The 72,089-nt window shown below is 40.4% G+C and overlaps 1 protein-coding gene across 2 annotated transcripts; it reads left to right on the forward strand.

The window, feature by feature from the left end:
* Positions 1 to 689: 689 nt before the first annotated feature.
* On the forward strand, positions 690 to 17,976 carry TASL (TLR adaptor interacting with endolysosomal SLC15A4). Of its 2 annotated transcripts, none has more exons than XM_044235057.1 (2): positions 690 to 880; positions 16,565 to 17,976. In XM_044235057.1, exon 2 carries the CDS (start codon positions 16,566 to 16,568, stop codon positions 17,457 to 17,459), a length of 894 nt encoding a protein of 297 aa, XP_044090992.1. In that variant the 5' UTR covers positions 690 to 880; position 16,565; the 3' UTR covers positions 17,460 to 17,976. The 2 variants fall into 2 exon arrangements, with proteins under 2 accessions (XP_044090992.1, XP_044090993.1); XM_044235058.1 differs by lacking the exon at positions 690 to 880 and adding an exon at positions 10,441 to 10,544.
* The last annotated feature ends 54,113 nt before the right edge of the window (positions 17,977 to 72,089 follow it).

Consider the following 72,089-nt stretch of genomic DNA (forward strand, 5'->3'; position numbering starts at 1 on the left):
TGTGTAGTACTCTACACAGCTCTACATTTATTTAGCTCATGTCCTCTTTATGCATATTTTTCCAGTTGTTTACTTACTTAATGCTGCAACAAATACATTTTCACATGTTTTTGTGCACTGATATAAATATGTGACATATGTGAATTTATACATATAAAGTTGTTGGGTCAGAGAATATGATTATTTAAAGTTTTGGAGAAAAAAAGTCAACAGATATTGGGAAATGGCCCTCTGGAAATGTCTACAATCTTACCACTAACATAGAAGAGTGCCTGTTTCTACACAACTTTGCCCACTCAGGGTGTTATCACATTTTTTTTTTTACCTTGGTTAATTTGAGAGAGAAAACGGTTTTCATTTGCATTTTTTTAAAGTTTGTGAGTACAAGTCTGAGACTATTTCTCCAAAATTATAGATCATCGATGAGACAGAGTTTTCTAAATGCTATCTGACGCCGGCTCTCTTTTGGTGAAGGGATCCCAGAGAATTTACTGTTAGAAGAGTAAACTTAGGTTGATAGAGTTCTTATATAAAGTGTGGATCAACTATTTTAACAAGAGACAGTTTCATAGATAGGTTTCATTTTTCAAAAAAGGGGAAGAAACACCATTCTGTGGCTCAGTGTGGGTTTGTCAGTTACTGCCTCCCCCCTTCCTGGGACTTCCCACTGTTCTTGAGCACAAATCAGACTCAAGCAAACACAACTCTTTCCATGGGATCAGTTATAAGAAGAATGGCCAGGCAATGAACAGCTGAGTTTCTTGGTCTTACCAGTGTAAGGCTTGCTGACATTTCTGAAGAGAGCCTTGGCTGGCTCATTCGTCTCTATATGGTTGATCACTGTTTCTTCAGGACCAACGGAGCAGAGTGTTCAGCGAAGGTAAGAGAAAGGAGGCAACGGGCCCTCTCAGTGCCCCTTGGGTCATCTCTCTTGTCACCCTTTTAGGCAAAGCTCATGAGAAGCCAGATGCAATGGTAACATCTCAGATGTCTTTCTGGTTGACCAAATCAGTGGTGAGTGGGAGTTGAAGCCAGCATTCCAGGGAGCCAGATGAGAAACGGCAATTAAGTCGGACACTTGCTTCTCTGAGCTCCCCAGTGTCACCCTTTGGGCATTTCTGAAAGACTTTTTTGACCTAAGCATTTGGACGGATGGGATCCAGGACTGGTTGTGAGATCGATGCTGTCCCCGTGCAGTAATTGCAGCACAGATTTAGCTTCTATGTTTTGAAAAGAAAGGCCTAAAACCTGACTACAGGTTTTTCAGGGACAGTACAATTCTAGAATTGAGTTACAGTGATCGGGGTTTTGAGATGAGTCCCATTACAGTAAGTTCCAATCGGCCTTGACTCTCAATTATTCATTCCGAGAGCTTGAGATAAGGGTTTTCCCGAGTGGCGGGGCAGACTCAAAGCGAATGTGATCTCCGGTGCCATTGCTTTTTGAATTGCCATCTGGCTGATTGGGGGCAAGTCTACCTGTGGGTATTAGACACTGCATGCCCAGGCCGGCTCTTGTCTGAATTCTCTGGAGATCTGCTCAAACATCCGTTTTCTGGCAGACATCCGTCTGTACTTCAATATAGACCTGACTTGGCCAGAATATTCAGACTGATATTTTTGGAACATTTCTTTTGTAGGTCAGTGTAGTAACAGTGTGTTTCGGAGCTTGAGACGCTTCCTGTTGGAGTGCAGAGTATTTTCTTTTTCTTCTTTTAAAGATTTTACTTATTTATTTGAGAGAGACAGAGTGACAGACAGCATGAGAGAGGAGAAGGTCAGAGGGAGAAGCAGACTCCCCGCTGAGCAGGGAGCCCAGTGTGGGACTGGATCCCAGGATTCCAGGATCATGACCTGAACAGAAGGCAGTTGCTTAACCAACTGAGCCACCCGAGGGCTCAGGAGAGTATTTTCAGTTCACATTAGAGTGGTCATGTAGGGGATATACAAAGCTAGGACACTAATCCTGTTAGCTCACAGCACAGTGGAGTTTCAATAGCAGTTTCAAGGTCAGAAACATTTCTGATCACATACCTAATGATGATCTCAGATATATAAGATACTGTCTCTCTAAGCTCTTCACAAATATGACAGAATGTAAGTTTGCCTTCATTCACTAAACAGAGTTATTTTCCTCCCAGTTCTTGATTTGCCAAGTTTCAAACCTATATTAAAATGGAAAAAATAGTACAATGGACACCCAAATTTCCATCATGGAGATGAATCAGTTACAGCATGATGTCATACTGACTTTCTATCTTGTTTTCTCTTCACACACATACACACAAATATAGACACAGTTTCTTTGGTGACTTTAGGACACATGTCACCCCCAGATTCTTGAGTATTTATCTCCTAAGGAAAAGGGCAGTATTCTACATAATTACAGTGTTAAGGAAATTTAACATCAATATGTTACTATTACCTATTATATGATCCATATTTAAATTTCTCCAATTATCCATATGTTCTTCACAATTTGATTTTCTCAGTTTAGAACCCAAACAAGTATATTGTAACTGCATTTTGTTGATAGGACCACGATTAAATAAATGTTAATGGAGATAATTAACAATAAAATGAACAACGAATGATTAACAATTAGAACACCAAAGAAATGTAACATCAGTCCATACCAATACTATTATGATCGATTTTCTTATTTTTCTATTCCTCTCATTTTGTGTCAAATTCAAAAAAGTGATCATAAGCTTTAATTTTTTCATTTGCGAGAGGTCAAGACCAAATATGAAGAAAATCCAAACTATGACCAAAATATATTTACACACTTTCTGCATCAAAATTTACAGTTTTGGTAATAAGGAAATTCACAGATCCAGATAACACCCTTGGGAGTCGCTGTTAGCTTTTGTCTGAACTGAACAGAAAGTTTACTTGCTGATGTTAATATGGTAAACAGAGGCCTTTTGCCTTTTATTTTCTTAGCCATCAAATTTACACTTTCAGAAATCAAGAATCACTTCATGTTTGATAGAAGAGATAATCCCAAACCATATCTTTTGTAGTAAGAATTGATATACGGATGAATGATACTTTAGAGCATTCGCTGACAGATCCTACCCAAGAGGAAGTAAGAGGAATATAAGGCAGGGTAGACAGTGAAGGGAATGTTCATTTCTAGCTCTAGAAAACATGTACTTTCAAAGGCAACAGTAAGGAAACCGCAGAAGCTTTGTTTAGATGGAGAGATCCTTCCTAAAGAAATCTTGCTTTGGGTAAATTTCTTATATCACTTGCTGAAAAATATGTAACATAGATTTACTTCTTATGATGAAAAAAAAAAGTAATACACATTATGAACAAAATAAAATTCAAGGTTTTCAGCAATAACCTTTTGGTAGTTTAGTCACAAGACCCAGAAATCAAGATCTTAGACAAACAAACAAACAAAGTGAAGACTGGAATTATGGGATGTAGGGTTTAGATTAGAGGAAAAAAAGATGAAGAGATGGAGTATTTTGAGGATTGGGAGGGCATTAAGAATATATCTCTGATAGGTCACCTACACATAATCTTCACAAGACAGTGCTTCATCCTTGAACCAGGATAAATCTGCTCATCTGATTGGCAAATTACAAAATAAGAATGTGTTGAAGAATGTCAGTGGAAAACAGTTAATTTCCTGTGTTGCTGGTGAGGAAACTGACCCAAGCTCCTGGAAAGGTAATTTGCAAGGGTTGTGAGGTTGTAATTCACTTTCTTCAAATCTGGCTTAAGGAAAGGCTCATGGAGGTATACGCAGGGATGCCACACAGTAAAAAGGCAAGAAAAACCTCAATGTCCACTTTGAGAAGCCTAAGATGTGCCTGTAGACATATCATTTTGTGACTGTTAAAAGGCAGATCCCAGCGCACCTGGGTGGCTTGTTCTGTTAAGTGTCCACCTTGGGCTCAGGTCACCATCCCAGGGTCCTGGGATCGAGCCCCACTTTGGGTTCCCTGCTCAGTGGGGAGTCTGCTTCTCCCTCTCACACAGCCCTTCCTTGTGTTCCCTCTCTGTGTCTCTGTCTGTCAAATAAATAAATAAAATCTTAAAAAAAAAAAGGCAGATCTTTTTAAGCAGACAAGCTGACAACAGGTGGGAACCAAACTGTACCCCACTTAGGCAGGCCCAGGATCTTCTCCAAAACGTTGAACAGACTTTGCTTGCCTTTATTTCCTAGGAGCCAGCCCCTGCTGCTTCTTTCATGTAGCTCTGGATTGTTCTTTGTACCCCTGGCTCAACCCAGCTCTCAGACCTACCACTCCCAGTTTCCACCAGTCCCAATCTTCTCGCTTTCCTTTTGCTATTGCTGGTTACTCCTTCATTCAAAGGAGCTTTACCCAGTGATTTATCTCACTGACTTCTTTAAGGTCGCTGCTGATTTTGCTCAAAGTTCTTGCAATCCTGAAAAATATCTTGTTGATAGGGACAGAATAAGCCAGACCTCTCATTCTGGGATAAGGATGCTTAGTGGACGTCCAGGAGCTCAGAACTGTGGCTAGAGGAACCGTGAAGGGTCAAACAGGGGTTGGATAGCAAAGCAGGGATCTTGGGACAAATAAAAATGCACGAAGGCCTGGGATGGGCATGAGGTGTGGAGAATAGGCAGCAATCGGGCAAGGCTGGGTCCCCAGTCTTGTGGTAACAGGCAGAAAGGAGGTTGGGAAGACAGATAAAGACCATGTATCAACAGGGCCTCACGTGGACTTGATCTTGGAGGTCACAGGGTGCTATGGGTAGTTAAACAGTACATCTCTAACATCACTCTGTGGTTGTAACATTAAGGGTGCAAGATGATGTCAGGCCATAGCCAATGGGAGAGGTTAGGGAAAATGTTCCCATGGTAAGTTTAAAAGACCAGAGAGGATGAATTATTGGAATACCTCAAAGACATACTGGCATCGATACACAACTGGGACATGGGTGAAGTCCTCTGGGTCATTCCTCTGTGGGGGAGAACACGGGCTGTCTTTTTGGAGCTTTTCTTTCTGCACTTCCCTATATTTTCCTTCCTTTATTCTCGAGTGCTGTTGTTAGTAAACGGACTCCGGGTGGACATCCTTCTCAAAGGACTCATTGCTGGTCATGACTGCTTGATGTTAACTGCTCTCCACATGGCAGGGGTGGGATATATTTTAACAACAGACCACATGCTTTGGGGTTCATCCATTTGAACTTGAATCTTGCCTCTAGCACTTAGTTGCTTTGTGTCCTTGGGAAGGTCATAGGTTCAATCTCAACCTCGGCTTTCTGGCTTGGAAAATCCAAATTGTGGTAATAGCTAACACGCAGTGTTATTGAAAAATGAGGCATAATGCATGGAAAGAAACCGACACAACTATGATTATTATTATGCTCTATCCTGCTACTGCACCTGCCTTTTGATGTAGGTCAAGGGTAGGCAAACCATGGCCCATGAATCAAATTGGCTCTTCGCCTGTTTTTCTAAATAAAGCTTAATGGAGCAGGGCCACATCCATTTGTTTACATATGGTCTATGGCTTTTTTCCTGTGATGAGGCACACTAGCAGTAGAAGAGACTTAAAATATGAAGTATTTGGTCTCTTATAAAAAAAAGTTCGCTGATCCCTAACTTAGGTTTTTCCAAATGTTCCCTGTTAGAGAGGTCTTAATCTATGCCTGTTTTGTTTGGGTATAAATGGAAAGTATTTTCATGTACAGAGTAGAACAAGAGTTTTCTGAGAAATGATATCAATGCTACTGAAGAAGGAAGAATTCACATTGCCATTTCTTCTGAAATCCAAGTCAATGGCTTAACAAGCTTCTGCACTTTAGCACATATTTCTAAGATGTGAATTTGCATATAAGGTTACTTTTGGTATTCCCCTGTCTGGTAATGATTAACATAGCCTAAATTCACCTGGAACACCTCATCTGCAAATGTCCTTGGATGTCTTTTTCTTCACACTTAGTTATGGGCAATTCTAAATATACCTATACATCTTCTCTAGGATGAGAAACAAAAATTCAAGTGATAAGATATCTTGGAACAATTAAAATAATCCATTGGGTTACATTTCTGGGTCTCAGATGAAATTTACTCTAATACATGTCTTAATATTTGTTTGAAGTATACCTTTGACAATATCTGTTAGGAGATTAATGTCAAGAATTTCACAAATAATCACTGAAATTTTTTTAAATGCTAATAGTTAAACTCAAATAATATTTCTCTATTTTTAAATTTTAGGATGTCAGGATATACAGTATTGTTTTCACTCTGCTGGTATATTAAAGGGTTTTATAAATATTAAGTGGGTTAATATATAATTTTTGTTTATACATTTCAACCAATATTCCTCTCCATAGCTTTAGAGTAGGCTTTCAAAAGCTGCTTTAGCATGCTCTCTGCTGCCCTCTGCAGCTAATTTTCGGAAACTGCTTTTGATTCTGAGTAACCCACTCAACACTCTGTGCTTATAACTCACACAATATTAAAGTTTGAGGGGACTCGACCGATGATTTAATCCTACATTTTTCATTTACAGATCAGAAGTTGAGTCACTGAGGAGTTAAGTGACATGTGAGTGTGGGCTCTGTTTTCTTTTTTTTTTCCAATTTATTTTTTTTCAGAAAAACAGTATTCATTATTTTTTCACCATACCCAGTGCTCCATGCAAGCCGTGCCCTCTATAATACCCACCACCTGGTACCCCGACCTCCCACCCCCCCCCGCCACTTCAAACCCCTCAGATTGTTTTTCAGAGTCCATAGTCTCTCATGGTTCACCTCCCCTTCCAATTTACCCAAAAGCACATACCCTCCCCAATGTCCATAACCCTACCCCCCTTCTCCCAACCCCCCTCCCCCCAGCAACCCACAGTTTGTTTCGTGAGATTAAGAGTCACTCATGGTTTGTCTCCCTCCCAATCCCATCTTGTTTCATGGATGGGCTCTGTTTTCTAACTGCCAGTGTTTGAATATCTGGTGGCTTTGGACACAGTAATTTTGACTTCTATGTAATAAGCATAGTAATAGTACCTCCATCTTGGAGTCTTTGCGGGGATCCAGGGATTTAGTACGTAAAAAGCACTGAAAATAGGATGTGGGTTGTAGCTAGCACTGGTGTGAGGTATTTCGTTGGCTTGTTGTTAACAAGACTAAAACCACAGCTCGTGACAGGGTCAGAACCAGAAGTCTGTTCAAGAATTTTTTTTTTTTGCCATAGTCCGAATATACAGTGCAACTTTACCTTTGAATGTAGATTTTAAGAGTATGAGTTGTCCAAGTTATTTGAAGTTCTTGTAGTCTTTATAAAGCTATCGATACTACTGCTCTGGCTGTGACTCATTCCTCCTTCGGCTGTGCAAGGCAGGCTCCCCACCAGAATGACTACCAACACTCAGAAGCTCCTTGAGCTTCCATTATAAATTCCCACTGCACACACCTGGAAGATGATTTCACTGTGGACTGTAAGTGGCCTCTCTAAAGGGCTCCCTGCCTGCATTTCCAATGTACAATTAGAGACTTGCACTTAGATCATCTCATCTGAGACTCAGGTGGAACTCCACTAAACCTGTTAGCTCCTTTTCCAGCTCTTTCTCTTGATCTCCCATTTTCATCAGTGCTGGTGCCATTTCCCCAGCAGGCCCAGACTTGGTTATTTTTGGCTCCTCTCCTTCATTTCCATGTGCACGAGTCTCGGTCCCTCAAGTTCATTTCTTCTCTTCCTCTTCTGATACCTCCCTCCCTGATTCTTGTCCTAATCCCCTCAGCTGGGGATGAACCCAGCACTCTCTGCATGGGCTTAGTTACCTTCCAGAGCTTTGTATGGCCAGCAAAGTACACTGCACGTCCTGAGCCTCACATGACTCGACTTGCTTCCCCAAATGCTCTTCCCGCCAAGCAATCTTTTCCTTTAGCCATAAGCATACCTCTCCCTAGAAATTAGGACCTATTTTCTGCTGTTCCATCATTGGACTTACTGCTTTCTGTCTTAGTGGCCTGCACTGGGCCCCACGCGTCAAAAGAATAGGGTTCTTGTTCCACCAGAATCAAGTTACCAACAAAGCTCTCGGCTGATAATGGTGCAAAAGACCCATTATTCCAAACCAAATCCTAGACCTTCCTCCATCATTGTTTTGGAGGAAGTGGAGATGATCTATAGTGCTCATAAACATCATTCACATAAAATGAAAGAAGACTCATTAGGGCTGATTATTTGGTATAAAAAGAAACAGGACACATAGTGGAAGATTTGGGATAGGGCTGAATGGGAACAAGGGCTAATAAAGAAGGACTGTGAAATTTTAGTAAAATCCTTAGGTGATCATGACTATGAAAAATAGACACTTGTACCCCACCCAGAAGGGTGTCTGTTACTGACAACAGGAGAATGACAACTCAAGTCTCTTCACTTCTGTTGACTTCTCTCTCTGTAAGAATTCTTCCTCTTTCTCATGCCTTGAGAAATCCTTCTTGTTTTTTAGAGCCAAATAAAAGTTTACCTTTTACAGTGATTTTTCTGTCTCTTCTTCACCCTTAGAATATATTCTATCTTTGGGGCACCTCAGTGACTCAGTTGGTCAAGCTTCTGACTCTTGATTTCATTTCAGGTCATGATATCAGGGTTGTGAGGTCAAGCCCCAGGTTCAGCTCTGTGCTGGGCATGAAGCCTGTTAAGACTCTCTCTCTCCCTCTGTCCCTCCCCTCAAACACCACCCCCAACCCCAACACATCTGCTTCCCCACCCTGCCTGCACACTCTTTCTCTCAAAAATTTTAAAAAAAAAAGTGTTTTATCTTTTTTTTTAAAGATTTTATTTATTTATTTGACAGAGAGAAATCACAAGTAGGCAGAGAGGCAGGCAGAGAGAGAGAGAGAGAGAGAGAAGCAGGCTCCCCGCCGAGCAGAGAGCCCGACACGGGACTCGATCCCAGGACTCTGAGATCACGACCCGAGCCGAAGGCAGCGGCTTAACCCACCGAGCCACCCAGGCACCCCAAGTGTTTTATCTTTAACCACAAACTCAGCTGTATAGGAAGGGCCAGCCTCTTCCCCCCAACCCCTTAGTTACTTTAAAAATAGTAAGTTTCTACTTTCATTAAGAAATGAATCCAAGTTGTACATGAACATAATTTGGGTCAAATTATCCTAAGAGGTTTGTTAAGGCAAAACAGCCGTCCTTGCCCCTCTTTTCCAAAAGGAACTACTTTTATCTCCTTTTTATTAAATAATTACTTAGTATTTACTGCCAACTTTTGTATTTTTCTCTTTGGGGCCTCATTTATTGCTTTGTCATCAATCAGATAATGATTTCATTTCTTTTTTCCCCTCCCCTGGCTTCTATCGAATACATACACCAAGTACTAAGTCCATGTTCCTTTTTCTTCATCTGTTGACCACCCAGTCTCGACATGGAGGCAAATGCCTAAGACAATTTTTATTGCCATTACATGACTCTACGTGATCAAGTACTATTCTTGTCTCCTCACTTTGTCATCCTGTGACTACACCTCAAATTTGGTTAGATCAGTTTTCACCACTTTATACATTATTGTGACTATCCAAAACTATGTCCAACTCAGCAATGTAGTAAACCGTATCTTTTTTTTTTTGCTGCACAACTTTTTAACTTATAAGCTAGAGATTATAATTCCCTAGATCTGTGAAGTGTGATATGACAGTCAAACGTGGCAATTTAAATGAAAGGAAACTGTCACACTAGCTATGTTTCCTGCCCTCACTAGTCCTATGTGGCTCTTGGCTATCGTGTTGGACAACACAGATATTTCACATATCCATCACCCGAGAAATCTGTATTAGATGGCACTTTCATCACCTCAGACCCACCTAAGAGACCACACTATTAAAACATAGCTTTTAAAAATTTCCTTGAACCACTCACATAGGGATTCTAGACTTCCCCACACAGTAATGGAAAAAAAAATGAACAGGAAGTGTCATATAATCTTGGTTTCAAAATAGCTAAAGTGTCTCAGATTAGGGTCCCACAGACCATCAACAAATAGCTCAGAGTTTATGTCCTTGGTTCACTAGCTTTTGAGAACCCCTCTCCAACACTCCTTGAAAGGAGTACAGAGATGAATTAATCAGATGTGGCTCTGAATGACAGATCACCTGGTACACATTAAATTACAATTACATTGCCTGTCTTGAGTATTTTAAAGTTTTATGTTATCACCATCAGTATCTTCTAATCCCATGCTGTCCCATGGAGTGCCATGTGGGGTTTTAAATGAATTTAAATAAAATTTAAATAAGTTTCATTAGCTGCATTTCAAGGGCTTGCTAACCACATGTAGCTATTGCTTAACATTTTGGACAGAAAGAGATCATTGCATCATTTCAGAAAGTTCTGTTGCACTGGTTGAAATTTTTCACTTGCTTTGCTCTTCCTAATTCACCGCCAAGTCCATAATCAATTACATAAATCTTACTTCAGAGGGCTCAGACTTATGAAGTCTCCAGAAGACTTCTGATCTATTTCAAGCAGCCAAGTTGCCTTTCGAGCCTCTAACTCCTTTCAGTAGAGCACAACTTCCACTGACTTCCTGGGAGGTGAGCTATTTGAGACTTGTGACTTAAGAAAATATCTATTTTATCCTTATACTCGATTGATGATTAGGTTATTAAATCCTAGGTTGATTATAAATTTCAACCAAAAATTTTTAGACATTGTTACATAACGTTCTTTCTTCTTGTGTTGCTTTGGAGAAGTCTAAATGTTCTGGTTCTTGTATTCTTTTTTTCTCTCTGAAAAATGTATAAAGTTTTCTCTTTTTCCCAAGCAGTTGGTTTACAGTAACAAGAGGGGACCTATAGGAAAAGTGGGCATCTACCCAGTATTCTGGAAACCTGTCCTCCAGTTCTGGGAAACACTCTTTGTTTAAATTTCTCCCCTATATTCTCTGTCTTCTTTCTGAGACTTCTGTTGCTCAGATAATGAATCTCCTGGACTGTTTTTTTTATTTTATCTTTACCATTTTTCATCCTGTATTTTTGTTCTACTTTCAAACTGGGAGTTTGCCTCAACTTTACTTCGCAATCTATCTACTGAGCTTTAAAATTCACTAACATTTTTAATTTCTAAGGACTTGAGAATTTTTTTATTGCATCCTACTTTTAATTAAAGATTGTTTCATCCACTCTGTCCCCTTGAGACTATAGACAGTAGCTCACATCCCTTCTGCCCAGAACTGGCTCTTGTATTTTTCCGCAGTTCTTATTAAGAGTCAGTTTTCTCATCTCCAAAGACATTAACCCTTGGTCTCTTGCTTTCTGGCTTCTGAAATGTTATTGCACTTGTCTCGTGTTCTCGATTTTCTTATAAATATTAAGATTTAAAATTGATCAGGAGTTCTTCAGTCACTGCAGGGCTCCTTCCTCACTGGGTTCTCCCCTCAATGCCAGCTTGCTGACACACTTGTGCATATGAGGTGGTCAATGTGTCATCGTACGGGGATCCATGGAAACTTATTCATCCAGTACCTGGAGAACAGTCTATAAATATGTCTGCAATCATCCCACCACTAACCTAGGTCTCCTCCAGGCCTGGAGGCTCTGGGTGTATGAGCCGACTTGATGAGGCAGCCTCATTCCTGTCCATTGAAGCAATCCATGTGGCTGGTTCTCATCCTCCCACACCACGCTGAGCAGGAGAGAATTTCCCTTGACTTGCTGCTTCCTCGTATTTTCTGTGGGAGGTAGGGTGCAGACCTCTCTATCTGGCTTCCCAAAGCTAGCTGGAATCACAGCACTTCTACTGGTGGGGAATTATATCCAGTAGTCTCATGTGGATGCGTAAATACCATGCCGTACATCTGTTAGGGCTCTGGAGTCTCAAGTTTAAATGTTCAAGTTACGTTTTCTCAAAAGCCCTTTTTCTTTTCTTTTTTTTTTTTTTTAAAGATTATTTATTTATTCAACAGACAGAGATTACAATTAGACAGAGAGGCAGGCAGAGAGAGGAGAAAGCAGGCTCCCCGCTAAGCAGAGAGCCCCATGCGGGGCATAATCCCAGGACCCTGGAATCATGGCCTGAGCCGAAGGCAGGGGCTTTAACCCACTGAGCCACCCAGGCGCCCGAAAAGCCCTTTTTCTGAAACTGGATTCTGCCAAGAATTCTAGAAGACCATTTATGAACTCGGAAGTAAAAAGCCTCATTTTTGTTCTGGTTTCTCAGACGGTATTCTGAGACCTTGATGGCTGAAGTCCCTAGGGGCAGCTGGGGTGGGGCGGAGGGGGCGAGTCAGGAACGAGTTCTATCACTATTACAGCTGTGGGATAAGGTGCATTGCTTTGTCAATTACCTGCTTCTCATGGATCTAAGAGCTGCCTTTCCATCTTGATGTTCAGTTTGAGGGAAGAACTACACTTAGAAAGTTTTCTCAGGAAACAGTTTCATTATCCTCCTACGTGTGTCTGGCACACAAGAATCACCTCACAGATTTGTTGAAGACCTTTAATTTTGTGTCTTTATGGTATGGAACAATGAGTAGAATATAGTATTACTTAAATAATTGATAAATTTACTGACTCTATCTCCCAGTAGTTCTAAAAAAGAAAAATCAACACTGAAAAAGTAACTTATATAATTAAAACAAGTATACTGTTTTTTTTTCTGTTTATAATAGTATCCTTATACAATTAAAAAATCACTTGGGGAGTAACAATATAGATGCTAAAATGTAAAAATAGGACCCATCTGTTTAGATAACATTATTTCCTAATTTGACTTTTTCAAAAACACTTCTCGTTTGTTTGTTTTGTTTTTTAATATTTGTGAGAGAGAGACAGAGCACAAGTAGTGGGAAAGGCAGGCAGAGGGAGAGGGAGAAGCAGACTCTCCACTGAGCAAGGAGTTCTATCCCAGGACTCTGGGATACTAACCTGAGCCGAAGGTTGGCATGTGACCAACTGAGCTATGCAGGCGTCCCCTCATTTGACTTTTCAATTTCAGGCTCAAGTTAATAGATGTGTCTGAAAAGCCTGGCCCTCAAAGCCAATGAGGAACAGTTACCTTTGCTGTTGTCTGGAGTTCCACTGCCAGGAATACCACACGGTTCTGTTTTTAGAAAGCGCAGCTGCTCTTTTTCCAGCCTGTTCCAGCCACTCTAGACTCCAGGGACACCTGCTGAGGGGGCAGAGGAGAGGCAGGTGGAAACAAAGTCCCAGATCCAGAAAGCTCCTTGCTAACTAGGGGAGAGGTAAACATATCAGCTGGGCGCAGAGACATTTCCAGGATGTCATACAGTGAGAAGCAGGCAGGACAGAGCAGGGAACCCCTCCTGCTGCAGATATAGGGAGGCTCCGTGGGCCTTTGTGATGGGTTTGTAGTGAATTCTTTTCCTACCTTCCATTGTTGATTACTTAATTCCAGCTATTAACAGCTATACTTTGAGTCCCTTCAAAATGCAAACAGTTGTGCCAGTTCCCAGGGAGCAATACAAAGATGAGTAAGACTCAGTTCTTACTTTCAGTAAAATTTATTGTAAGTTTCTGCATTCCACCCCCTCTCCCCATAACTCACTAGTTATTTCCCCAATTTCCAACTTCTCAGTCAGTCCCCATTTTCTCTCGAACAGAAAGCAAACACTGCTGCCTGACACCCAAGACCCTCCAAGACCCAATTGCAGTCTTTTCTAGCCCCTTCCACTTATGCTCAGCATCCTGGCACACGGCCAAAAGGCCATGCCGACATATTCTCTTTTAACTCTGTATGGCTGAAACTTCCAGTGTTCACAATTTAGCTAAAATGTCACCTTCCCTAGGACCTATTCTGTGACTTCTCTGCCTTTGCCCCAGGCTATATTAGCGGCTCATCTTCCGTAATTTCTCGGTACTCATCACTGTTCCAATCCTCCGTAATGTAATATTGTAATTGTCTGCACCCAGCTTTCCTCCCATAGTAGAACCTTCTTGAAAGACTTAACTATTTCTCTTTGTCTTTTTATTTCTACCATAGGCCATAGTCCTGGTATACAACAGACACATAATTATTAAAGGCTTGGTGGATAAATGTTATCACCTTTTTTGTCCTCTATTTTAAATTTTTTTAAAAGTTTAATTTGGGGAGGCCTGGGTGACTCAGTCGGTTAAGCACCTACCTTCAGCTCAGGTTATGATGCCCATTCCTGGGGTTGAGTCCCATATTGGGCTCCTTGCTCAGCAGGAAGTCTGCTTCTACCTCTGCCTGCTGCTCTCCCTGCTTGTGCTCTCTCTTTGACAAATAAATAAAATCTTTAAAAAAATTTAATTTGCAGGGGTGGGGGAGGGAGTGAGGGAGCACAGAGGGAGAAGCAGACTCCCTGCTGAATAGAGAGTCCAATGTGGGGCTTGATTCCAGGACCGTGAAATCATGACCTGAGCCAAAGACACAGACACTTAACCCATTGAGCCACCCAGGTGCCCCCCTTTATTTTTGCTACGATCAACTGCTCATTTTTTATTGTTGTATGGATTTTTTTATTAACATGTAATGTATTATTAGCCCCAGGAGTATAGGTCTGTGAATCACCAGGTTTACCCACTTCACAGCACTCACCATAGCACACACCCTCCCCAATGTCCATAACCCACCCACCCTCTCCTATCCCCCTCCCCGTGGCAACTGTTTGTTTTGTGAGATTAAGAGTCTCTTATGGTTTCTCTCCCTCCCGATCCCATCTTGTTTCATTTATCCCTATCCTACCCCCCAACCCCCCCACGTTGCTTCTCAACTTCCTCATATGGGAGGGAAATCAGGGAGAGCATATGAAAATTGTCTTTCTCTGATTGACTTATTTCGCTCAGCCTAATACCCTATAGTTCCATCCACACCGTCTCAAATGGCAAGATTTCATTTCTTTTGATGGCTGCATAGTATTCCATTGTATATATATACTACTTCTTCTTTATCCATTCATCTGTTGATGGACATCTAGGTTCTTTCCATAGTTTGTCTATTACGGACATTGTTGCTATAAACATTCAGGTGCATGTGCTCCTTCGGATCACTACATTTGAATCTTTAGGGTAGATTACCAGTAGTGCAATTGCTGGGTGGTACGGTAGCTCCATTTTCCACTTTTTGAGGAACCTCCATGCTGTCTTCCAGAGTGGCTGCACCAGCTTGCATTCCCACCAACAGTATAGGAGAATTCCCTTTTCTCTGCATCCTCGCCAGCATCTGTCATTTCCTGACTTGTTAATTTTAGCCATTCTGACTCGTGTGTGGTGGTATCTCAGTGTGGTTTTGATTTGTATTTCCCTGATGCCGAGGGATGTGGAGCATTTTGGCGATGTTTCTAGGAAGAAGTTGCTGCAGCTGAGGTCAAAGCGGTTGCTGCCTGTGTTCTCCTCAAGGATTTTGATGGATTCCTTTCTCACACTGAGGTCTTTTTTTTAAAAAATAGATTTTATTTATTTATTTGAGAGAGAATGAGTGAGAGAGAGCATGAGAGAGGAGAAGGTCAGAGGGAGAAGCAGACTCCCCAAGGAGCTGGGAGCCCGATGCGGGACTCAATCCTGGAAGTCCAGGATCATGACCTGTGCCAAAGGCAGCTGCTCAACCAACTGAGCCACCCAGGTGCCCTCTCATTGAGGTCTTTCATCCACTTTGAGTCTATTTTCGTGTGTGATGTAAGGAAATGGTCCAGTTTCATTTTTCTGCATGTGGCTGTCCAATTTTCCCAACACAATTTGTTGAAGAGACGGTCTTTTTTCCATTGGACATTCTTTCCTGCTTTGTCAAAGATTAGTTGACCATAGAGTTGAGGGTCTATTTCTGGGCTTTCTATTCTGTTCCATTGATCTATGTGTCTGTTTTTGTGCCAGTACCATACTGCCTCGATGATAACAGCTTTCTAATAGAGCTTGAAGTCTGGAATTGTGATGCCACCAACTTTGGCTTTCTTTTTCAACATTCCTCTGGCTCTTCAGGGTCTTTTCTGGTTCCCTATAAATTTTAGGATTATTTGTTCCATTTCCTTGAAAAAAAATTGATGATATTTTGATAGGGATTGCATTAAACATATAGATTTCTTTAGATAACATAGACATTTTCACAATATTTGTTTTCCAATCCATGAGCATGGAATATTTTTCCATTTCTTTGTGTCTTCCTCCATTTCTTTCATGAGTGCCTTATAGTCTTCTGAGTACAGATTCTTTGCCTCTTTGGTTGGGTTTATTCCTAGGTATCTTATGGTTCTGGGTGCAATTGTAAATGCGATCGACTCCTTAATTTCTCTTTCTTCAGTCTTATTGTTGGTGTATAGAAATGCAACTGATTTCTGTGCATTGATTTTATATCCTGACATTTTACTGAATTCCTGTATGAGTTCTAGCAGATTTGGAGTGGAGTCCTTTGGGATTTCCACATAAAGTATCACATTGTCTGCAAAGAGTGAGAGTTTGACTTCTTCTTTGCCGATTTGGATGCCTTTAATTTCTTTTTGTTGTCTGATTGCTGAGGCTAGGACTTCTATTACTATGTTGAATTGCAGTGGTGATAATGGACATCCCTGCCATGTTCAACTGCTCATTTTTACAATTCCAGTCTTCATTTCCTCCATTTTACTTATCAACTCTCTTTCTAGAATGCTGTCCGAAGGGTATCTCAGTGGACTTGCCTACCAGAAGGACATCCACTGGAGCTGTTCATCTTATAATGAGCAGGCGGCTGAGGAGAGGGAAGAAGAGACGAAATCTGCTACTCATTCCTACTGCTCTGTGGATGAAACCCAAGTGCGAAGTCGGTATGTGAGCTGCAAATCCTCGGACAAGTTTATTTCTTCAGTGCATTCAAGAGAGAGCCAACACAGTAGAAATCAGAGAGCCACAATGCTGCAGACAAACCCCAATCCTGTGTTTGAAAGTCCCAACGTGGCTGCAGTTGAAATATGTAGAGACTCCAGCCGAGAGACCTACTTGGTTCCACCCTCCTGCCAGAGTATTTGCAAGAATTACAATGACTTACATATTGCAGGGGACCAGGTGATGGCTATTAATTCAGTGACAACAGATTTTCCCCCTCAGAGCAGTTTTGAATACGGCCCCTTGCTGAAGTCATCAGAGATTCCTTTGCCCATGGAGGATTCCATTTCCCCCCAGCCCAGCTACTTTCCCCAGAAACCTATCCAGCGGTACTCATCCTACTGGAGAATAACCAGCATCAAAGAGAAAAGCAGCCTGCAAATGCAGAAGCCCATGTCAAATGCAGTGTTGAATGAGTACCTGGAGCAGAAGGTGGTTGAGTTATATAAGCAGTACATCATGGACACCGAGTTTCATGACAGTTCTCCCACTCAGATCCTGGCGTCTGAACTCATCATGACAAGTGTGGATCAAATCAGTCTCCAAGTGTCTAGAGAGAAGAATCTGGAGACCTCCAAAGCCAAGGACATAGTCATTAACTGTCTATTACAGTTGGTATCAAGTGAAATCAGCACGCCTAGTCTCCATATTTCTCAGTATAGCAATGTCAATCCATAGAGAGGAAGCCGCTCTCTCAAATATTTTGAGCTAAAACAACACTTTCTTCATTGATTCTGAGAATGTGCAGGAGGTGGCTGTGAAGGGGAGTCCAGAGTTAGAGAAGTAAAAGTTGGATGGAAGTCAAGTGTGAATTCAGAGGAAACCTTACCATTACACACGATGAAGGCATGTGGAAAGAGGAGCCATAAGGACTAATTTCAAAGCTAAGGTTGTTCAGCAACAAAGAAAAAATAAAAATGACCCAAAAAGAAAAGGTATGATTTAAAGGAGTACAGAAGTTTAAAAAGAAGCCAAGCCAAATAAGAACATATACATGGGAAAACAAAAAGCCAAATGTTTCAGGGTCAAGAATTAATGTTTGTTGAGTAAATAAATTCCTTGAGAAGAATGGACTGTAGAAGGGTGCTGTGTTTGGGTAGAAAGACCAGTTCCCATAGATGTGAAATTCTATTTCTTTTCTCTATTCTTTATCAGATCATTAAATATTCTTTATAAACATTCATACACTAGCAAATTGCAGTTGTGTTTTTTTGAATGATTACTTAGCTACATCTACTCTAACCTCCTAGTTCTGTTTACTAGTGAAGACGAAGTTTTCTAAATGAAAAATATCATATGGTGAATTTTTCTTTTTTTTTTTAAGACCATATTTTTAAGTCATCTCTCTACCCAGTTAGGGGCTTGAACTTACAACTCTGAGATCAAGAGTCTCATGCTCCGCTGACTGAGCTGGCCAGGCACCCCTCACATCATGATTAAAATCATTCCTTTTATTTTGCTATATATTATTTTCTTGGTGGTGCTAAGTTCCTAAAGAAGTTACGAATGTTAATTTCCCTCCTTTTCATTTTTTTTCTCCACTTTCTCTTGACCCTTGTGGAACCAGGAAGGGGTCTCCTGCATCCTCTAAACAAGGTTACAAGCTCTAGGGTCCCATCATAGCCAATTCTGTCAACTCATATGCACTAGAATGGTAGCTTCATGAACACCTCACTGCTCTACCCCATTCTTCTAGCTTAAAAGATGGCAAAACATGGAACACTGGCCTTATCTAGCCTGCTGCTTATTTTTAAGATTATGATATAACTGACATGTAACATTACATTAGTTTCAGGTGTATACCATGAGTCACTGTATCTATGGCAAAATGATCACAATAAATCTAGTTACATCCTTTTTGAACCCCACTGAGCTCAGAATTTCTTCTACCATTTAAAAATGGGAAAAACCAAGTATTTGACTGGTGAAATTAAGATACTCAAATTCAGTGTCCATAAAATCAGGCTTTACTCTACTTCAGCCACACCCATTCATTTATGTGATGTCAATGGCTGCTTTCACACACAAATGGCAGGTTGAATGAATGCGGCAGAGAACTAATGGGCCACCAGGGCCTGAAGCACTATCCTCTTACAGAGAGAGGATGCCAACCATGCTCCCCATGGGGAAGTCTGGGGAGGTAGCTTCCTGGGGAGTGAGGAAACAGAACAGGTTTCCAGAGGCCTCTGGCCATCTCAGGGAGCTCTGGAGCCGGCATGGCCCTTCAAAATGGATCCACATTGCAATTAGAGGGTTGGCTGTGGTTCTCCAGCTCGACCAGAAGGGGGCATAACTTGAGCTGAGACAGTTGAGTTCAGGGCACTACTCTCCAAGTGGAAGCAGTGGCTGGGGGACAGAGCGCCTCATACAGAAGCAGTGATCCAGGTGGAGCAAAGCACCATCTTCTACCTTTCTCAGTATTTATTTTTATAAGTTAATGTTTTACAACTTGTAATATTGAGTAAGGAAACCGGGTTTTGAAATGATTAGTCAGATATTTTATTGTTTTAAATTTATAGAAATAATAGCTACTCTTTATTAATGGCTTGGTATGTGTCTGGCACCATGTTGAGTATTTTGCACAAGTTATTTTGTAGGATTCTCATCACCTATGAGAGCAAATGCCTATTATCCCTTTTTTTGTCCACAGACATGAGGTCGCTTGGCTGGGGGGGTGGGGGCGAGTAGTTAAATAACCTGTGGGAGGGGAAGGAGTGGGTGGTGAACCTGGATTCCAATTCAGTTCTGTTGAAATTCAAAGTCCTGGTCCTTAAGTACGACCACCTGCTCTCTTGTTGACCACCATGCTTTTTCCTCATTAAAGACTGGACTTCCTCTCTGGAGGAAAAGAACTCAGTCACTTCACCACTACGTTTTCTTCATTGTTTTGCTGGATAATATTTGCAGATCTTCACCCCCACCCAAGAACATAAGCTTTGATTTGTTCATTTGTTTCTCCAGGTCTTAAACACTATTTATACATAGTAGGAACCCAGCTAATGTATGTCAAATGGATATATTTGGCTGTGTTTGATACTGCATCTGGTGGCCAAAGTGAAAAACCATCAGTATGAAAACCAGTAATTCTGATTAGAATCAAATGCTATTGCGAGTTCCTCCTCAAGGAGAAAAATAACTGAATAAATGAACTTAATTTAACATGTTAGCATAATAAAGTACATTATAATAAAATATCATGAATACTTTTCTTTAAACTTATTCACTAAGAAATAACTCATTACAAAAGAGAGTGGTTTCTCTTTTCCAGTGAGCCTTACTTTAATGTTATTTTGGGTGTTTGGAGCACTGTGCATGAAGCATAGGGAAGACATGTGTGTGCATGCACACACACACAGGGGAGTAGGCCCTGTTCTCTGCCAGCTTACTAGATTGTTGGGGAGGCCTAGCAAATAGCTAGGTGACAAGTGACAAAGCCCCTTATTAGGCAGCAACTTGGCAAAGTGGCACAAACAGAAACACAGTCATCAATGACTTCAACTCAAGTATGACATGGGCTAAAAGTAGGTGGGTTAGGAGATGGTGGACAGTTGGGGAGCCCAGGGCAGATGCCAAAGAAAGTTATGGTTTAATTGACTTTTGAAGAGCAATATAGGATTTGGGTAGACAGATAGGGGAGGGGTTTCATGCAAAGATGTCAGTGCGATACCACAGGGAGTTCTGAGTCCATGAACTGTGCTGCATGAATGCACGCACAGCAGTATGTTAGTTTGCTATGGCTAATGTACCAAATGGACACAAAATTAGGGACTTAAAATAGAACACACTTATTATCTTAGGGTCATGGAGGTCAAAAGTCCAGAATTATTCCCAATAGGCTAAAATCGAGGTGTTGGTAAGGCTGCATTCCTTCTGGACATTAGAGGGGAGAAATGGCTTGCTTACCCTTTACAGCTTCTAGAAGCTACGCACACACCACAGATTTTATTTATTTATTTGACAGACAGATCACAAGTAGGCAGAGAGGCAGGCAGAGAGAGAGGAGAAAGCAGGCTCCCCACTGAGCAGAGAGCCCGATGCGGGGCTCCATCCCAGGACGCTGGGATCATGACCTGAGCCGAAGGCAGAGGCTTTAACACACTGAGCCACCCAGGCACCCCTCTTTCCAAATTTTTAATTTAAATTCTAGTTAGTTAACATACAGTGTGTTATCGGTTTCAGGTGTAGCATTCAGTGATTCATCCCTTACATAAAACACCCAGTACAGCACTCATCACCACAAGTACTGTCCTTAATACCTATCCCCCATCTATCCCATCCCCCACCCATCAACAGTCAGTTTGTTCTTTAAGAGTCTCTTATGGTTTGTTTCCTTCTCCCTTCCCCCCCCCCAGTATGATCATCTGTTTTGTTTCTTAAATTCCACATATGAGTGCGACCATATGGTATTTGTCTTTGACTGACTTATTTCGCTTAGCATAATAATCTCTAGCAAAACTAAATTAAAATGTCTACGGGTGATACAACTATTAAGAAGGATAAGGATATGATTAGCTTAGAGGTCAAAATCATGGTTACTTTTGAAAGGAAGAGGAGGTTGTGATTAGGGTGGGACATGTGGAGTGGCTTCCACGGTGTCTGGCAAATTTCTATTTCTTTGTTTGAATCAGGATTTAAATAAAGTCAATATATTGCAATTGGCTGATATGTCTCAAGTGTCCTGTAATCTTCATCCTTGTTCATTTTCCTTACAGTTTGGAAACTAACTTGGAACTTTATTCTTAGATTTTGCTGAATGCATTCCCAGAGTATTTTTCTGTCATTTCTTTTAAATTAGTAGTTAGACCTAGAGGCTTAATCAGTTGTAGGACTGTTTTTTTCTTTTCCAAGAAGAATTCATGGATCGTGTTTTGTCTTTCTATGAGAAGGTACATAATGGCTGGTTACCAATATTTTTATTTGAGGTAATATCCTTCCAACTGCTAAAAAGCAGGTATAATCTTTAAGAAATATAGAAAAAGTATATTTTCTAGATGCTATCTTTGACTCAATTTTTCAGTAAGTGTTTTTACAAGACAAACTGGGTCTAGTACGTTGTCTTTATGATACTTCGAAATGTTGTGCTAAATTTCAATGCTACAAAATTAAAGTCTTCTTGGTGTGATGCTGACAAAGATAATAAATTTATCCAGTTAAAAACTAGAGCTCCACCAAAGGAGTCTTTCCACAAGTTGAGATATTCTGAAGTCCAAAAACAGAATATCAAAATTAAATCTTGCATACTCTTTGTGCTACTGTCATTCCGTTTGTGTAGTTCCTTTTTTGTTTGTTTGTTTCAAAGGTAAGTTTCCAGCTTTCCTTTTTGCAATTTTTATCTAGGAGCTCCAGTGGTTTCCAAAACTGTGTTTTGAGCGAAATGCAACCAAATTTGAGAAGGCTAATTCACCTAAAAGTTCAATATTAATGAAGATACTTAGGTTGATTTACAAAAGAGTTTTTCAAAAGTGCCAGCCTTTCTGCAACCTGATTGATGACAGGAAGTAGAGAAAACTCATATTACCTTGTTATTTTTAGTCAATGTCAGTTTTATTAAGAACATTTTATAGTTCATTTATTCTGTGTCTTTATTAAAATACTTTAAAGTATTTACAACTTTCATTTCAATTGGTAGAATATTACTTCTTATTTGGATGCAGTTAGGAATTTTGTATCTACTATGACCTATTCTGAATATCCTTTTGTTCTATAGGTTTCTTAATTTAGTGAAAAACATTGTCCTTGTTATGATGCTTTGCTCTTCCAAAATTAGCAATCATTTTATCCTATCAAAAGTAAAACTTGATCTTCAAAGTTTAACTTTTTTATTGATTTGTAATACCATTGATATTAATGCCAGATGCTTCATCTTCAACAGAATGAGCACTCAAAGCTTTACTTCAATTTCATAAATTGAATGGAAAGAAATGAATGATTCTTGGAATTAACCGATTTTCTACTTGAAGCATCCAGGGTCATTTCACTTTATAAGAAATTCTTCTTCTGTTCATGGCATAAGCATATTTATAATGATTACATTAGCTTTTTTATACATGCACAAGAAAACGGGACTAAAAATTAGTAAAATTAATTAAGAATGGGTATTTAACCTCTCTGAAAAGTGATATGTCACATTCCTTCCATCTTATGCAGGTATGGTCTTAAATAACTATAAAATTTTGCCATAGATACTGATGTCTTTTCAGCAGATTTCTATTTACATGTAGTCAATAATACTACTGTGATCTCCGTGGTTGATGACAAATATTTCTTCTAAAGTTATGCATTTACCATTTTTGCCTGAGTAATAAAAAGTCAGTTCTTTCTATTTTTTAACTTTTTAAAAGATTTTTATTTATTATTTACTTGAGAGAGAGAGAGAGAGAGAGAGAGCGAACAGGAGAGCACAAGCAGGAGGAGCAGTAGAGGGAGAGGGAGAAGCAGACTCCATGCTCTCGATTCCAGGACCCTGGGATCATGACCTGAGCTAAAGGCAGACACTTAACCACTGAGCCACCCAGGTGCTCTGAAAACCCACTTCTTAATTACACTTAGTATTCTCTCTTTTTTAAATACACAAAATGGTTTAGTACAAAATAAAAACATTACCATACAATAAAATAAATAAAGGGTAGTAGATTCACAGTATTCAGCAAATAACGAAACTATGTAGCAAGACCATTAAAACTTGGGAGACTGCTCTGCCTCTGTTTCCTGTACATGTTTTGTATAAGCCTCACTGCTAATTATGTTTCCCACCGACCTCACTCTCAGCCTGGTGGCACTGTGTGTGCATGTATGTATGAGTATCTCTCGGGTGCACACCTAAAGGTTGAATTGCTGGGTCATAAACTACATGAATTTTCAAATTAAGGAGATAAATCCATTCTCAGCAGTAATATGTAAGACATCTTGTCAATCCCTAGCCTTGACAAATCTTGACCTCATTTCAGTTTGCATGAGATTGAGATGATCTCTTCTGGGCTTGGTGTTTGCTTCAAAGGAAGATTTTTAAATTATTGCTTTAATTCCAATTATATTAGCAAGACAATCAAGCTTATAATACTGTTCTCAAGTCAATTCTGGTTAAGTTCTATTTTTCTAGGAATTTGCCCTTTTTTGCCTAATTTGTTATAATGGGAATGCCTCATGCTCATTATCTTTCTCAACTCTGTTTTATCTGGGTTAGGTTCCTCCTTTTCATTTATCATTTTTATTTTGGGGCCTTCTCTCTCTTTTTTGAATATGGCTGAAAATATGTCTACTTTGTATTTTTTCCCCCCGAAGGACCAATTTTTGTCTTTGTTGTTCTTCTCTCTGTTTTCTCTCATTGATTTACACTCTTTTTATTCTGCTTCCTTTAGATTTAATCTTTCTTTTTTTAAATGTCCAATTAATTTGCAGCTTTTCTTTTTCTAAGAGAAGTAATTTTTTTGAGAGAGAGAGAGAGCAGGCACACACATGCACATGCGTGCTTGAATGAGGGGCAGGGTTGAGTGGGGAAGGAGGGGCAGAGGAAGAAGGAGAAAGAGAATCTCAAGCAGAGTCCACCTTGAGCATGGAGCCAGAACTTGGGGCTCCACCTCACAACCCTGAGATCATGACCTGAGCCGAAATCAAGAGTTGGGCATTTAAAATGCCTGAGCCATCCAGGTGCCCCTCAGAGAAGTATTTAAGGCTATAACATTTCATTTATGGTACAAATTTTGCTATATTCCTTAAGTTTTGACATGCAGTATTTTTATAATTTATTTTTAGACATACTATACCTTTCATTTTGACTTATTTAGTAGTTTTTTTAAAAACTTCTAAAAATATGGATGTCATTCATCATGAATAATCAGCTGTTTTATGCTACTTGCAAACCAACAAGTTAACCTACCCTCATTTTGTGGATGATGATAGAAGACTTGACGCCTGGGTCAGACACAAAGGATGCTGGTGAGTAATATTTCATCATATATATGGATCACATCTTCTTTTTTTTTTAATAAAGACTTTATTTATTTATTTGACAGGGGGAGATCACAAGTAGGCAGAGCAGCAGGCAGAGAGAGACGGGGAAGCAGGCTCCCTGTTGAGCAGAGAGCCCAATGCAGGACTCCATCCCAGGACCCTGAGATCATGACCTGAGCCGAAGGCAGAGGCTTAACCCACTGAGCCACCCAGTCGCCCCAGATCACATCTTCTTTATCCATTTGTCTGCTGAAGGGCATCTTGGCTCTTTCCATAGTTTGGTGACTGTGAATATTGTTGCTATGAACTTTGGGGTGTATGTGCCCCTTATTTCTACTACATCTGTATCTTTAGGATAAATATCCAGTAGTTCAATTCTTGGGTCATATGGTAACTCTGTTTTTAATTTTTTGAGGAACCTTCATACAGTTTTCCAAAGTGGCTGCACCAACTTGCATTCCCACCAGCAGTGTAAGAGGGTTCCCCTTTCTCTGCATCCTTTCCAACATTTGTAGTTTCCTGCCTTGTCAATTTTTGCCATTCTAACTGATGTGAGGTGGTTCTCACTGTGGTTTTGGAACATAAGGAATAGCATGGAGGACATTAGGAGAAGGAAGGGAAAAATGAAGGGGGGAAATCAGAGGGGGAGATGAACCATGAGAGACTATGGACTCCGGAATATAAACTGAGGGTTTTGGGGGGCGGGGGTAAAGGGATGGGTGAGCCTAGTGATGGGTATTAAGGAGGGCACAGATTGTATGGAACACTGGGTGTTAGACGCAAAAAATGAATCATGGGATACTACATCAAAAACTAATGACGTACTGTATGGTGACTAATAAAACACAATAAAAAATTTTTTAGGGGCGCCTGGGTGGCTCAGTGGGTTAAGCCGCTGCCTTCGGCTCAGGTCATGATCTCAGAGTCCTGGGATCGAGTCCCGCATCGGGCTCTCTGCTCAGCAGGGAGCCTGCTTCCCTCTCTCTCTGCCTGCCTCTCTGTCTACTTGTGATTTCTCTCTGTCAAATAAATAAATAAATAATCTTTAAAAAAAAATTTTTTTTTAAAGAGTAAAACCATACCAAAAAAAAAAAAAAAAACCAACAGAGAGATACTGAGAGGGATAGAGAGACAAAGGCTGTTGTTACACACAGTATGAGCCATAGCCAGTATATCAGCTTTCATAGGCGGGGTCCCCAAACCCCAGCTGCTCCAGGGTAATGCAAAAGGGGCCAGGTAGTACCTGAATTTGCAGTCAGTTCTGTTGCAGGAGAGGAACTCCAAGTTTAAGGAACACAAATCTTTTATACTGTAGAGGGGAGGAAGACCCTGTATCTGTCTACCAAGCCTTTGTTCTATACTCACATCCTTGAAAAGATAGCCCAGCAAAAAGCGAGGCAGTGCCTCTCCTTGAAGACTTGCAGAAATATGAGACCCATGGGACACTGACTCCCAATAGTGAATAGATTTGTTAATTACTTGTTTTGTAGTCTTTCTAATTTAATTGACTTATGGTCAGAGAAAATAGTCTGCAAGGTACTTGGGCTTTGGAAACTGGTAAGGTTCATTTGGTGACCCAGTACATGATCCAATTTTTTAACTGCCTTATTTACAAAATATGTTATTAAGAAGAACACATATTTCCAAGCTTTTGGATATACAAATCTCTACAGGGCAACTAGATCAAAATTCTTCATTGTGTTGCTAAGATCTTTGATCCCCTTGCTGAATATTTTCTCCCTAATCTATGGATAATTGAAAGAGCTGTATTTAAATTTCCCACCATTACGGTATCAATTTCTCCTTTTTGTTCTTGTAATCCTATCAATTTTAACCCTACATATTTTGAGGTTATTTTGTTAGATTCATCCATCATTGGAATTTTATTATCTTTTTTAAAACTGTTTTTATTAATTTTTAAAATTTATTTTCAGCACAACAGTATTCATTGTTTCTGCACCACATCCAGTGCTCCATGCAGTATGTGCCCTCTCCAATACCCACCACCTGGTTCCCCCAACCCCCCACTCCCCACCCCTTCAAAACCCTCAGATTGTTTTTCAGAGTCCATAGTCTCTCATGGTTCACCTCCCCTTCCAATTTCCCTCAACTCCCTTCTCCTCTCTAACTCCCCTAGTCCTCCATGGTATTTATGCTCCACAAATAAGTGAAATCATATGATAATTGACTCTCTCTGCTTGACTGATTTCACTCAGCATAATCTCTTCTAGTCCCGTCCATGTTGCTACAAAAGTTGGGTATTCATCTTTTCTGATGGAGGCATAATACTCCATAGTGTATATGGACCACATCTTCCTTATCCATTCGTCCGTTGAAGGGCATCTTGGTTCTTTCCACAGTTTGGCGACCATGGCCATTGCTGCTATAAACATTGGGGTACAAATCGCCCTTCTTTTCACGACATCTGTATCTTTGGGGTAAATACCCAGGAGTGCAATTGCAGGGTCATAGGGAAGCTCTATTTTTAATTTCTTGAGGAATCTCCACACTGTTCTCCAAAGTGGCTGGACCAACTTGCATTCCCACCAACAGTGTAAGAGGGTTCCCCTTTCTCCATATCTCCTCCAACACGTGTTGTTTCCTGTCTTACTAATTTTGGCCATTCTAAGTGGTATAAGTTGGTATCTCAATGTGGTTTTAATTTGAATCTCCCTGATGGCTAGTGATGATGAACATTTTTTCATGTGTCTGATAGCCATTTGTATGTCTTCATTGGAGAAGTGTCTGTTCATATCTTCTGCCCATTTTTTGATATGATTGTCTGTTTTGTGTGTGTTTTCTTTTTAGCAAAATTAATCTTTATCATTGTATACTAGCCTTCCTGACCCTAAGAGTGCTTTGTTTTTAAAAATCTATTTGTCTGATACTAAGATAGACACTATGTTTCTCCCCCTACCCCTGACGTCTTATAAGGTTTCTTTTGGTTAGCATATGCCTAAGATGACTGCTTCCATCTACTTTCAACCTCTGTATGTCTTTTTTTAAATTTATTTTTTTAACCTCTGTAAGTCTTTGATGCCTTATAAGTGGCTCTTATAAAGAAGATATTTTGCATTATGTTTATTATTCTGAATTTTATTTTCTTTAAAGATTTTATTTACTTATTTGACATACAGAGATCACAAGTAGGCAGAGAGGCAGGCAGAGAGAGAGGAGGAAGCAGGCTCCCTGCCGAGCAGAGAGCCCGATGCGGGGCTCGATCCCAGGACCCTGGGATCATGACCTGAGCTGAAGGCAGAGGCTTTAAGCTACTGAGCCACCCAGGTGCCCCTTATTCTGAATTTTAAAACAATTGTTCTTGTGTTGTAATATTTATTTCTGCTTAAGATGGAGTCTTTGGAAATCACCTGTTTCCGTGAAATCATCCTGATCTTCAGAGGAAGATATCCTTGCCTGTGACTCATGTTTCTTGCAATACGGGCTACTTTTTTCAGCGGTGGCTACAGGGAAAGGATCAGAGGCTAGACCTCAGTCTGTGTTCAGTCAAATGAGTTCAGAAAGTCACTGGGGTGGGGGGGGGATAAACTCCCCACATTGAATCACTCCCCACCCCACCATACTGTTTCTTCACAATGAAGCTTTCCCCTCCATAACTCTGTCCCCTGCAACTGTACAACATCTGGAGAAGGCACCAGCCCCACAGGCTGGGGATGAAGCAGAAAGGGGAGGGCTGGGGATTGGTCAGCCACACCTATCTTCCTCCCATTCTCAGCACACTGCCCTAACTGCTGAGAAACCCCATACTGGGGATCTGAACCTCTGAACAGTTACTCAGACTCTTCTCTAGACCTTGATATTCTCTCTTGGAGAGCGATCTTGGCTGAGGGAGCCAGGTGTTCTAGTTCAGCAGCTTGGTTGATACTGAAGCTAGAAGTTGAAGTTATTTTTTCTGAATGAGTTTTATAATCACTGTATTTGTTCATGGTCTCCCTGCTGTTGAGAGTGTTGGAAATATTCAAACTGCTGCAAGGTATTTAAAGTGCTCGAAAGAATTAGCTATACCAAATTTCTTATGAAGACTTTAACCATTTGGGAAAACTTAATTAGGTCAGCATTTAATCTCTATGTGTTTTAGAAAAAATGACTTGCCTACTTTTTTTTCTCCACTAGACATGTATGCTTGATGAACTGAACATTAAGGCCAAGTCCAAGTGTGGGTGATTTTCTACATACAAAAGTTTCTCAGGCTTTAAAGACTCCATTAACAAATGGAAATACATTTAGTTGAATAAATATTGTAAAAGGTTAGAGGAGCTCAGTGACCAAAAATGCAAACTGAGGCAATAATAACAGACCATCATTTATCAGTTAGATTAGGAAAAAAAAAAAGGCTTTGTCAGGTTTCTTATTTCGGGGAAGTGTGCAACAGACGAATGCTTGAAAGGAATCTTACGTCGTGGAAGGAAAATACATTGGTGCAAAACTTTAAGAAATGATATGAAATAATGTTCAGAGTTAAAAATGTTGATGATGCAATTTTGTTTCTGGAAATGTAGCCTGAAGAAAGAATTCTAGATATAAATACAAATCTATATCTCTATCTATATCTATATATAACAGAGATACTACTTAAAAATGTATCATTGTAGTTTAAATTTTTGTATAGGTGTATCTGACTTTTTAAGCTGGTTTGATGTGTTTTTCTATGCATAAGGAAGGGGATGGAGAGCCAAAGCTGTTACAGCAGAAATGCAGAGACTAAAAAAAAATCCAGTCCTTAAGTTTTGACTCCTAAAATAGAATTTTTGAGTCAAGAAAAATTTTCAGTTGGTTTGATCATCACTAGGCCAACTGAAGTAAAAATCACACCATTCAAATACAAGAAAGAAAAACACATCAATATATTTTTAAGAGAAAAAAATTCAAAATTCTTGCAGTTCCTATTAGCATATTATTTAGGTCAGGGTTCAGTCACATAGCATAGGCTGCACTTGAACTAGTTCAAGCAGGAAGGAGTTACAGAATTGTTGAAAGGGTTGGGGAAAAGGCTTCTTACGTGAGCCTTCACGAACAATCTTTCATAGATTCACCACAGAACCTGGCCATCTAGACAGATACTACCTCTTACATGGTCATGAGGCCTCTGGCTCCAGAACTGTAATTATTGCCACAGTCAGGATCTAGAAAGTGCTCCCGTGAGCTCCAGAGTTGCATCATTCCTGCTGTGATCCATCCACTCAGGCAAAATGAATGCCCTGTATCCTGTCTCTCTGCATCGTGACTGGATCCTGAGGCTGCTAAGCTGTCACAGTAAACCACATGCCTACACAACCATGCTTGCCACCAGACATGGTACAATAGCACAATCTCAGCCTCTGTCTTGCTTCCACTTTCTTTTGATTTTTTACAATTTATTTATTTATTTTAGAAATTGAGTGGGGAGGGGCAGAAGGAGAGGGAGAGAGAGAATCTCAAGCAGATGCTGAGCTGAGTGGGGAGCCCAGTTCAGGGCTCGATCTCTGAGATCATGAAGTAAGCTGAAACCAAGAGTCTGAGGCCTAACTGACTGTGCCACCCAGGCACCCCTTGCTTCCACTTCCCAAGCTTTGGATGGATGTATCTCATGGCCCAATTTGAACTCACACTCAGAATTCTAATCTCAAAGAAGCCTGGGAAATATGTTTTTGCATTCCAGCCATTACAGAACAGAAGGAGGGTCAAATGGATCTTGAATGCCAAGCCAGTATACCATCACATATAATGAAATCCAGACACAGCGGACTGCGTGATAGTGATTATAAAAAGATACGCCATAGTGGACGCTGTCCCCTGCTTCCTTGAGATCTCCAGTGATCCTTTTAGCTTTGATGTGTTTAGCTTTCAATCTCCTTCCTGCCTGTCAGTTGGAGGTCTGACACTGGACTCTTGAAGTCAGCTCTCCTCGCAGATGCAGAGGCCGAGAACCTCTTAGGAGTTTATGTACCTCTGGGGTGACCTGAATGGACTGAATGTGTGTGTCATTCCCCATATGCCAAATTCATTTGTTGACATCCTAATCCCTGAGGTGATATTATTAGGAGGTGGGATGTCTGGGAGGTGACAGGGTCATGAGGGTAGGGGCCCTCATGATGGGATTACTGCCCTTATGAAAAAGATCCTGTGGGCGCCTGGGTGGCTCAGTGGGTTAAAGCTTCTGCCTTCGGCACAGGTCATGGTCCCAGAGTCCTGGGATCAAGCCCCACAGCGGGCTCTCTGCTCAGCGGGGAGCCTGCTTCCCCCTCCTCCATCTGCCTCTCTGCCTACTTGTGATCCCTGTCCGTCAAATAAATAAATAAAATCTTAAAAAAAAAAAAAGACCCCAGAGAGTGTTCTTGTCCTTTCTGCCATGTGAGGACACAGAGAGAAGATGGCCTCCTGTGAACCAGGAAGTGGGCCCTCACCAGACAACACATCTGTTGGCACCTTCATCTGGGACTTCACAGCCTCCCGAACTGTGAGAAATACATGTTCATTGTGTAAACTACCCGGTCTGTGGTATTTTTGTTATAGCAGCCGAATAGAATAAGACACAATCCTCAGCCAACAGCAGCTGAAGGATGCACTAATGTGAAGTCCTAGCCCACTTGTCTCTAACTGGGACCCACTCCCAGGCACTACACTGCAGAGTTGTCCCTTGGGATCGGACTGCGGCTGTCTTCCTATGGATTTTGACTACAAATGCAACCTTGCTTGCCTTTTCCAACCTCTTTATCCTGATGTTCCCCCACCCCCTTTGTCCACCTGTTTATTGCAAGAGCACTTCCTTCGTAAATCAAATGCACAGGAATCCTTGCCATGGGGTACAGTTCTCAGGAATCCAACCCCCAATTGGCCCAATCATCACTAAGGATCATAGGAAGGGTAGCAGAGATGGATAGAGAGAGAGAGAGCAGGTGGTCAGTTATGCATCCTAATCTCCCTTCTCTAACCTTGGAGTTTAGGATAGGATGCTAGGATAGATACTGCCGAGTAGAGCTCTCCGCATCCATTGTGACCACCTTCCAGCTTACTTCCATGTACAGTCAAAGCTGGAAGTTTAAAAACGACATGTCTCAGATTTCCCTACCTCTGGAGTTCTGCATGTGACCCAGTTTCTTGAGCATCTTAGCAATGAACCTGGAGGCAGCAACATGAGTTAATGGCTGCATGTGGGAAGAGTTGATTATCTGTAAAGTACCAGACTGAGGCATTTGATGTTCAGCTGGGTGGATTTTCTGGCACCCTGTGTCAAAGATCTCAGTCATGGGTCTGTGGATAGGGTTGTATGTTTTATTTTCCCAGACTGTATTAACTCTTCATACTTTGATTTTGAGAGTATAACATCTATTTCCATCCTTCCGTCCTTTTAGAATGTCTACCTAATGTATTTTGAAGCATCTGGGTGTCTCAGTCAGTTAAGCATCTGCCTTTGGCTCAGGTAATGATCTGGGGATCCTGGGATTGAGGCCTGCATCAGACTCTACACTTGGCAGGGAATCTGTTTCTCCCTTGTCCTCTGCAGCTCTCCCTGTTTGTGTTCTCTTTCTCAAATAAATAAATCTCTTTTTTTTGCCTTTTTAAAAAAATTTTTTATAAACATATAATATATTATTAGCCCCAGGGGTACAGGTCTGTGAATCGCCAGGTTTACATACTTCACAGCACTCACCATAGCACATACCCTCCCCAATGTCCATAACCCTACCCCCCTCTTTTACATCCCCCCCAGCAACCCTCAGTTTGTTTTGTGAGATTAAGAGTCACTTATGGTTTGTCTCCCTCCCAATCCCATCTTGTTTCATTCATTCTTCTCCTACCCCCTTATCCCCCTGTTGCATCTCCACTTCCTCATATCAGGGAGATCATATGATAGTTGTCTTTCTCCGATTGACCTATTTCCCTAAGCATGATACCCTCTAGTTCCATCCACGAATCTTTTTTTTTTATAAAAACAGAATGTCTACCTAACATAGTTTAATACACATTTTGTGCAAAATTCATCCATGAATCCTGTTTTCCCATTTGCCGCAGAAACAAGGGACAATGGAGTGATAAGAAAGAGAGAACTAGAGCTAGTAGTCCAAAGCTATCCTTGGTTCTTAAATGGTGCTGGGAAATTTCTGCATGTTCCCAGTGGGTTGCCTGGAGTCTAACTGGGTAGCATGGGAGAGTGGGCTGCTATGGCTCTTGAGTCTGTAATTTAATAACAATCACTGTGTGTCGTAGGTTTTAAAAATGGCCACAAAATATTTCTTCCCCACTGTCATGACCTTCGATAGTATGTTCTTATACTTGCTTTACCAGCGGGATGTGTGCAAACATTATGTAAACATTAGCTTGGAAAGCAATTGTGCAATGGAGTTTGCCCTCTTCTGCTTTTGGAACTTGGTTGTCACATGAAATGGTCTGGGCTAGCCTGCTGCATAACAAGGGACCTGGGACTAGTCATCCCTCATAGCCTCTGCCTCCCATGACAGTGGGGACTTCTGAGGCCACCCAGCCCCTGGCTGATCTGGCAGCTGACCACAGATGCAAAAGTAAGCTCAGCTGAAATCTCTTAAGCCCAATCCAGACAGAGGACTGCCCAGCAGAACAGGGAGCTAAATGGTTGTTTTAAAACACTCTATTTTAGGGGGGTTTATTATGCAGTGAAAGCTGACACATATCAAGACTTCCGAGGTGTCTCAGGCACCATTGGGAAGTCAGATCAGTCAAAGTTGTTAGGAAGACAGGCCACAGATGGCATCGGCCCCCAATTCCAGCAGCAACAGCTAGCAGGACATCTGGGGATAGGCTCTGATCAGTGCCATCTTATGGACTCCATTTCTTTCCCCAGGGCCAGCAAGTAGAGGAGGCCTAAAGCTTCCTTAGCTACAATAGTAGATGTAAAGGATATCTGAAATCTGGGCTCGTCCGAATAAAACTCAAGCCTAAATCATTAGACTTAATGGAATTTACCAGGTTGGACTAAAACTTAATTTTTACTTTATCTTGTGAGGTGAGGATGAAAATACCAGTTAAACAAAATGAAGGAGTCACTGTAAGGTGACCCTCCATAGGCAAGACAATTTTTAAATAAATTATTAATTTCAGTGTAATTTATGATCATGAAAATTAATGTGTCAATTAAACATTAATTAAAGAATGAAGAATGCTTATAATCAGTCTATGGTACAGCATTTGATGAATTATTTTGCAAAACCATCCAGAATGTCATTTGTGAAGATTATGTAATAGCAAAGAAAAATATTGCTCTGAAATATTAAATGCAATATCTGACATAATATTGTATTTCTGGTATGACATAGTTATGCTTGAATAAAATGAGTCACCTTTGCAAGGAAAGTAGGCTGGGAGAAAGGATACATAATATTCAAGGTCACTGTATATAACGGATAATGGGACTATATTTTCCAAATGATCTTTGATAACAGGGAGTTGTGTTTGTGGTGTTGATTTTGAAAAATTTACACTGTACTACATGATTTTAAAAGTCTCTTCTAGGATCTAAGATTCAATAATTCTAAGAACTCAAAGCCATTCATTGACAAATGGCTTAAGAACATGATACCTTGTGCAATAATTTAATTATTCTTATTTATTATAGCCAGTATCTAATAAATATGAGTGGTTTCTTTGCAGTCAAATAATTTACTGTTGGGGTACCTGGGTGGCTCAGTAGGTTGGGCTTCTGCCTTCGGCTCAGGTCATGATCTCATGGTCCTGGGATCGAGCCCCACATTGGGCTCTCTGCTCAGCAGGGAGCCTGCTTCCTCCTCTCTGCCTACTTGTGATCTCTGTCTGTCAAATAAATAAATAAAATCTTTAAAAAAATAATTTACTGTTGGCTAGAAGAATCTGCATTTTTACTATTACTTAGTATTACTCTTCCATTTCTTAGTCATAATTAATTAGCTATTAATTAATTAATAATTCCTGTCTGGTATAGTGGGATAGAAGTGAACACTAAACAACGTTAAGACAAAATGAGAATATAGCACTTTCAGTGTCTCACACTTGCAGAACATATGTAGACCCACAACGGGGATAAGCATGTCTGGAGGGGAAAGTATCTTCTAGAAACCCAAGACAGAGAAAAGAAGCTTCAGGTTCCCAAGAAGGAAAGATTTGGTTTTAGCTGGTTGTTTTGTGGGCTTTGTGGAAGCTTCTTTGCTGCAAGAGAATTCTAAAAAACAATGCAGTACTGTAGGGCTGGACTTATTTCTTTCAATGTTTAAGAACATAACATTTTTCTTGTTATTTATGAAACTTTAGGAAGACTGACATGAGAAATAGGGTCATAGAAGAATCCAGGTCTTCTCCCTTATCTCACTAAGAATGGAAGTTCTCTTAGATATAAGGAGCTAGAAACGTAGGCGTAGCAGTATAGAGAAGTTCATAGAAGAGGGACATCCGTGTGTGTGTGTGTGTGTGTGTGTGTGTGAAACAACAGGATCATTTCTTCTCAAGTTCACAGCTGCTCAGACTGTGGCCCACAGAACTCTACTGTACTGCAAATGATTTTTAGTCCCCAGTGACTCGTTGTGCATGCACAGGCACTTGGTGCTGGCTGGCCTTAACTGGTTTATGTGTTCTCAATGGTTCTTGGAAATTAATGTGATCTCCTAAGCTTGTTAATTCAGGGGCACTCTCTCACCCATCTTTGTATGCTGCCTCAGTTATTCCCCCAAACTCCTGGAGTAATGTGCCAATACTTCGTGGCATTCTGTGACCTCTACTTGGTGTGCTGTTTTCTGTTCAAGGGCCGCATAAAGCATGGTGCAGGTGGCTCAGGGCTTTTTTTTCTTTAACATCTAGATTTTCATGACAGCCACTTTTTCTCCTAATGACCCAAGAATCCTTCTGGTGGAGGGGTGAGTTCAAATGACCGCCCTCCTACTGTACTCAGGATCACCACTGCCCTTCTGGGACTAAGGCGTACATATCCGTTTCAGATTTTTATGATTGATATTAGGTTTCTGTGGTCCCCAGCTGCTACAACATTCAAGAATCATCTTCCGTAGCTGTGTTACTGTGGCACATTCACTGCCTTCTTTCTATTTCTGAAGATGAGGTATTTTCCAGGAGCATTACAGGTGCCTATGCAAATGAACTTCTGACCACGTGTTCTAACAATTAGCCAACATGGCCAGCCAGATTTGTATCTCTGCTTGTCTTTTTTTTTTTTAAAAAAAAAAAAAGATATTTCTCTCTTTATTTATTTGAGAGGGAGAGCAGATCGAGCGCACGCGAGAGAGAGAACATGGAGGGGAGGGGCAGAGGAGAGGGAGAAGCAGACTCCCCACTGAGCAGGGAGCCTGATGCAGGGATCAATCCCAGGACCCTGGGATCATGACCTGAGCCAAAGGCAGATGCTTAACCGACTGAGCCGCTCAGGCACCCACCCCCATCATTTTTTATCCAGTGCTAGGAATGTCACTCCAGCTGCTGCTCCTATGGTTCCTCTCCAATGACACTGCTAGGTGTGTAGCACTTTACACCTTACAAAGGGATGTCCAATCAGTGAGCTCACCTCGTCTCTAAAACCTGGGAGGTAGGAATTAGCATCACTTCTATAAGAATTTGTGGTTCCCTCCCTCAAGGCTGTAGTGCCAGTCATAGACAGAAAGTTAGGATGAGTTGGATGAGAGGGAGAGATTTGGGAGTGCGTGATAGTGGGTGAGGGACGGACTTTCAGAGGAGCAGAATCTGATAGAGGTTGAAGAGATAAGGATGAGAGTAGATGCAGGGCGTGCTGGTAAGAAATCCTGTGCTCTGGCATTGCTATACATGGGAGACACTGAGGAAAGCAAGGGAGGGAATATCTCTATCATCCAGGTGGGGCTTGCCTTCCGTTCCTATGTCCCTTCTGTTGTCAGTTTCCCCCAGAGCGCTGCCCTGGGAAGCACAGGTGCCAGGGGTATGAGGATGATCACTTCACTTTTAAAACCTGTGAAGGGAAGGACTGCTCCTTAAACATGGCATGTTATTCCAACGCAGGGAAAGTGAAATTTTTGTGGCCCAGGAGAAAAAAGAAGAGGTTGTGAAAGAAGAGTGGACATAATCAAAGAACAATTAAAACTGGTAGCTTTTATTAAATGGCTCAGAGAGGTCACCAGATTAGTTGCCTATCATATAGCTACTAGGAGCCGAAGCCAAAATGTGAACCAAGGTGAGTTTGGTACCAAACCTGAAATTCATTCCACCATATGAACACTCTGCCTCACCTGACACTTAGGGAAGATAATATTTAGAGACAGGACCAAGAGAGCTAAGGCATTTTACCTTCACTTCCTCATAGAAGGGGAGACTTCTAGAACATATGTCTGTGTGTTCGCATTCCAAAACACAAAGACAACAGAAGCAGGGTTTTGGCTTTTGAGTGGAAAAACAAAGCCAGGTTTGTGACTTAAGAAAAAAGATTAAGATAATATTATCAGTAATAGCGTTTTGTGGACTCAGGACAAGGGAGATAAGATTGAAAGACAGGAAAGAGCTTGAATGTCAGGGCAGTTCCTGAAAAGAAGCCCTTTCCGTAACCATCCCTGCTCAAGTTAGGCCAAGCCCTTGTGGGAAGGGGAGACTTGAACGCTACAAAACCACTAACGGATGTGTTAGTTTCAGACTGACAATCACATTCAAAAGACACCACTGGCATCACACAGCCCCAAGTGTACTTAGCTTTAACCAAGGATGCCGGGTAGGAAAAGCAGCACACACAAGGACAATGCAACAAAGGCCTTACAACTCCAGGCACAGCTTAAAATGTCTTTACCTACTCCACAAAGGGACTTGCAAGGTCACAAGGGACGAGGCTGAATGTACATGGACTACGTCAGATCAGGGAATGATCTGGGGTCTCGTTAGCATTTATATTCTCAGTATTCTAAACCTTTCAGGAGTCCAGGACTAGATTCCATTCTCCAGTGCTCCTTAATCTCATCAATCACAGATTATACAAGTAAACAATGAACAATCTCAATAACCAAATAACCAGGTGTAGCCTGCCCACATAACAGGGCTCAGAACATAGCAATCTCAATAGGACCCTTGTTCACCTTGGATCTAGTATACTTCTACACATTCTGTGAGTTAATGTTGCAAGAGAATAGGCCACGGGTCAAGTATTCAGGGGTCCCTGAGATGGGGAAACTTTTATAATTCACCTATTAATGGTATATAGGCAGACATGACTGAGATATCTCTATAGGATTCAAGTATCACCCCATAGGACTTACTAGCGGCCAAGAAGACTTGACAGAGAGTCAACCCACTTGAAAAGGCCTTGCCATTGGCGAAAGGAGATGTAGTAGTGACCTGTGTTGACTGATGACCAAAGAGCATGATGGAATGAAAAGGGGAATTAGAAGATGTCAGAATGGATAAATGATGATCATGTATAAAGGTTGGTCCCCACCCTTTATGCTAAGAATTATGAAAGCCTGTTGCCTAATCTATAGATGCAGCTCCAAGGGAAATCTTATGGTATCTAAGAATTAGTTTTAGCTCTCTGGCAGGTTGGTGGGTTGTGATAGAATGAAACCCGTTGGCCTTAATTATATACTCTCCATCTGTCCATGACCTTTTGCCATATAACTTGCAGGATCTCACACAGAAGGCTAAGAGTGTACCTCCTCACACTCTGACCTGGGGCCTGGAAACATGACTTGCTTGGCCAATGGTGTATGGGTAAAAATGAGAGTATGTGAATTTCAAGCTTAGGTCTCGAAAGGTCTGAACATTTTCATGTGCCCCCTTGAGCCTTACCAACACCATTAAAAGAGCTCAGGGGAGCTGCTGTTCCTTCTCTCTGGACTCCAGAATGCACACACGTGAGGTAGAGCCACTCCAGCCATGCGCAGTTAGACCTATAGTTTCAAGGAAAGCCATCCACCCAAACCCTGTATAGATTAGCCTATAAAAAATTCTCATCTTTGTATTCTGCTGAGATTTTGAGTTTAATTCTTATGCTGAATTATTTGGGCAATAACTGACTGACATAAGTGCTTGGAAAACTGCATTCAGTTTCAGGAAACTAAGGTTAAAGTTTTAGTACATACGATTTTTTTGTGGACTGAGATTTACACCTGACATTTCAAAGTTTTAGGAAGTAAACAGAAGTGGCACATGAAAAAATGTCTAACGTTATCAGCTATTAGGAAAATGCAAATTAAACCACAAAGGGGTATCATGACATATCTATTGGAATGGCTAAAATAAAAAAAAAAATAGGGCGCCTGGGTGGCTCAGTGGGTTAAGCCGCTGCCTTCGGCTCAGGTCATGATCTCAGGGTCCTGGGATCGAGGCCCGCGTCGGGCTCTCTGCTCAGCAGGGAGCCTGCTTCCTCCCCTCTCTCTGCCTGCTTGTGATCTCTCTCTGTCAAATAAATAAATAAAATCTTAAAAAAAAATAAAAAAATAAAAAAAATTAAAAAAAATAATGGCAATACCAAATGCTGGTGAAGATGCAGAGAAACTGGATCATTCATAATTAATGATAGAAATATAAAATGATACAGCCACTCTGGGAAACAGCTTGACAATTTCTTTGATAACTGAAACTATACCTACCCTATGTATTAGTTGGCTTGGGCTGCCATAACAAAATATCTGAGGCTGAGTGACTTAAACAAAAGAAACTTATTTTTCCACAGTTCTGGAGCCCAGGAGTACAAGATCAGGTTCTGGCCCACATGGTTTCTGGTGGTAGCTCTCTTCCTGGCCTACTGATGGCCACCTTCTCAATATTTCCTCATATGGCTTTTTCTCAGTACATGCACATGAAAAGAGACAGAGTTAACTAGCTCTCTGGTATATTCTTATAAGGATATTCGTCTTACAGTTATTGGGGCCCCACCCTTATGACCTCGTTTAACTTTAACCACTTCCTTACTCCAAATACAGCTACACTGGGAGTTAGGGCTTCAACATAGGAATATTTGGGGGAGACATGCAGATACTCAGTCCCTAACATCATATAACCTAGAAATTCATTCCACAGATAAGAAAACATACACAAAAATCTGTAACCAAACTAGGCATAATCCAGATGTCATTCAGTGGGCAAATGTAAATAAACCCTTACACGAACAATGGAATACTGCTGACCCATAAACAGGAATGAACTACTGATGCACACAATGACTTGTATGAACCTCAAAGGAACTATGCAGAGTGAGAAAAAAACCAAGTGCAAAGTTTATTGTATGATTATGTCATATTAGGTTGTCAAAGTAACAAAATTGCAGAAACTGAGAACAGATGGGTGGTTTCCAGTGATCAGGAATGGGGAGAGTAAGGGAGGGGAGGCGTGTCTATAAAGGTGGTAGCAGGAAGAAGCCTTTCGATGATGGAAAATCTCTGTATTCTGATTGTAGTGATGGATACACAATGCTAAACATATAAAAATGCACAGAACCGTACACACAGATGCAAGCATACACACACTACACACAAAAAGAATGCATGTAAAACCGATGAAAATCAATAAATTCTGTGCATTGTATCAGTGTCAACTTTCTGGTTTTGATATTGTTCTATAGTTATACCACCTGTTGTTACTGGGATGAAGGGTACACAGAAGCCCCCTGTACATTTTTGGCAATTTCCTAGGAATCTATAAATATTTCATAATAACAACTTAAAGGAGTTGCACATTATGATTAGAGAGAAAACACCAAATGAAACAAGTTGTATAAAATGGTAAGGTAGGGGCACCTGGGTGACACAGTCAGATTAGTGTCCCACTCTTGGTTTTGGCTCATGATCTCAGGGTCATGGGATCAAGCCCTGTGTTGGGCTCCATTTCTTTGGTCCCCTGGGCTTTTTTTCAAATTGGATATTATTATTATTATAAAATTATTACTTTAATTGAATCAAAATATACCTTTCTGTTATCTCTAGGTTTTGTAGATGTTCAAACATAAATCACTTTTGAGTTTGTTAAATACGTTCCTTTTCTTGATTATGGTCATGATTTCTTGGTAGTGTGTTAAAACTGATTACATTGTATATTTTAAATATGCACAATTTATAAAATGACTATTGTACCTAAAAAGCACAATTTTAAAAAAGGAAATATGGGGGAACCTATAAAGTATAAAAAGAACTCCTCTTTTATTATGTTTTCTATGTTTTTGTTAAATTTTATCTTTTAAGTAACTTCTGTGGCCAATGATCAAACTTACAACTCCAAGATCAAGAGTTGCATGCTCTACCAATTGAGCCAGCCAGGTGCCCCTAACGTTTTAATATACTTAATTCCAGCATATTAATGCACAGTGCTATATTAGTTTCAGGTGTACAATATAGTGATTCAACAATCCCATACATCACCCGGTGTTCATCACGACAAGCACACTCCTTATTAATCCACATCACCTCTTTAACCCATCCTCCACACACTTTCCCATTGGTAACCATCAGTGTGTTCCCTATCATTAAGAATCTCTTTTTTGGGGCACCTGGGTGGCTCAGTCATTAAGCGTCTGCCTTTGGCTCAGGACATGTTGCCAGGGTCCTGGATTCAAGCTCTGCACCAAGCCCTGCATCCAGCTCCCCACTCGGTAAAATTCCTGCTTCTTCCTCTCCCACTCCCCCTGCTTGTGTTCCCTCTCTCTCTCTGTGTGTGAAATAAACAAAATCTTTTAAAAAATCTGTTTCTTGGTTTGCCTCTTTACCCTTTTTTTTCTTAAATTCCAAATATGAATGAAATCATATGACATTTATCTTTCTCTGACTTATTATGCCTAGTATTATACTCTCTAGCTCCATCCATGTCATTTCAAATGGCAAGATTTCATTCTTTTTCATGGCTGAATTAGGCACACACACACACACACATCACATTTTCTTTATCCACTCATCAGCGGATGGACACCTGGGTTGCTTCCATATCTCAACTTCTGTAAATAATGCTGCTATAAACATAGTGGAGAATGTATCCCTGTGAATTAGTGTTTTTGTATTCTTTGGGTAAATACCCAGCAGTGTGATTACTTACTTGATCATTGGCTAGGTTTTTTTTTTCCTTTTTCTTTTCTGAGGAAACTCCCTACTGTATTTCAGAGCAGCTGCACCAACTCAGAGCACGAGGGTTCCCTTTTCTCCACATCCTTGCCAACACTTGTCGTTCCTTAAGTTTCTCATTTTAGCCATTCTGACAGGAGTGAGGTAATATCTTATTGCAGTTTTGATTTGCACTTTCCTGATGGTCAGTGATGATGGATTGCATGACTTCTTTTTTTTTAAAGATTTTATTTATTTGACAGAGAGAAAGACAGCAAGAGAGGGAACACAAGCAGTGGGAGTGGGAGAGGGAGAAGCAGCTTCCTGCTGAGCAGGGCGCCTGAGGCAGGGCTTCATTCAGGACCCCGGGGTCATGACCTGAGCCAAAGGCAGATGCTTTGCAACTGAGCCATGCAGGCACCCCAAATTGCACGACTTCTTTATATGTTTTAGATATTAACCCCTCATTGGATATAATATTTACAAATAAGTATACAAAGATAAGTATCACGAAAGATAGTATCATTTAAGAAATAACTGATGAAGGACAAGGAGGAAAGTGAGGAGTAAAGGGAAATGAATTTGAGTTATTTGTAAATGTCATGAATTACTGCTTTGAAAGATAGACTGCTTTGGGTTAAGATGTATCAGAGTCTTCTTTAAGACAAAGGTGTTTAGGGGCACCTGGGTGGCTCAGTCAGTTAAGCATCTGCCTTTGACTCAGGTCATGATTCTGGAGTCCCAGGATTGAGCCCCACATCGGGCTCCCTGCTCAACAGAAAGCCTGCTTCTCCCCTTGCCCCTCACCCAGCGTATGCTCTTTCTTGCTCTCTCGAATAAATAAATAAAATCTTTTTTTTTTAAAAAAAAGACAAAGCTGTTTAGTTGCAACGTGTTAGGGAAGAGGAGGATCTGGGGGTCTAAACGTTGCCATGTAATTGAAACATTGTATGATTTCACCAATAGGTTAGACTTTGTCATTTATATAACATTATTTGAGTTTAACCACAGGGCTCCATAGTGCTGAAAGAATGTATGATTAAAATAGGCATTATAAAAAAATAAAATATGTATCATCAAGCAAGTATTTACTTTTATAAGTATTTTTAAGGGGCTCCTGGGTGGCTCAGTTGGTGAAGCATCTGACTCTTGATTTTGGCTCAGGGCATGAACTCAGGGTCATGAGATTGATCCCCATGTCCATCTCTGGGCTGAGAGGGGAGTCTGCTGGAGACTCTCCCTCTCCCTCATCCTCTCCCCCAGCTGGTACTCTGTCTTTCTCTCAAATCAATCAATCTTAAAAAACTTCTACATAAAGTAATGGCAGAGTAGTCTGTTATGGTGCTATCAATTTTCCTTCCAACTAAGGATGAACATCCAGGTAACTGGGCTGCTGGAAGGGTACACAAGTAGAAGGAGCGCACTTGCCACTCATGAGTCCGTAATTATGACAACTGTCCTCATTTAGGGCATGCCATCATGATCAACCTCATAAAATTCCTTTGAGCTAAGCTATTTCATGGATAAAAGTACTCTAAGATTACAGGCCTTTATACGTAGAATGTACAACTAATTTCAAATTAGCACTATGAAAGTTCATAAGCTCATTCTGTAAGGAGCTAACCTGGATATCTCGAAAGATTCAAGAATAAACAGCTCAACAGAAGAAGAATTCTTGCTGGAAAATGTGCTTTGTAATATTTTTTTCTGCATTGCCTCCTGCTCCCTGGAGAAGGCAATGCTTTCAGAAGTTACTTAATGGATCAAGAAAACTCACTGTGCTAGTGGCTTACAGGCATGAGAATTTCCGAAGCAGCTGTCCATCATATCATACTCTCTACAGTAATCATCTAAGTTGAGAGACACAAACTTCAGTTGCTCACCCCTGTATCCCTATATATTAGTCCATATACTCCTTTATTAAAAGACTGATTTATTTGAGAGTGAGAGGGAGAGAATGAGTGGGGGAGGGACAGAGGGGGAAGGAGAGAAAATCTTAAGCAGACTCCCCACCTAGCAGGGAGCTCGATTCACGGCTCAATCTCATGACCCTGAGATCATGACATGAGCCAAAATCAAGACTTGGTTGCTTAACTGACTACACCACCCAGATGCCCTTAGTCCATATTCTCCATCAGAAAGAAGAATCGATAAGAGATTCTCAAGCTTTTCAAATAGAAGAACCCCTTTTTGAACAACAAAACATTTTAAGATCCACACAAGTTGAGAAAGTACAGCATTGCAAATTACCTCTATGGATTCCAGAATGCCGTAATGGCCATCTGTTATTTTTGCTGGTCAGCATTCTCTCCCTTTATTGACATCCCAGTACCCCAAATTTCCTGTGGTGAGTCATCTCTCCTTTTCTATTTCCAATCCATTCATGTTGGATGATTTTCACTCAATTCTTGGCTCCAAGATTGGGTATGTGACTCAGGCCTGGCTAATCCTAGTATTTCTTCTCCATGGCCACAGTAATTATTAAGTAATTATGCTCAGGATGAGCATGAACCACCAGTTTCAGATGGTCTTTGCACCTATGCTGGGACTGTTGAGAGTGAGGTTGTCCCTTTTGTCCTGAACTGTTGGGATTGGCCTACATAAGCTTGTAGCTGTTGGCAACATCTCCACACTGATAAACTATGTAGGAGAATAAAGCTCAAGGACAGGAGATAAAGCTGAGATATTTGAAGAGAGGGGTACCATTTTCATGGCTTAGGCCCCTAAAACTATTCATGCCTGCATTTACTCATATACTTTTCAGATATATGAGTCCATAAACACCATCTGTAGCTCAAATTGGGTTTCCCTTACTTACAAGCAAGAGTCTTTTCTGCTATAAATGCTTTGAGATGATATTTTATTAATCCCCAAGAACAAGTAATGTTTAAAATACTAGCACAAATATTCATGAAGAATTATTTAGTTAATGGGAAATCAACATTCTGTGTGTATATGATGAATGCATAGACCATTTGCAGCCAAGCACCACAGTGGGTCAGAGATCTAAGGGTTTGGGACCACTATCATCTAAATTTTGAATGTCACACAGGTATAGATTATAGCCGTGTTTACACAACTAAAATGTAGAGAAGATGATTATCTTGAAAATCTAGTAGGGCTTAGAAAGCTAATCAACACTGCATTTTCTCTCTCAGTCAGCATAGCTTCAAAGTCAAATATGGTTTGCACCTAAAAAACAGGGACTACAGTTAGATGGTATTTTATAGTGATTGAAAATACTTCAGGAAATGTACTACAATTTTATTTTAGCATGTCAAATATTTAGAACTTTAATAATGCTACAAGGCTTTATTCAGTAAAATAAAATAAGTTCATTCCCAATATTGACTTAAAAAGAATCATGAGGATATATACACGGCTAAAGCTATTTTTCCAAGCATCATTTTATTACTTTGTAAGCTTGTCAAGCTAATCTAGTGCTTTCCAGTTGCCTCCAAACACATTATTTCCTTTAATTCTAACAGTAATTCTGTAAGGAAGTGAACGAGACGTTAACAAGACTATGTTGAGTCCTATGGTGGGTGATAAGCACACATACATATACAACATAAACTGAGTGTTGCTAGAAGTATTTCATACACTGGAAAATCAGGGCTCAATAGGTAAATAAAACATCCTAGTTTACATATTCAATACATAGCAAAGCTTGGATTCATAGAATTTTTTTAGGATTCCAGATCCTATTTTCTACCTTGTTTTCTACTTCTAATGGATCTGAGTAGGTCTACCTGTCTGAAGCAGAATTAATGGGTCTAGCTTTGTCTGATTCATGAGTATTGAGGCCTGGCATATCTAGATTTCTTGCCCCCATGTTGACTTGAATTATTGAAAACAATCATCTTTATGTGATTGTATGGTACCCCAGTGGATCCAATCAAAACATTTTTTCCTTCTTTCCTCCTTCCTTCCTCCCTTCCTTTCTCATTCTCCATTTTTCATCCTCTGCTCCCTTCTCTCTCTCCTCTTGCTTCCCCCCTTCATCTTTTCTTTCTGCAGGGCTTTCTTGGTGAGGGAAAAATCTAGCTTTGTGAACCTGCCAAATTTTTATTCTATTCCTATGTCTGACAAAAGTGATTTGAAAAAAAAAACTCACTTTAAACACTGCTGTTTTAGAAACACTGGTTCAATTATACCACTGGGTATATGGTCCTACAAGACTAGTGGTGAGGTAAAAGACTAGACAAGATTTAAAAGGTTTGAAGAAAAAGAGGTTGTGATTCTAGGTAACAATGCAAAGCCATGGAAATCAAGGGAAGTGAGCAACTTTGCTACAGGCAAATAAACCACAAGGTTTGTTCCTTCTGTCTTGTCCATTCTAAGACCAGTCATTTCAATATTGCTTTGCTAGTAATTTGAAATAGTCATTCTCTTTGGCCTCGCTCCAGATGGGTCTTGTTCCTCAGTAAGGTCTTGACTTCCTTCCATGTGGGTCTCATTGACAGGTGGATGACAATACCCAGCCTGTGATAAACTCTATTGTCTAGAGTTTCTGTTCACACACATGAAAAACATCACAAAACTGAGGCGGTCTAGTGAAGTTCACGCCACTGAACGGAAGTGGAGCTTCCTAGCTATTTGTTTCATGGGGCCTCAAATTCAGCATGCTATTTTATTTTTATTTTTTCAAACTGAACATATTTTAAACCTGAACTAATCTCTCCTTTTCCATACGTCCCACTTTCTTGGCTTCTAATTTGTATAAATGTCCCATGATTTTCACAGTCACACAGACTTCACAGTGAATTCATATTTGTTTGTACCCATTTTGTCTTCACAACTCAGTACTTATATTTTGTAAAATTTATTTTTATTTTATTTATTTTTTTAAACATTTTTTAAAGATTTTTTAAAAATTTATTTGTCAAGAGAGAGAGCACAAGGAGGGAAAGTGGCAGGCAGAGGCAGAGAGAGAAGCAGGTTCCCCGCTGAGCAAGGAGCCCGATGTGGGACTCGATCCCAGGAGCCTGGGATCATGATCTGAACCAAAGGCAGTGGCTTAACCGACTGAGCCACCCAGGCATCCCTTTTTTTTAATATTTTAAAAAATATTTATATTTACTTACTTGACAGAAAAATCACAAGTAGGCAGAGGCAGGCAGAGAGAGAGGAAGGGAAGCAGGCTCCCTGGTGAGCAGAGAGCCAGATGCGGGGCTCAATCCCAGCACCCTGGGATCATGACCTGAGCCAAAGGCAAAGGCTTTAACCCACTGAACCACTCAGGTGCCCCTATTTTTATTTTAATTAATTTTTTTTGAAGAGATAGAGCCCATGTGGGGAGAGAGGCAGAGGGAGAAGGAGAGAGAGAATCTTAAGCAGGCTTCATCCTGAGCATGGTGCCTGACTTGAGGTTCAATATCACAACCCTGAGATCATGACCTGAGCAGAAATCAAGAGCTAGATGCTAAACTGACTGAGCCATCCAGGCACCCAGACCCCAGCACTTATAAAACCCTGGGGATTATGTCTCTCTCTCTCTCTCTTTTTTTTTTTAAGATTATTTATTTATTTGACAGAGAGAGAAATCACAAGTAGGCAGAAGTAGGCAGAGAGGCAGACAGATAGAGAGGGAGAAGCAGGCTCCCTGCTGAGCAGAGAGCCCGATGTGGGGCTTGATCCCAGAACCCTGGGATCATGACCTGAGCCAAAGGCAGAGGCTTAACTCACTGAGCCACCCAGGTGCCCCTATGTTTCTCTTTTTAAAAGACTTTATTTTATATAGGTCAACTTTAGATTTACAACAAAATTGAGAGGAAGGTACTAAGATTTCTCGTATATCCCCTGCCCCAACATAAGCATAATCTCTCCCATTAACAACTGCAGTCACCAAAATGGGGTGTGTGTGTGTGTGTGTGTGTGTGTGTGTGTGTATTTTACCAAGGATGACTCTACACTGACACATCATAATCACCTAAAATCCGTAATTCACCTTAGAGTTCACTCTTCGTGTTGTACATTCTGTGGTTTGAATTCACACTTAATGACATGTACCCATCATTGTAAGGTCACACAGAGTAGTTTTACTGCCCTAGAAATTCCCCCATTCTCTGCCTATTTATCTATTATGCACCCTCCACCTCCACCCTCTCCACCCACTCTGCATCCACTGATATTTTTGTTGTCTCCATGGTTTTGCCTTTTCCAGAACATCATATGGTTGGAGTCTTACAGTATGTAGCATTTTCAGGTTGGTTTCTTTCACCAAGTGATAGGCATTTAAACTCCATTTCTTTTCATAACTTGACAGCTGATTTCTCTGTAGCCCTGAATATTCTACTATCTGGACATACCACAGTTTATTTATCTGTTCACCTACTGAAGGACATCTTCGTTGTTTCCAGCATTTGGTAATTACAAATAAAGCTGCCATGAACATCCATATTCAGGTTTTTGTGTGGAATTAAGTTTTCAACTCCTTTGGGTCAATACCAAGGAGCACTATTAATGGGTCATATGGTAAGAGTATGTTTCATTTTATAAGAAACTGTCAAACTGTGTTCCACAGTGGCTGCACCATTTTGCATTCCCATCAGCAATGAATGAGAATTCCTGTTGTTCCACATTATCACTGGTATTTGGTGTTGTCAGTATTTTGGATTTTGTCAATTTTAATGGGTCTCATAGTGGTATCTCATTGTTTTAATTTGCATTTCCCTGATGACATATGATGTGAGACATCTTTTCATATGTGCATTTTGTCATCTGTATATCTTCTTTGGTGAGGGGTCTGTTAAGGTCTTTGGTCCAGCTTTTAATTGGGTTCTTCATTTTCTTATTGTTGAGTTTTAAGTGTACTTTGCGGATTTTGTATAGTACTTTATCTGGTGTTTCTGGAAATATTTTATCTCAATCTTGTGGCTTGTCTTTTCCGCTCTCTTGATACTGTCTTTCACAGAGCAGAAGTTTTAAATTTCAATTAAGTTCACTTTTTCATTTATTTCATGGATTGCGTCTTTGGTGGCGGCATCTAAAAAGGCATCATCATACCAAAAGTCATCCAGGTTTTCTATTATCTTCTAGGCATTTAATAGCTTGAGGTTTTACATTTAGGTCTATGATCCACTTTGAGTTAATATTTGGGAAGAGTGTAACGTCTGTATCTAGATTTTTTTTCTTTTTCTCTTTTTCTTTTCTCTCTCTCTCTCTCTCTCTCTTTTTTCATGTGGCTGTCCATCTGAACCAACACTGAACCTCTATCAGTTCATCAGTGATAGTTCGGGTTTTTCTACCCGGCTCTGGTTCTTATCATGGTTTCCACTCATGAGTCTCTGCTTCAATAGACTGTCACTCCTGGCATTGGTTCATCTGTCTCTCAAGTCTTGGGGGCAGTGGTCTGCCATGTGTCCTCTCCTCTCTTAGGAATCTAAGAGTCTTTGGTTTTCCAGCCCGCTCAGCTTTTTATTGGTTGTTAAGACAATGTGGTGACTTCCAAGCTCCTTACGTGCAGAACTGGAAACTGGAAACCATTCTGTCTATTTCTCTTGATTTTGGATCCTCCTGTCGATCCTTACCCCCCCACCCAATGCTCTGGTTTAATATTCCATTCCTGGGCTCCTATAATAGCTGCCTTGTTGGTGTGTCTCTGACATCTCTCTCTCTCCTCTGCTGCAACCTCACATCACTTCCTCATTAATCTATTTTTTAAAAAAGATTTTAATAATTTATTTGAGAGAGAGAGAGTGCTAGAGAGACAAGCAGCAGAGAGGGTCAGATGCAGAGGGAAAGGCAGACTCCCCACTGAGCAGGAAGTCCAACATGGGACTCAAACCCAGGACCCTGGGATCATGACCTGAGCTGAAGACAGAGGCTTAACCTACTGAGCCACCCAAAAGTCCCACTTCCTAATTATTCTAAAATGCAACTGACTTCACATCATTTCCTGGCTTTGAAGCATTCTCATTATCTTATAAAATCCAAATTCTTGGAGCTTACACCTGAGGTCACTGATTATTCGTTCTACACTTAGTTTTTCAAACTTTCTCTCGCTGCTTTTACTCCTAGAGGACCCAGACACTTTACCTTTTCTTGAAGACCCCCTGGTCCTATGTTTATCCCATTTTCTTTGACTAGAATGCCCCCCAGGTTCCCAGTCCTGGTTAGTTCTGAAGTTGGCCCTTCTCTGAGTATTGTCATCACTTCTGACACCTTTCCAAGATAGTGACCTTATTATTTTGTACGTTTCAAGCATTTGTTTACATCTCTTATTGTCCCTGCTAGACTGGCTGCTCTCTGAAGAAAGGGATTATTTATATTTGCAATCTTCACAAGGGTCTCTTACTTGTAGTTTCTGATTTTTTGAATGAAAAGTCACCAAGTCTCAGGTTTGGATCATTTCTTATCTGATGACTGGGAAACTGGAGAACAGTAGTTTGTGTGTGTTCATTTTAACTTCTGTTTTGAACCTCTTTCTAAATACTGACTTAATTTAGGGTTGTAGGTAATTAAGGAAAATGAAAATGTTCTTTCTTTGTTCTTTGTGCTGTTAAGGTGCTGTTGGGAGCTATTTGAAAAGCATGGAGATAGCTAGAAGGCAGAGTTCTCTCATATTTTAAAATTTAGATAGATACAGTATAAATCATTTCTGGAGGTGACATAGTACCCACTGTAGAACTGTATCCAAGAGGGCTGTTAGATGAAAGTAATCTTTTCTAAACTCGAACTGACATGGGAGCCGTTAAGTCTGATTTGTGAGCTACTGAAGTGTCATCTTTTATTCTTCTCAAAGACCTTAACAACTTGAAGGTGAGAACAAAGAGAAGGAAAGAAATGGAGGCTCATTTATTTTTCTTGATGTAGAAATTGATGTTCATCAAAATTTTCTCTCTAACAACTTACGATGACACAATTGATGGGTCATAAAAATGTTCACTGAGTTTTGACATATTGGGTCACATTTTTATTTTATTTCTGGTGGATTTTGGAATTCAGCTCTCTTTCTGTGGATAGGATTGTGCCCCACTACTTCACGTGGGGGTTATCTGGGCCCACTCACTCCTACCACGATTTGCCATACTATCCCAGGTCTTTATCTCACTTTATTTTATTCTGAATGTGCAGATCTAATGCTACAATTTGTTTGTTCATAAAAAATCTGTTTCCCCACTAAGGTACAAAAAGGGGGAACTGTCAGTTCATATGCTAGTCTATGAATTGAAACATCTTCCCATTTCTGGTAGAATTGAATAGTGCTTTGAACTGCAGAAAGTGAAAATGGGGGAAAATCCAGAAAATATGGCAAGTATTTATTATGCAACCTCATGAAGGAGGGCATTAGGATTTTCTTATCATTTCAGAGACAAGTATCACAAGAAAGTCATTTATGTATTCTTTTTTTTTAAAAAAGATTTTATCTATTTATTCGAGAAAGATAATATCAAAGAGAGAGCACGAGCTGAGGGAAGGGCAGAGGGAAGCAGGTTCCCCACTGAGCAGGGTGCCCAATGTAGGACTCACTCCCAGGACCGTGGGAAAATGACCTGAGCCAAAGGCAGATACTTAACTGAGTGAGCCACTCAGGCACCCCTCATTTATATATTCTTGATATCTACATTTCCTGCTCATTCATTCATCTGTCAAATGTGCCCTGATGACTACCCCATGTCAGGTCGTGCTCTTGGCACTGGCATTCAATAAAGATTTCTTAATTGATGGGGTGACATCCTACCCCCTCTCTCATCTTTACCCACTATGTGATACCCAGCACTAATCCTGGAGTGTTAATATTTTATTGTCTGCCTCCTTTCACAATGTTTTGTATAGTACCTGTGTGACAAAGTGATTCTCAGAACCATAACATGATACGAAGACATGAAGACCCAATGCCTATTGAACCTGTTACTAATGCCAAAAGGGGCAGTCATTTCAAACAAGGATTTCCATGGAAAATAATATGGCAGTTTTGTTTCAGTTGAGAATGTGAGTCTCCTTATGACAGGGGACTCATGTCTTATTGCTAGCAGCTGCCTGACTATTGCTGAGGAAGGAGTTCTTGGTTTCTTTCTTAGAGGGAACAGTTACCAGCATGACAACTACCACAATGCATCACAAGAATTGGAAAATTTTAGTTTTTTCCATACATGTGACAAAGCAGTTGCCGTTTATATACCTCTTGTTCGAGTACTGAGCTTTCATTATTTCTACCTCCTGAGGTCACCTAGAAGTCCCTCCTCTGTCCCCAGACTCCACATTTTATTTGGTCTCTTTTAATAGCTCTTGACTGATTGATTGCAAGAACCTCTTAAGCGGTTTGACTGCTTTTTTCCCTGCCTGAGTGCTTTTTTGAGCAAGCTGATCTAATCATGCCTTTCTCCAGCTCTAAGTCTCCAGTGGCTTTTCAAGGCTCACCTGAGCTACAGAATCTCTCCTGACCTACCTTCTTCCCTCTCCCTGAAGGCTCCTGTCTAGATCACTCTGCCACTTGCTTACTCCCATACCGCTCTCTCTGTACCTTGAATGTAGAACTTATTATACAGTAAGGCAGTCATTCTATAACTCTGTCTTCCTCCCTTAGACTTTGAGCATGTGGAGGACAGAGAAAATGCCCTGTTTCTCTCTGCGCTTCCAGCACAGTGCCTGGCATGAAACAGGCAACACATGTGCAGAAGTGAATTAAACAAGAGCACCAGAAGCTCTCAGTGAGCTCCTAAAGAATTTTACGGGAAACATTGAATTCTTTTTATGTCTTATGAATTCGTACTTTTTCAGCAATGACCTGTTCCTCGGTAGTATATTCCAAGTCCAGATAATAAGTCATCCTAATTCAACGAATTCTGTATCTTTTTGCCCTTGATGAGGCACAGTTGATCACTTCCCGTATGATAGACTTTAGAAGATGCAACACAGCTATCAGATAGCCCCCAACTACACCCATTTTGTCCCGTTTCTCCTTCCCAGAAACTATAAAAATATGAAATAAATAATTCTGAGGCCATTATTCCTTGGGCAATTCATTCCAAAAACCTATGGTTTGCAACGGATGTTTTGAGCTTGGGATCAATTCGAATCATAGCAAATGCCACAGTACATGTGGGGGCCAAGGGAAGCCTACCTCCTTGGTTTTCTCCACAGAAGAGGGAAACAAACTTCCTAAAGGCTCTGTGTTGAGAGAAAATGATCCCTGTATGCTACATGCTAGGGCACACTTAGTGAAAAAGTATTTCTTAGATAAGACTTGGCTCTGTTTTGAATTCACTTCACCTTCCCACTTATGTTTTCCTTTTTTTCTGTTCACTTTTTTTTCCCCCAGAGCTTCTCCTCTGACCCCTGGTTCCCAGGGCCCTTGAACAGGCAGGACTCACATTTCTTCCCCCACCTACCTGTGCTGCCTACAGGCTGGCTGAAAATCCCAATTCAAGCTAAAGTATTCATGGACGGATGGATTGTTTCTCTAAAGAGATTTGACACCTTTAAGGGACTCCTGGGCAAGAAAATGCCCTCGACCAAAGGAGCAGAACCTCTCATTCCAGATACGAAGATACTGTGGTGGACTGAAGCAAGAAGAATTTCACATCTCGGATCACATCACAGAGGCGCTATGACCAAGAGAGCTGCACACTTTCACAGAGGCTGTGGGAGATTCAGTGTGATGCGAAAGACAAGAGGATCCATCAGACATTCCTGAGAGTTCATGTTACGGGTTTTCAAACTGTGTTCCTCCGTATGTAGGGAACCTGCGGAAGAACTTCAGAGGTCTCTGGGGTGGAATGAGAGGGAGACCCAGAGAACAAGTCGGTGTGTCTCTTGCCTGGTGCCCTGATGTGAACTAATCATAGTGGACTAGTAATAATAACATTAAATTATTTGACCATTAATGGGGTAATAGGACAGTACCACTATTATATTCTAATACATTCAGTTTTAAATTAAGGTCATTTAAAGATAAAAAGAGTTTTACTTCCCCAAATTTGGTCAACAATGGCTATTTAAGCACACATGCCCTGCACCCAGAATCCCAGGTGAAACTTATTCAGCTGTCGCTACCTCAGGGAGAAGGGTGGTAACCTACTGGACAGTTCTGCCCTGAAATGCAGATGGCAGGGTTTAAGGAGACAGAATATTTTGTTATGGAGACAGGAGAAATGGAACAAGACTGAGGCATGAAAGTGGGCATGGCTGGAGGTTAGATTAAGGAGTGATGAAGACAGATTGGCTTGCTTCATGGCTTTGCCTCTGATGGGCCCTACCAATGACACTAGGCCTCAGGCTTTCAGAACTGAAAGATGTATCACCCATGTCTTATTAACTGATCACATTTGTTACCCTTTCAACACTCCTAAATCTATCAGAATGATAGCTCATTCCTGACCTCACAACAAACACCTACGTGTCCCATAATGTATGAAAGAGGAAACCACTATGGCAGTCCACTGACAGAGTGACTGGGATATTCTTTCCTGTATCCACACTCTTCTGCCCTGTAACTTTGCATGTCCTTTCAGTGCAAGAGGAATATATTTCCATGCCTCTGAACTCTGAGCTCGGCCATATGATTTGCTTTGGTCAGTGGCATGTGGGTGGAAACAACACTGGGCTGGTGTCAAGGTGAAGCCAGATGAGGCCTTTTGTGTTCTGCTTAACCTCAGCACTTTTGTCATCACCATGAGAAGACCATGGTCCAGTCAGTCTGTTCACTGATCCATGGAGGTTGAGGGATGTGTGGAGCAGAGATGGATTTGATATGCTGCTTTGAGCCATCTTGTTAGGCCCAACCAAGATCAGCTTAAGACACCTAACCTGATAGGCAGATTTGTGAAAATAAATGTTTAGAGTTGTAAACCACAGAGATTCTGTGACTGCTTATTACAAGGCAATCGCTGGCTGATATCATAGGTAAACGCTTGATTTTTCTGTCAGATCAGAATTGGACAAAGTCCCTAAAGATTCGGCATGCTCATCTGTAAAAATGTATACAATTATCACTATACCAGTCTTACAAGCACTAACAAAACCAGTTCTGCAAGATACTAGGCAGAATGCCTCACTATTAGTAGTATTATACATCCAGATATAAAGATACTTTGGGACTCAGAAATGCAATGAAGTAGGACACATGTGTAGATTTAAGATAGGGATTAGATATTAGAATACATAATGGTTTGAAGAAAGGCATGCATTCTGAAACCTGGGGCAGATAAATCCTTTTTCTTTAGTTCAATGACTCTTAAACGTCATAAATTTACTACCTAAGGAGATGAATAATTGACTTGGAAATACTTTTCTATTAAAGGGAAATAAAAACATGATTTTACCCACATCACTTAGTGTACAAAGTGCTATTAGTCACATGCTGTAGTTAGCACATTTGACTTGTTTGTGACCAAGAGTTCAGGTGAATACATTTGAGATTTATTTTGTAATTTTCAACATGCCAATATAAAACAGCTTTTTTTTTAAACCTCTCATTGCCATCAGGTTGGAATAAATTGGCTCTTGATGCAAAGTTGTGGCCAGGGGTTGAAATTTACATGTGATTGATAGTCAAAGTGCTGACCAGCTATACCCTGCACCCTCCCCCGTCCCCCACCATTTCTGGTATATCACCTCCTGGACTGGGACCAGTTTTGTGTAAACTACTGAGATAATCACTGGTTTCTCTGCCCCTCACACGCACTTGAAAGTACAGAAAAATAGTTGACTAAATGGATTGTTAGAAAAAGAAAAAAGCCAACTCCTAATGGATAAAATGTTTTGTAAAATACATTTCTAATTCTTGGATCTTCACTATAGAATCTTAGCATATTACTTCCCAACCAATTAGAGAATCAATTGGTTCAATCAGCTTTCTCATTGTGTAAGTCATAGTGAGCTAGTCTGATTCATCATGGAAATGGTTCAATCAGCTTTTTGAAGCCAGTTCAAGTTTTCCTGTAGGGATTTAAGAATGGATACAGAATCCCCGGAGTGGAGATGCCCTCTTTCCTTATCATGGCAATTTCCCCGTGTTGAACTTGCATTCCCACAAAAATGAAACCCACAGGGGGACTGCAGCATGTCTGTGAGCAGCTGTGAAGAGTTTTACAGCTGCAGTTAAACTAAGAAGCGCTAGATTTGGCATGGATTTTTTCATTCTGGTAGAACTAGTAAAAATGCTTGGACCCCATATTTCTCCCTTTGATACACATGTTTGTGTGTGTGCAGCATGAATAGATCACTATACCTGTTTGGATTCTTCCAAAAGCTAACCCTGAGACAAATATTTGGGTGTCTGTGGTTTATGAGTGGGTGACCCCAGGGACCACAGTGAAGGAGTTAAGAAAAAAGAAAATTAAAATGTATAAAAAATTTATTTATCGAGGGATGCTTGGGTGGCTCAGTCGGTTGGGCCGCTGCCTTTGGCTCGGGTCATGATCCCAGGGTCCTGGGATCGAGTCCTGCATCGGGCTCCTTGTCCAGGGGGGAGCCTACTTCTCTTTCTGCCTCTGCCTGCCACTTTGCCTGCTTGTGCTCTCTCTATGACAAATAAATAAAATCTTAAAAAAATGTATTTATCGAAAGACCTCCCCTTTCCAAAGTAAACTGAGGCAGTTAAAGGGGAGGTAAAGAACTTTCTCAGAATCTGCTGGGATTTGATTGTCTTTAGCACAAGATAACTTCATGCCAAAATCTGCTTCCCTTCAGCTTCCAGATATCTCACATTGATTTTTGTTTGAAAATCACTCTTGAAGAAACAACATGAGTGGGAAGAGAGTCAAGATGGCAGAGGAGTAGCAGACCGAGATGACATCAGGTCACAGGAGTTCAGCTAGATAGTTATCAAACCATTCTGAACACCTACAAACCCAACAGGAGATGGAAGAGACGAAGAGCAGCAATTCAAGAAACAGAAAATCGACCACTTCTGAAAGGTAGGATGTGAGGAGAAGTGAATCCAAAGCAATGGGAAGACAGACTGCAGGGGGAGAGGTTGGCTCCCGACAAGTGGTGGAGGAATGGAGCACAAAATCCGACCTTTTAGAAGTCTGCTCCACTGAAGGACATTGCTCCAGAGGCTAAATGGGAATGGAGCCCTCATGGGGACAGTGTGGTCTAAGGTCCTGTGGGTTCACAGAAGGATCAGGGGTGTCTGAATATAGCAGAGCTTGCAGGTATCAGAGCGGGGAAGCTGGCTACAGAGACAGAGCCAAGGAGTGAGCTCTCAGCTCGGGGTTACCTTAAACAGTGATCTGTGGCACAGTTGGACCACTGCTCTTTGAGCAGGGACCCCACAAGTGGCAGATCTGGGGACATCCACCTTCCTCCACCATAAGAGCAGTGTGGCAGGGATCTGCTGGGTTTGGAGACTCCAAACAGGGCTGTGTACCAGAGACAGAAACTCTCAGTCACAGGCCAGGTGAGCTGGAGACCAGGGAGACGGGGGTGACTGACTGCCTTTCTCCAAGGGCGCACTGAGGAGTGGGGCCCCGAGCTCTTGGCTCCTCCGGGCTGGAGATTGGGAGGCCGCCATTTTCATTCCTGTCCTCCAGAACTCTACAGAAAGCGTTCAGGGAACAAAAGCTCCTGAGAGCAAACCCAAGCAGAATACCTAGCCTGGCCCCTGGCAAGGACTATGCAATTCCGCCTCGGACAAAGACATTTGAGAATCACCGCAACAGGCCCCTCCCCCAGAAGATCAGCAAGAACATCCAGCCAAGACCAGGCTCACTGATCAAGGAGAATGGTGGAATTCCAGAGGAAGGGAAAGCAAAGCAGGGAATTCATGGCTTTCTCCCCATAATTCTTTAGTCTTGCAAAGTTAATTAATTTTTTTTAATTTTATGTTTTTCTCATTCTAATTTTTTTTAATTTTACTCTTTCTTCTTTTAATGTTTTTTAACTGGTTTATCTTAACAATAACTTTCATAAAAAAATCTTTTTGAACCTTCATTATTATAGTCATATTTTATCCTTCATTGTATCTAACTTTATTTTTTGTATATGCGTAGGGCTTTTTCTTCTAAAAAATTTTGGGATACAACTTCTTCTAATAGATCAAAATATACCCTAAATCTAGCACAGGACTTTGTTCTAGTCTCCAGCCTGAGAAAATGCCATTTCTTTTCTTTCTTTTTCCAAACAACTTATGTTATCAATTCCTTTTTTAGAATTTTTTAAAAATTTTCATCTTTACAGTCATATTCCATCCCTTCATCATGCTTACCCATATATACATATATATTACATATATATATATATATTTTTTTTCTTTCTTTCTTTAAAATTTTGGCAGGTAGTTTTTTCTAAGAGACCAAAATACACCCCAAATCAATTGGGTGGCTCTGTTCTATTCACCAGTCTAATATAGATACATACTTTTTAATTAAAAAAATTTTTTTTATTTCTTTTTACCCACTTTCTTCTTTGCCCAATTTGGGGTCTCTTCTGAATTACTTAGCATACATTTTTCTGGGGTCTTTGCCACCCTTTTAGTATTTTATTCTTTCATTCATAAATTCTTATCTGGATAAAATAACAAGGTGGAAAAAGTCACCACACACACACACAAAAAAAAGAACAAAAGTCAGTACCGAAGGCTAGACACCTAATCAATATGGACATTGGCAATATGTCAGATCTAGAGTTCAGAATGATGATTCTCAAGGTGTTAGCTCAGCTCGAAAAAGGCATGGAAGATATTAGAGAAACCTGTCTGGAGAAATAAAAGCCCTTTCTAGAGAAATAAAAGAACTAAAATCTAACCAAGGTGAAATTTAAAAAGATATTAATGAGGTGAAATAAAAAATGGAGGCTCTTACTGCTAGGATATATGAGGCAGAAGAGAAAATTAGTGATATAGAAGACCAAATGATGGAGAACAAAGAAGCCGAACAAAAGAGAGACAAACAACTACTGGACCACGAGGAAAGAATTCGAGAGATAAGTGACACCATAAGACAAAACATTATTAGAATAATTGGGATTCCACAAGAAGAAGAAAGAGAGAGGGGGCAGAAGGTATATTGTAACGAATTATAGTAGATAATTTCCCTAATATGGCAAAGGGAACAAGCATCAAAACCCAGGAGGCACAGAGAACCCCCTCAAAATCAATAAAAATAGAACCACATTCTGTCATCTAATAGTAAAAATTACAAGTCTTAGGGAACAAGAGAAAATTCTGAAAGCAGCCTGAGACAAGAAGTCTGCAACATACAATGGTAAAAATATTAGGTTGGCAGAAAACTGATCCACAGAGACCTGGCAGGCCAGAAAGAACTGGCATGGTATATTCAGAGCACTAAATGAGAAAAACATGCAGCCAAGAATACTATATCCAGCTAGGCTATCATTGAAAATAGAAGGAGAGGTAAAAAGTGTACAGGACAAACAAATCTAAACACCAAACCAGTCCTACAGGAAATACTTAAAGGGGTCCTCTAAGCAAAGAGAGAGCCTAAAAGTAGTAGACCAGAAAGGAACAGAGACAATATACAGTAACAGTCACATTACAGGCAATACAATGGCACTAAATTCGTATCTTTCAATCATTTCCCTGAATGTAAATGAGCTAAATGTCCCAATCAAAAGACAAAGGGTATCAGAAGGGATAAAAAAAAACCCTTCAATATGCTGTCTACAAGAAACTCATTTTATTCCCAAAGACACCTCCAGATTTAAAGTGAGGGAATGGAAAACAATTTACCATTCTAATGGACATCAGAAGAAAGCTAGGGTGGCAATCCTTATATCAGATCAATTAGATTGTAAGCCAAAGACTATAATAAGAGATGAGGAACGACACTACATCACACTCAAAGGGTCTGTCCAACAAGATCTAACAATTTTAAATATCTATTCCCCCAACATGTGAGCAGTCAACTATATAAAACAATTAATAACAAAATCAAAGAAACACATTGACAATAATAGAATAATAGTAGGGACTTTAACACACCCCTCACTGAAATGGACAGATCATCTAAGCAAAAGATCAATAAGGAAATAAAGGTCTTAAATAACATACTGGACCAGATAGACATCAAAGATATATTTAGAACATTCCATACCAAAGCAACAGAATACACATTTTTCTCTAGTGCACATGGAACATTCTCCAGAATAGATTTTGGGGTCACAAATCAGGTCTCAACTGTTACCAAAAGATTGGGATCATTCCCTGCATATTTTCAGAACACAGTGCTCTGAAACTAGAACTCAACCACAAGAGGAAAGTTGGAAAGAACTAAAATACATGGAGGCTAAAGAACATCCTACTAAAGAATGATTGGGTCAACCAGGAAATGAAAGAAGAATTGAAAAAATTCATGGAAACAAATGATAATGAAAACAGAACTGCTCAAAACTGTGGGACACAGCAAAGGCAGTCCCAAGAGGAAAGTATATAGCAATACAAACCTTTCTCAAGAAACAAGAAAGGTCTCAAATACACAACCGAGGGCACCTGGGTGGCTCAGTGGGTTAAGCTGCTGCCTTCAGTTCAGGTCCTGATCTCAGGGTCCTGGGATCGAGCCCCGCATCAGGCTCTCTGCTCAGCAGGGAGCCTGTTTCCTCCTCTCTCTCTGCCTACCTCTCTGCCTGTTTGTGATCTCTCTCTGTCAAATAAATAAATAAAATCTTTAAAAAAACCCACAACCTAACCCTACACCTAAAGGAGCTGGAGAAAGAACAGCAAAGAAAGACTGAACCTACCAGGAGAAGAGAAATAATAAAAATCAGAGCAGAAATCACTTGATCTTAGCCAATAGGCTGAGAAGCGATTGGATCAGAGCAGAAATCAATGAAATAGAAACCAAAAGAACAGTAGAATAGATCAACAAAATTAGGAGCTGGTTCTTTGAAGGAATTTATAAGATTGATAAACCCCTGGCCAGACTTATCAAAAAGAAAAGAGAAAGGACCCAAATTAATAAAATCATGAATGAAAGAGGAGACATCACAATCAACACCAAAGAAGTACAAACAATTATAAGAACATATTATGAGCAACTATATGCCATCAAATTTGACAAGTTAGAAGAAATGGATGCATTCCTAGAGACATATAAACTACCACAAATGAACCAGGAAGAAATAGAAAACCTGAACATACCCATAACCAGTAAGGAGATTGAAGCAGTCATCAAACATCTCCCAACAAACAGGAGCTCAGAGCCAGATGGCTTCCCAAGGGATATCTACCAAACATTTAAAGAAGAATTAATACCTACTCTCCTGAAACTATTCCAAAAAATAGAAATGGAAGAAAAACTTCCAAACTCATTTTATGAGGCCATCATTACCTTGATCCCAAAACCAAAGACCCCATCAAAAAAGCGTATTACAGACCAATAACCTTGATGAACACAGATGTGAAAATTCTCAGTAAAATACTTGCCAATAGGATCCAACAGTACATTAAGAGGATTATCCACCACGACCAAGTGGGATTTATTCCAGGGCTGCAAGGTTGGTTCAACATCCAGAAATCAATCAATGTGCTACAATACATTAATAAACGAAAGAACAAGAACCATATAGTACTCTCAATAGATGCTGGAAAAGCATTTGACAAAGTACAACATCCTTTCTTGATCAAAACTCTTCAAAGTGGAGGGATAGAGGGTACATACCTCAATATCATCAAAGCCATCTATGAAAAACCCACCGCAAACATCATTCTGAATGGGGAAAAACTGAGAACTTTTCCACTAAGGTCAGGAACACGGCAGGGATGTCCATTATCACCACTGCAATTCAACATAGTATGAGAAGTCCTAGCCTCAGCAATCAGACAACAAAAAGAAATTAAAGGCATCCAAATTGGCAAAAGAAGTCAAACTCTCACTCTGTGCAGATGATATGATACTTTATGTGTAAAACCCAAAAGACTCCACTCCAAATCTGCTAGAATTGTACAGAATTCAGTAAAGTATCAGGATATAAAATCAATGCACAGAAATCAGTTGCATTTCTGTACACCAACAAGACAGAAGAAAGAGAAATTAAGGAGTTGATCCTATTTACAAGTTCACCCCAAACCATAAGATACCTCGGAATAAACCTAACCAAAGAGGCAAAGAATCTGTACTCAGAAAACTATAAAGTGCTCATGAAAGAAACTGAGGAAGACACAAAGAAATGAAATAACGTTCCATGCTCATGGAGTGGAAGAACAAATATTGTAAAATGTCTATGTTCCCTAAAGCAATCTACACATTAAATGCAATTCCTATCAAAATACCACCATATTTTTCAAAGAAATGGAACAAATAATCCTAAAATTTATAGGGAACCAGAAAAGACCTTGAATAGCCAAAGGAATATTGAAAAAGAAAGCCAAAGTTGGAGGCATCACAATTCCAGGATTCAAGCTCTACAAAGCTGTCATCATCAAGACAGTATGGTACTGACACAAAAACAGACATGTGGATCAATGGAATAGACTAGAGAGCCCATAAATGGACCCTCAACTCTAAGGTCAACTAATCTTTGACAAAGTGGGAAGGAATGTCCAATGGAAAAAAGACAGTCTCTTCAACAAAGAGAAAATTGGGAAAATTGGACAGCCGCATGCAGAAAAATGAAACTGGGCCATTTCTCAAGACCATACACAAAAATAGACTCAAAATGGATGAAAGACCTCAGTGTAAGAAAGGAATCCATCAAAATCCTCGAGGAGAACACAGGCAGCAACTCTTCGACCTCAGCCACAGCAACTTCCTAGAAACATTGCCAAACTCAAGAGAAGCAAGGGCAAAAATGAACTATTGGGACTACATCAAGATAAAAAAGCTTTGCCCAGCAAAGGAAACAGTCAACAAAACCAAAAGACAACTGACAGAATGGGAGAAGATATCTGCAAATGACATATTAGATAAAGGGCTAGTATCCAAAATCTATAAATAGTTCATCAAACTCAACACCCAAAGAACAAATAATCCAATCAAGAAATGGGCAGAGGACACGAACACACATCTCTGCAAAGACATCCAGATGGCTGACAGACACATGAAAAAATGCTCCACATCACTCGGCATGAGGGAAATACAAATCAAAACTACAATGAGATACCGCCTCACACCAGTCAGAATGGCTAAAATTAACAAGGCAGGAAATGACAGATGTTGGAGAGGATGCGGAGAAAAAGGTACCCTCCTACACTGTTGGTGGGAATGCAAGCTAGTGCAGCTACTCTGGAAAATAGCATGGAGGTTCCTCAAAAAGTTAAAAATAGAGCTACCCTATGACCCCGCAATCGCACTACTGGGTATTTACCCTAAAGATACAAACGTAGTGATCTGAAGGGGCACGTGCACATGAATGTTTATAGCAGCAATGTCCACAAAAGCCAGACTATGGAAAGAGCCTAGATGTCCATCAACAGATGAATGGATAAAGATATATATATATATACATACATACACACACACAAACACATATACAATGGAACACTATGCAGTCATCAAAAGAAATGACATCTTGCTATTTGTGTTGACATGGATGGAACTAGAGGGTATTATGCCGAGGGAAATAAGTCAATCAGAGAAAGACAATTATCATATGATCTCCCTGATATGAGGAATTTGAGAGGGGTTTGGGGGCTTGGGGGGTAGGGAAGGAATAAAATGAAACAAGATGGGATTGGGAGGGAGAAAAACCATAAGAGACTCTTAATCTCACAAAACAAACTGAGGGTTGCCACGGGGAGGGGAGTATGGAGAGGATGGTTGGGTTATGGACATTGGGGAGGGTATGTGCTATGGTGAGTGCTGTGAAGTGTGTAAGCCTGATGATATACAGACCTGTATCTCTGGGGCAAATAATGCAGTATATGTTAATAATAAAAAAAAAGAAGCAGCATGAGCTCATACAGTAAACAATGATAACTGAGTATCCCTTTAAAAAAAATCTAGTATTCCTATCTAATTAGCATTTTTCCTTGAAAAAGGAGAATGATACCATGATACCAATCTATTCTGATATTACCAACATGAGTCACTAAAAAGTTATTTAGTAGACTTTGCTAAAAACTTTAAAAAATGTATTTACGTATTTGAGAAAGAAAGAGAGAAAAAACAAGTAGGAGAGGCAGAGTGAGAGGAAGAGAGAATCTCAGCGGACTCCACACTGAGCATGGATCCTAACCCGGGGCTTGATCCCATGACCCTGAAATCATGAAACCTGAGACAAAAACCAAGAATTGGTCACTTGACTAACTGTACTGTCCAGGTACTCTAAAAAGGTACATTAATGAGCAAGTTACTGTTGTGACAAACTGGAGTTCAGTTCTTCTGGGCCCCCCTGAGAGAGCACATAGAAGACAACTCAAAACTGTCTCACTGATCATTTACAAAACTGAGGTATTTCTTCCTTTGTGGCCTTCGTCCTGACAGAAAGAAGCTCAGGTGGGTATTAACCTTCAAGTACTTCCAGCCTGTGCTGCACAAGCAGGTCTTATTTCTGCAGCCAGAGATCCATCTCAGGCAGAGAAAAGGCACTGACTGTCAGACCGGCCACCCACGTGCAGCTGACTGCTGGGATCGCAGAAGGAACAAAGGGCAAAATCGCCAAGAGCCTCCACTATAGGCCTTAGAGGGAAAAGCAGGTTTCCTATCTTTCTATTTAAATTAAAAAAAAAAAGTCCAAGTCTCTCATGTTACATGAATTTCAAAGGTAAATATTTTCGTTTTAAACAATGACTATAAGAAGGAAATATCTACAGTGGCCTACTTATTTCTATAAGCAGGGTTTTATTCTCTCAATTAAACTCCTTTGTCCCTATTGGTTAGGAAATATAAGGTAAAACTGAGAATTTTTCTCATAGCCAAAAGCCAAAATGAGAAAAAATCATTTCATTTTCAAAAACAAAGATTACATAATGGTTTTTTTGTGGGGGTTTTTTGTTTTTGTTTTTGTTTTTCTCCCCATTTTACTTGTCCTCTCACTTTTGGGATTTTTGTTGCTAATTCTTACCACAAGATGTCACTATTTTACCAGCCTAGTATCTACTTTTCTGCAACCCTTTAGAACTATCTCCTCTGCTGATGTTTCAATGACTTATTGAAACACATCCACTCAAACTGTCAATTTTTTTCTCATATGGGAAATTATAAATTTTCCTGGGAGAGTGGTGGTTCAAGATGGTGGCACAGGAAGGCCCTAAAACACTCCTGCCCATGAACACACCCAATCTACGCTATATATAGGACAATTCTCTCCAAAAATCTCCTCCTCAAAATTAAAAGGCCACATTGAGGTATGGGGGAGACGCAGAGACTTGGTATTGCCAAGACCCCACTCCTCGGGTGGCCACCCATAAGTGGGAGGAATGTTACAAATATGAAGTGCATCCCTGAGGAGCAAGGGGGTTGTGCCCCATATCAGGCACCTCAACCCTTGGGACCTTCACTGGTGAGACAAGACTCCCCCCAAATTTGGCTTTGAAAACCAGTGGGGCTGATGTCTCAGAGATCCAAATGGCTGTAGGAAACTGAGACTCTGCCATTAAAGGACCCGTACACAAACTCACTGGCCCTGGGAACCTCCACAAAGACAGCAGGTTGAAAAGTGCCTAGATTGTATGTGAAGGATATTCAGTGGCTAAGCCTAGAGTATCTGCTTGAGGGGCAGATGGGTCTGTCAGAGCTCACTCCAGGCGTGGAGTTGATAGTGGATGCCATTTTTGCACTCTCCCTATACTCTGCTAGTGCTGCTTCTACGTGCACTCCAGTTTGGAACACTCCTATGGGCCTGCTGAAAAAAATGGTAAATTCCTCGGGTGCCTGGGTGGCAAAGTCAGTTGAGCATTGGACTCTTATTTCAGCTCAGGTCCTGATCTTGGGATCACGGGATTGAGCCCTGAGTTGGTCACCATGCTTGTTGTGGAGACTGCTTGAGATTCTCTCTCCTTCTCCCTCTGTCCCTCACATTTATGCATGCTCTCTCTCTAAAATTAACAAATAAATCTTTAAGAAAAGAAATGGTAAATTACTAGAAACATGTAATCTTCCCAGACTGAATGATGATAAAATAGATCAATCATCAGTAAGGAGACTGAATCAGAGATCAGATACCCACCAACAACCAGGACTACATTGCTTCAATGATGATTTCTACTGAACATTTAAAGATTTATTATCTGTTCTTCTCAAACTTTTTTCCCAATATATTTCAAATTTTTACTGGACATACTCATATACAAATGTGTTTTATTTTTTTCATAATGTCTTTTAAAATGGGTTTTACCATACACTGTTTTGCTACCTGGTTTATAATTAAATATGTTGTGAACATTTCCTCTTTTACAACAGTTAAAATACTTGCAAAGTATGGAGATAACATAATTTATTAAGCTCTCTTGTTGAGGGGGAGAGCAAGATGGCAGATGAATAAGAGACTGAAATATCATCAGGTCCCAGGAGTTCACCTAGATAGTTATCAAACCATTCTGAACACCTGCAAACTCAATAGAAGGAGATAGAAGAGAAGAGCAGCAACTCTAGGAACAGAAAATCGACTACTTTCTGGAAGGTAGGATGTGTGGAGAAGTAAATCTAAAGCAATGGGAAGATAGACTGCGGGAGGAGGCCCTGGCTCCCAGTAAGTGAGAGAGCAGCAATGGAACACAAAATTGGAACATTTAGAATTCTGCTCCACTGAGGGACTTTGCTCCAGAGGCTAAGCAGGGGTCAGAGCCATTACTGGGACAGTGTGGTCTCAGGACCTATGGGGACACAAAAAGAGTGGAGGTGTCTGAGTGTGGCAGAGCCCCCAGGTATCAGAGCAGAGAAGCTGACTACAGATATGGAGCCAAGGGGTGGGCTTTCACCTTTGGCTTACTTTAAACCATGATCCGAGTCACTGTCAGGCTACTGCTCTTTGAGTAGGGACCCCACAAGCAGCAGATCTGGAAAGACCCACTCCTTCCTTCCCCGGGAGGAGTCGCGCGGGAGCGCATGACAGGAAGCTGCTGGGTTTGGAGACTCCAAATAGGGCCATGCACCAGACATAGAAATGCTCCACCACAGGCTGGGTGAGCATGGAGCACGGCTAGAGACCAGGAGACAGGAGGGATTGACTTCTTTTCTCTGAAGGTGCACTTTGAAGTGGGGCCCTGAGCTCTCGGCGCCTCTAGGCTGGAGATTGGGAGGCTGCCCTCTTCATTCCCATCCTCCAAAGATGTATGGAAAGCGTTCAGGGTACAAAAGCTTCTGAGAGTGAACCTGAGCACATGACTTAGCCTGGCCCATGGCAAGGGCAATGCAATTCTGTCTTGGGCAAAGACATTTGATACTCACTGCAACAGGCCCCTCCCCCAGAAGATCAGCAAGAACATCCAGCCCAGACCAAGTTCACTGATCAATGAGAACTGCGGAACTCCAGAGCTACAGGAACACAGGACATAGAATTCATGGGTTTTTCCCCATGATTCTTTAATCTTTCAAAGTTAAATATTTTTAATTTTAATTTTTTCTCATTCTATGTTTTAAAATTTTTTCCTCTTTCCTACTTTAAGGTTTTATAACTATTTAATCTTATCAATGCCTTTTTAAAAATCTTTCTAATTTTCATTGTTATATTCTATCCCTTCATGTGTACCCCAATTGCACCCCAAACCATAAGATAGATACCTAGGAATAAACCTAACCAAAGAGGCAAAGAACTTATACTCAGAAAACTACAAAGCACTCATGAAAGAAATTGAAGAAGACACAAAGAAATGGAATAATTTTCCATGCTCATGGATTAGAAGAACAAATATTCTGAAAATGTCTACATTCCCTAAAGCAATCTACACATTTAATGCAATCCCTATCAAAATACCATCATTTTTTTCCAAGAAATGAGACAAATAATCCTAAAATTTATAGGGAATCAGAAAAGACCTCAAATAGCCAGAGGAATGTTGAAAAAGGAAGCCAAAGTTGGTGGCATCACAATTCCAGAATTCACGCTCTATTACAAAGCTGTCATCATCAAGACAGTATGGTACTGACACAAAAACAGACATGTGGATCAATGAAATAGAATAGAGTGCCCATAAATGAACCCTCAACTCTAAGGTTAACTAATCTTTGACAAAGTGGGAAGGAATGTCCAATGGAAAAAAGACAGTCCCTTCAACAAATGGTGTTGGGAAAATTGGACAGTCACATGCAGAAAAATAAATTAGACCATTTCTTTACACCACACACAGAAATAGATGAAAAATGGATGAAAGACCTCAATGTGAGAAAGGAATCCATCAAAATCCTTGAGAACACAGGCAGCAACTTTTTAAACCTCAGCCACAGCAACTTCTTCCTAGAAACATCGCCAAAGGCAAGGGAAGCAAGGACAAAAATTTACTATTAGGACTTCATCAAGATCAAAAGCTTTTGCCCAGCAAAGGAAACAGTCAACAAAACCATAAGACAATGGAAAGAATGAGAGAAAATATTTGCAAATGACATATCAGATAAAGGGCTAGTATCCAAAACCTATAAAGAGCTTATCAAACTCAACACCCAAAGAACAAATAATCCAATCAAGAAATGGGCAGAAGACATGAACAGACATTTCTGCAAAGATGACATCCAAATGGTCAACATGAAAAAATGCTCACATGAAAAAAATGCTCAATATTACTTGCCATCAGGGCAATACAAATCAAAACCACAATAAGATACCACCTTACACTAGTCAAAATGGCTAAAATTAATTAGTCAGGAAATGACAGGTGTTGGCGAGGATGCAGAAAAAGGGGAACCCTCCTACACTGTTGGTGGGAATGCAAGCTGGTACAGCCACTCTGGAAGAGAGTATGGAGTTTCCTCAAAACGCTGAAAATAGAGCTAACCTACAACCCAGCAACTGTACTACTGGGTCTTTACCTTAAAGATACAAATGTAGTGATCTGAAGGGGCATGTGCACCGGAATGTTTATAGCAGCAATGTCCACAATAGCCAGACTACGGAAAGAACCTAGATGTCCACCAACAGATGAATGGATAAAAAGTGGTATACACATGCGCGTGCATGTGTGCGCGTGCACGTGTGCGCGCGCGTGCACGTGTGCGCGCGCGCACACACACACACACACACACAATGGAATATGATGCAGCCTTCAAAAATCCGAAATCTTGCCGTTTGCAATGATGTGGATGGAACTAGAGGGTATTACGGTAAGTGAAATGAATCAATCAGAGAAAGACAATTATCATATGATCTCTCTGATATGAGGAATTTGAGAGGCAGGGCAGGGAGTTGTGGGGGGTAGGGAGTGGGAAAATGAAACAAGATGGGACTGGTGAGGGAGACGAACAATAGAGACTTTTTATCTCAGGAATCAAACTGAGGGTTGCTAGGGGTTGGGGGGATAGGGTGGCTGGTTTATGGACATTGGAGAAGTTTTGTGCTATGATGAGTGCTGTGAATTGTGTAAGACTGATGATTCACAGACCTGTATCCCTGAAGCAAATAATATATTATATGTTATTTTTTTTTAAAGTGCTCTTGTTGGGAAAAGTTACAATTCTTTTTCCAAGGAGACTTCATTCTTTTTACATGCATTGAGAAAAAAGGGCTATCCTTGTCTTCTATAGCTTTCTACAGATGATAGAAACTTGTCTTTCAACTTAGCTTTTTGACTTGCTTCTCATGCTCATCTAATCACCAACCAAGTAATCCATTTTATTTTTTTCACTCTCTCTCCCATTTGCTTCCTCTTTTCTATCTAGAGATAGAATGTATGTATGTACACACACACACACACACACACACACACACACTTCAATCCTTCAGCATCCTGTCCCTCACATCTAATATCTGTCCCCTTCCCTCTCATCTGCTCCATTTAAAGGGTTTCCTTTTTTTTTTTTTTAAAGATGAGGTTTTAATTGATTTTGATCAACTCTACTCCGAGCTCTATACTCAGTCCTGTATTAGGAGTAGTCTTTAATAATCTAATGAAAAAATTCAATTGTGAAAGGAAAATAAGAAGAAACCCTTGGTAGAAATACATGTATTGAGAAACAAAGAACTTGGTCACAATGTGGCTAAGACTGACTTTTTTTTTAAAAGAAGTTTTTTGGAGAGGGCAGGAAGAAGAAAGTAGTTGGTACTTTAAGACAATGTTAGGGACAATTGGGAAAATCTATTACTATTTCGGGGTAACTAACAAATGATCATCTCTCTGTTATGACACTGGAGTGACAGCCTTTACAGGTCCTGAAATTTGCATGGCCAATAGTGCACACTAGTGTTCATTAATAGTAACTTTGTAGAGCAAGGAGATGCCAGCTAGCAAAAATGTGGTACCCAAAGGGTTAATCCTGGTGCCCTGGAAACCAGTAAGGCTCATTTATCACATGGCCATCCAAAAGGACAAAAGAAGGGACTTATCTACTTACCACGACCTGGTAGAAATGTCTGAGGAAAGCATTGAAGCAGGCCATGCCAGCTTTTACACATGGAACATTTCTTGGGCAACCAGGTGTCACAGGGCACAGACTCATAGTTCTCTTTGCTCCACTTGTGCTCACAGTGCCAGCCATAGGAGGAGAGAGGGCAGCCACAGAAGGACCAAAGCATGTAGGTTCCCTCATTCAGACAGCAGGTTTGTTTAGCTCCTTAGGGTCCTGGATTCCTATGGACAGCACAGACTGGAAAGACCAATGGCAAGAAGCAGGCTCCTCCCAAGACTGAATTCTGTCTTCTCTTAAGGCCATGTCTCCCTGAGAGGGAAGTGCAAATTCATGGTAGCTCAACCCAGCAAGTTCAATGGCTTGGAAATGGCCATGATCAAATTCACACTGGAAGAGAAGTGCTCCATCTTTCTGTGGTTCATACCTTCTTAGGTATGATGTCCTTCTGACATACTGGCAACCGTTCCTGCTCAACTATTCTTCTCAAAATTTTCCAAGAAAAACTGAAGAGGAGGAAATTCTTCCAAACTCATGTTGTGAGCTCAGCATTACCATGATACCAAAATCAGACAAGATTATCCCAAGAAAGGAAAACTACATACTAGTATCCCTGACAAACATTATGAATAATCTTCTCAAAAATATTAGCACAATGAATTCAACAATACATATAAAAGATCATATAACATAATCAAGTGGGATTCATTCCAGGATGCAAGGATGGTTGAACATGTGAAATCGGTCGACATGGTATACGACATTAACAGAATGAAGGATAAAAATCATACAATCATCTCAGTAGACACAGAAAAAGCATTTGATAAAATTCAATTTCCACTTATGATAAAACTTTCAACAAAGCAGGTATATAAAGATTGTATCTCAACATAATAAAAGCCATATATGGCAAGCTCACAGCTAACATCATACCCAACAATGAAAAGTTGAAAGATTTTTCTCTGAGATCAGAAATAAGTCAACGATGCCTACTCTTTCCACTTTTACTCAATATAATATTGGATGTCCCATTCAGAGGAATTAGGCAAGAAAAAGAAACAAGTCATCTAAACTAGAAAGGAAGAAATAAAACTGTACTAGTCAGTCAATGTGATCTTATATGTAGAAAGCCCTTAAGACTCCACCCAAAACTGTGAGAATAAACAAATTCAGCTAAGTTGCAAGATACAAAATCAATATAAAAAACCCACTGCATTTTATACACTAACAATGAACTATCAGAAAGAGAAATTAAGAAAACAATCTCACTCCCAACTGCATCAAAAACAATAAAATACATAGAAATAAATTTAACCAAGGAGGTAAAATACCTATATATTGAAAAATACAAGACACTGATAAAAGGAGTTGAAGAAGACAGGAATAAATGGAAATATATTTGTGCCCATGGATTGGAAGAATTAATATTGTTAAGATGTCCATACCCCCCCACAGCAATCTACGTATTCAATGCAATCCCTACCAAAATTTCAACAGCATTTTTCACAGAAATAGTACAAACAGTGCTAACATGTATATGAAACACAAAAGGTCCCAAATAGTTACAGTAATCTTGAGGAAGAAGAACAAAACTGGAGGCATCGTGCTCCTTGATTTCAAAACATCGTACATTGCTCTAGGATGGTATTGGGATAAAAACAGACATGCAGACCAATGGAACAGAACAGATGCTCCAGAAGTAAACCCATGCACATGTGTTCAATTAACTTACAATAAAGAAGGCAAGAATATACAATAGGGAAAGATATAGATGGTGCTGGGAAAGCTAGAGAACCACATGCAGAATGAAACTGGATCACTATTTCATACCATACACACAAATTAACTCAAAATGTATTAAAAACTTGAATGTAATTTCTGAAACCATAAAACCTAGCAGAAAATATAAGCAATAGGTTCTATGACATCAATCTTGGTGACAATTCTCTGGATTTGACACCAAAGCAGTGACAAAAAAAGCAAAAATAAACAAATGGGACTACATTAAAAAGCCTCTGCACAGCAAACGAAACCAT

This window comes from Neovison vison, chromosome X, assembly GCF_020171115.1.
Source record: "Neovison vison isolate M4711 chromosome X, ASM_NN_V1, whole genome shotgun sequence".
In the NCBI taxonomy this organism is placed as follows: Eukaryota; Metazoa; Chordata; class Mammalia; order Carnivora; family Mustelidae; genus Neogale; species Neogale vison.

What these genes read in the sequence shown, in the direction of transcription:
- TASL (XM_044235057.1), top strand. Translation starts at nt 16,566, where the DNA reads ATGCTGTCCGAAGGGTATCTCAGTGGACTTGCCTACCAGAAGGACATC.